The sequence below is a fragment of the Coffea eugenioides genome, chromosome 5 (genome assembly GCF_003713205.1).
Source record: "Coffea eugenioides isolate CCC68of chromosome 5, Ceug_1.0, whole genome shotgun sequence".
Taxonomy (NCBI): domain Eukaryota; kingdom Viridiplantae; phylum Streptophyta; class Magnoliopsida; order Gentianales; family Rubiaceae; genus Coffea; species Coffea eugenioides.
This window is the reverse complement of record NC_040039.1, coordinates 17,731,644-17,803,732: the sequence shown is the minus strand read 5'-3', so window position 1 is coordinate 17,803,732 and position 72,089 is coordinate 17,731,644. Positions and strand designations below refer to the sequence as shown.

At 37.6% G+C, this 72,089-nt stretch overlaps 1 protein-coding gene, 1 long non-coding RNA gene and 1 pseudogene across 3 annotated transcripts in view; 1 reads left to right on the top strand and 2 right to left on the bottom strand.

Annotated features, from left to right (window-relative positions):
- Positions 1-1,126, top strand: part of LOC113770874 (acetylserotonin O-methyltransferase-like) — a 2,491-nt gene extending 1,365 nt beyond the window's left edge. Inside the window, exon 2 of one of the 2 annotated variants that reach the window (XM_027315488.1) lies at positions 778-1,126. In XM_027315488.1, coding sequence (XP_027171289.1) covers positions 778-1,077 — 300 coding nt within the window. In that variant the 3' untranslated portion in view covers positions 1,078-1,126. The remainder of the gene's footprint in view (positions 1-777) is intronic. The other variant, XM_027315489.1, reaches the window with a different exon arrangement.
- Positions 1,127-25,984: 24,858 nt separating this feature from the next.
- Positions 25,985-56,233, bottom strand: LOC113769989. Its single transcript, XR_003468371.1, has 2 exons — positions 56,153-56,233; positions 25,985-26,212 (listed from the first exon to the last, which is right to left on the bottom strand). It is a non-coding gene; the product is annotated as an uncharacterized LOC113769989 (long non-coding RNA).
- Positions 56,234-57,574: 1,341 nt separating this feature from the next.
- On the bottom strand, positions 57,575-58,120 carry LOC113769917 (annotated as a pseudogene).
- Between the last annotated feature and the right edge of the window lie 13,969 nt (positions 58,121-72,089).

Here is a 72,089-nt window from a genome sequence, read left to right as displayed (position 1 = left end):
TAAATTTTTGTTACACTATTTTTCAATTCTATTATACTCAAGGGTAAACTTATCAGAAATGAAACTTATATGGCCCTGTCCGCGAACTGCAAAGACTATCATAGCGTCAGAGGATCATGGTTTTGAAAAAGAAAGTGACATTCACATAGACTGGTCCCTCATACACTTTGGTAGCATTTTTATTGAGTGAGTAGGCTGGAGTATGAGAGGCAGATGTAGGAGTACAAATATAACTAACCTTTTGAAAATCACATATCCTTGATATAAAAAGACTATGTGAATGTCAATATATAGGGGTGAAAATTTAAGGACAATTGCTATTTTCCTGCCTATAGGTATGTCATAGAAATATGACGCAATGTCCAAGTGCCAGGCTAATTTGCAAATATTGATCTTATAAATTTAGTTAAATACTGAGCGACTTGAGACTTGAGAGTGCATGCATCAAGTTAACAATCTGGCAATTTGGAAAATATATTGACTTTATTGTGTCTAATTAAGCTATCTAGATAATTGGCTACCGAGCTTACCATAATTATACTAACTCCTTAATTTATGCCTAAAAATTGTAGTACTGTACAGCTACCTGCGTGTGTATTGTTCAGCAAGAATCAAGTTAAAAAATTCATGCTCAATTGCAATTCTTCTCTTTCTTCTTCCTCTTTCTATTTTTTTTTAATCCAATTAATTGATTTGCAAGTATATGCATGCTTTGTTCATTATAGCTTATTTTTGGGTATGCACCACCTTTGACTTTATTGTTTTGGATATATATAGTGGGTGTTGCATGACTGGGGAGATGACGAGTGTATCAGCATATTGATGAACTGCAAAGAAGCTATTCCTCAAGACACGGGGAAAGTGATCATCGTAGAGGCTGTGATAGATCATGAAGGAGGAGACGACAAGCTTAAAGATGTGGGTTTGATGTTAGATATGGTGATGATGGCTCATACAACCACAGGAAAAGAAAGAACGTCAGAGGAATGGGCATATATTCTGAACAAGGCTGGATTCAGCAGACACACTATGACACACATCCAAGCGGTTCAATCTGTAATTGAGGCCTATCCTTAACTTTGGATAGACTTGGATTTGATTGCATATTCTATGCCCTACTTTGATTTCTTTGTTGTCCTCATGCTTGCTACTTGCTTGTGTGTGACATAATAAGGGACATTTGGCCACCGTACTAGGAGTTTGTGTTTTAATGAGATAGTGAATCATTTGGACCTTCTCGTTCACAACATATAAATGACGGGCAAATTAGACTAATCTTACTCACAACGGATCCTTTGTCCCATTCACTATACTATTCTTTGTCCTACTTTTTATTATATTGCTATTTTTCTTCGCAAATATTATATTTTAGTTCATTTTTGTTTCTTTGAAATTCAATAACTATTAACAGAGTAATACACAAAATATAAGAAGCTCAAAAATCAAAATGAGTAAAAAATGAGATTTTCATGAATTTTTAGTTGTATTATTTAACATTCTATTATATATTGCTTTTTTGAAACTGTTGTATTTATTTTTTATTCAGTTAATAGTTATCGGATCATAAGAAAATAAAAAAAAACTAAAATATGATGTTGATAAATAGGAAATAGTAATATAATAAAAAGTGATACAGAGAGTGGTATAGGAAGTGGGACAGAAGATCCGGTGCAAATCTCACCTTTTATTTGTTATTACCAAAACAAAGTAGATAATGAGCATCCTCCAGCCAACACATGTTAGGTTCAATTTGTAAAGATGGACCATTTTCAATTCATATGAAAAGTTCCTGTGTTCAAATCCTATTGTCAATCTAAGTAGTTTGTTGATGAGTAATATGTAAATATCCCTATAAATAAGCCATGGTCCCAGGAGCCACCCACGGTACTAGACTTATTGAAACTTTTTAGAAGTTATACGAGATTGAGGATCATTATTTTGCCATAAATAGCATACTCTAATTAGGACTCCCTTACTCATATTACATGTTTTGCCTAGTCCAACATTTTTTTTGAGAAAGTTATTTCTTGTTGCTTTTAATTTCTCCATATTCCTAACTTTTAGTTTCAAAACTTTTTTTTCCAAAGTTAGTTCTTTATCATTTAGAAAGCGGCCCTTGTGAAGGATAAGGACCTTTTTACTTAAATTACATGCTTTGTTCTCAAACAGTATCTTTTGGAAAGTTGTCTCTTTTTTCTTCCCTTTAATTTTTCTTTGTACAAGTTTCATATACCGAATATGTTTTTAGTTTCAACACATTTTTTTCCAAGTTATTTCTTGTTACCTTTAATTTCTTTCTATACAAGTCTTTTACACAATTAAACCAATTTTTGAATTTCCTTGTAAACGTTAAATATAATAACTTAAAAGAATTTTTCTAACTGGTGTCTAATGATAATTCGTTAACACATTTGGCTTACATTTATTTATTATATGAATACATACATTTTTTGAAGTTAATTAAACTTTTTTAAAAAGAACTAATACCTGAAACCTCTTTTATTGGCCATCAACCAAACCAAACATAAAATAGAATAAGTAGACACAAGGAAATAGAAGGAAATTTAACCACTATAATAGTTTTACAAATTGAAACAGTGTTAGTTACAAAACCCAAACAAAGCAATAATTTTTTATGTGTTTTCTAGCATCAATTTTTTTCCTAAGTCCATTGTTGTGTTTTCAAGTATTTGAAGTTTTCCATCAATTGCAATTTTTTTATTCCTGCATAAAATTTTTTTGTTTTATCATTAAAAATAGAGGATTGATGGTGAATTTTTCTAGCTGGTGTCTAATGATCATTCGTTAACCCATTTAGCTTACATTTATTTATTATATGAATACATACATTTTTCAAAGTTAATTAAACTTTTTAAAAAGAACTAATACCTGAAACCTCTTTTAATGGCCATCAACCAAACCAAACATAAAAAAGAATAAGCAGACACAAGGAAATAAAAGGAAATTTAACCACTATTATAGTTTTACAAATTGAAACAGTGTTAGTTACAAAACCCAAACAAAGCAATAATTTTTTATGTGTTTTCTAGCATCAATCTTTTTCCTAAGTCCATTGTTGTGTTTTCAAGTATTTGAAGTTTTCCATACTTCAATTGCAATTTTTTATTCCTGCTTAAATTTTTTTGTTTTATCATTAAAAATAGAGGGTTGATGGTTTATAGTCTTCTTAATTTTTAGGTTTTATTTCATCATGCATCATTGGCTACTGTGATACCCACCATCATATGTTAGATCTTTGTCCCCATGAATAAAAATTCTGATTCCATCACTACCAAGAGCATATCCTGTATTGGTGATGGTGATCGAAGTTAAGACCATCCAAAATTTAATCTTTGATAGTGCTACATATAATACTCAATCTAAAACTAACTTCAAATTTGAAAATTTACACACTTTACAAGATGAATGCAACTACAAAGTATGACAACATAATACATAAGGAAAATTACTGGAAAGTCCTAATATTGTATAGATATTTAGGAGTGGGCAAAAAAACCCGTCAGTGATGAGGAAGGAGGAGGAGGGAAAGAGAGAGTGGTGATAGTAGTGGTGGGATTAGTTGGGAACAGCAATAGCAAGAATGGAAATGGTTAAGAATGGCGGTGGTAGAAAAAAAGAAAAAAGGAAACGAGCGTATTTTAGGATGTATATATTTTTATAAAACTTAGACTTCGTATGAATTGGGTACTTTTGGGAGTGTTTTTTTTTAAAGAAACTTTACTATAGTGATATATTATAAAAACCGCCTAATATATATCTATTATAACAACATGAACATCTTATGATATTATCATTAGTAGCGGATAATGTTGAATGAAGATAAATATCAACATAAGGATGGTTTGGCAATTCAATGGAATATTTCAAAATTTTGCTGTTTCAAATGGGCCTACAATGTCTCTCTCTTCTTCTTACTGCTTTGAATTTTGAATTTTGAACACTAAAAATCCGCCGCCCATGGCGGCTCTTTAGTCACCTGGAGATCAGTCGCTGACTGAACAACCACCTGCACCAGAAAAACGATCTTTTGCTCCTATGCTTTTAGTTATTTCTTCATCATCTGATGATGCTGGTGTCGAGTGCATTGCAATGTACAGAGGTGAACCATCTTTACGACTTTCTCGTTAGGACGTGCTTGCAATTTCACAGCCTTTCAAACTCTTTAGTGGGAAGATTTGCGGCTAGAAGGCCATCGATGGTGATAATCCAAAACTTCATTACCTCATTAGGCCTTAAGGGTGATTGCCCTATAGACTTGTTAGATCAAAAACATATTCTTCTTCAACCATTCTTGGCTAAAGATTTTACTAGACTGTGGTGCCTCGATCTTGGTGCATCGACAATATGCCCATGGTTTTATCAAAATGGACAGTTGATTTCCGTCTAGATCAAGACTCTTTGCTAGTGCTAGTATGGATTAATTTGCCAGGTTTGCTTTTGCCTTTCTTTTCTCCTAAATACTTACACAAATTGGGGAGTCTCTTTGGTAGGCTGTTCAAAATTGACGATGTAACTTTGTCCCTCAAATGCCCATCTGTTACTCGCATTCTAGTGGAAATTGATATTAAGATGGAGCAAAAGACACAGAATTTGGATTGGTGATGATAATTGGGGCTCGTGGCAACTGGTTGAATTTGAAAATATGCCAGTTTATTGTCATTTTTGTTGTCGTATTGGCCATAATGAGCCTTCTTGTCATAAAAACTTTCCACAGATGAGGGTTCCAAAGCCTCAGAAAAAGGTTTCTGAATGGCGACATGGAATCCAGAAAATTTATATTCCAAAGGTTGATCAGGCGAAGGATGCCAAATTAGATCAACAAGGTGATGTCCCTTTGTTAAACCCCAGTGGCTGCTTGGAGACGGATGAGTTTTTGATGTTAAAGGGAAAATCTCCTATTGTAAATTGGGGCTCTCGCTCGGATCCTTTGTTATTGGAGGATGTTATGCCTAAACAAGTTTCTATGTATGACAAGAATGTTGGTTTAGATTTGGTGGAACAATTTAAAATGGTTGACCGTGAAGACATCCATGTGTCCCCATCTCATCATTAACACAGTCTCTGTCTTTGGAGCATATTCCATCCCACAATAATTGGTCTTATCGAGTAAATGATGATCATTGCATTGACAGTTGGTCCAAGCCTTCTATGAATTTTGCAGGAGATTTGTTTTCAAATTCAGATGAGACGCCAAATCAAGCTTCAGTTTCACCCTCCTTGCTAGAGGTTTTTCTAGAATTTCAACAGAAGTTGGGGTTTGAATTTGGTTTGTTTAATATATCAAATAAAATTTGGACCTTTTGGAAGTTGGGTTTCCATGCTTCCTCAATCAATAATAATGAGCAGTTCATACACCTTGCAATATCCCATTATTCTTGGAGTGAAGCTACATTTGCTGCCTTTGTTCATGCGAAGTGTACGCCGGCATTGCTTATGTTTGTCTCATATTGCCTCATCGATTGGTGATCGCCCAAGGGTAGTTGGAGGGGACTTTAAACATTATATCCTCTTTGGAGGTATACTCTGGCCGTGCACCTCAGGATTTGCAAGCAATAACGAATTTTAACAATTTTATCCTGACTGCTTCATTGATACAAATTTCGGCTGTGGGTGGTAAGCATACATGGACTCGTTTGGATAGAGTGCTATGTAATAGTAGCTGGAAGCATTGGTTTTCTCAATCATCAATTCATCATTTGAACAGATGTTTTTCAGATCACTCGTCGTTGCTCTTTAAATTAAGTGTGATGTCAGTGGGTGGCCCTAAATCTTTTAGATTCCAACAAATGTGGATTCATCACTCTTCTTTCTTGTCTACAGTTAAAAACAATTGGGAAATTTCAATGGAGTATATAAGGATGTTTCGCTTTTGTCAGAAGCTTCGCAGGCTTAAGTTGTCTTTGAAATTGGAATAAAAATGTCTTTTGGTAAAGTTTTTAATAAAGTTACTGCGGCAGAGGAGAATCTTAGGAGTAAAGTGGAGATGTATGAGCAGTGTTCCACTAATTCTAATCGAGTCGAATGGAGTAAGGCTCAAGCTGAACTTTCATAGTGTTTAGCATATGACAAAACTTTTTGACAACAGAAAGCCCCCATCAAATTGCTCAAAGAGGGTGATTCTAATTCTAAAATTTTTCATGCCTTTTTGCTTCAAAAACGAGCTCCTCTTTTTGTTCATAAAATTAAGGACAGTGATGGTGATTGGATAGATGAAGAAGGACAAATTATTCGAGTCGGAATTTCTTTCATTCAAGATTTGTTTAATCAAAATGTTCAAAATCATGATATGGTGGCTCAAGAAAGACTTCTTAATTATATTCCTTGGGTTATTTCTTAGACCAGAATAGCAAGCTCTTAGAGCAAATTTCTGTGCAAGAAATAAAAGAATTTGTTTTCCAATTGGATGGTCAAAGTGCTGCAGGGCCAGATGGTTTCACTGGTTTATTCGTCATGCATTGCTTGGACATCATTTCTTTCGACTTAGTTGATGCTGTTAATGATTTTTGTGCTGGTGTTCCTATTCCAAGAGTGATTGCTAGTACTCTTATTGTTTTAATTCCCAAGAAGGATACATTCGTCTCATTTGCTGATATTTGGCCTATCGATCTTTGTACATTTCTAAATAAGATTTTTACTAAAGTTTTGTACAATAGATTTAAACTATTGCCACCTTTCTTGATTTCTGATGAATAGTCGGCTTTTTCTTGATGGAAGGGATATTGCCGACAATATCTTATTGGCTCAAGAGCTGGTGCATTCCACTGATAAGAAAATCAGAGGCCATACTATGATTCTTAAGCTGGACATGATGAAAGCTTTTGATTGAGATAGTTGGCCTTTCTTGTTTTCTTTGCTTGCTAAGTTTGGTTTTAGTCACAGGTTCAAAATCATTTAGCCGCTAGTTGGTTCTCCATTTTGCTTAATGGTAAGCCTCATGGGTTTTTTACAATGTTTTCAGAACCGGACCGGACCGGCCGGTTCGACCGGTTGGACCGCGAACCGGCCATGTCACCGGTCCGGTCTAATGCTAAAGCCGGAAGTTCATGGAGAACCGTTGAAACCCGGACGAACCGTGTAAACCGTTTAGAACCGTGAACCGGCGGTTTTTTAAATTCTTCAACAAAATATCAAGAATGGTATAGCTATGGTTCGAACCTGGGTCTCCAAGTTTGCATATGACAATCTTACCGCTAGACTGTAGTTAAGTTTGTTGAGAATTCTACTTGACTAAAAAATATATTAAAACATCAAGTTCTTCTCTTATTTTTTTTTTCAATTTTTTCTTCTTAACCATTTTTAACCCAAATATCCACAACAAGATTTTCTCAAGTCTTCACCATTATTATCAGGTTATTATCTTTAGCAGATTGTAAACAAGTTGAAAATTTCAACTTTTGTTGTTTTCCAACATCTTGGTAAGTTTAATTTTTTTCTTTTCAAGGTTTTTTCTTCTATATTATTATCTTTAGTTAATTTTTTTGCATTTTCTTCTTTTTCCCCTCAATTTTCATATGTTTCCCTCAATTTTGTTTTATTTTTATTTGATTAATTAAGGATGAAATTTTTGCAAAAGTAGTGCACATCCGTGTAGGAATTGGGTAGGAATTACAAATGATAACATTGGGCTGGTCAAAAATATGGTAGTTGGCACATAATCGAAGCTATTGATAATTGAATTTAAAATAATTAATGGTATAGGATCATTGAATTTAATATAACATGTTAATTAGTAATGTTTAGTAGCAATTAATTTTTTATGTGTTTAACTGTATATTTGTTTTTCAAAAATTTTTAGTTTTTTTGAGTTTGAGCAATTAGATTTATATTTTTATAATAAAATTTTAACTTTTTCAGCTTAAGTTGATGAAATTGTGAAGGTGGTGTGGTTGCTTATTATGCCACTGATAAAAGTTTTCTATTCAAATGGTTTGTCTTAACTTGAACTCTTTCATGGATTTTTTTAAGGGTTGTAAAAGAATTTCAATATTTAATTTATTTATTTTTTGTGTTTTTATTTGTGATAATTGGTGAACATTTGGATTGTATCTATTTATGTTTATAATGAATTTATGAAAACTTGTGGTGAATTATGATATTTTAATTATATTTATCATTCCATGTTTTTATGTATAACTTTTAGAAAATTTATTATTATCATAACTTAAATTAAGTTATGTTGGTAAAGTTCAAGTGTAGAATGAAACCTGCTTAGTACTTAACACTAAAAAAAAAAAAAAAAAAAAACAGAGAACAGTTGAACCGGCCGGTCCGACCGATCGGACCGTGAACCGGCCACCTCTCCGGTTCACTGGCCGGTCCGAGTTTAAAAACATTGGTTTTTTAAGCTAGCTGAAGGCTTAAACAAGGAGATCCTCTGTCCCGTTTCCTCTTTATTTTGGTTTCAGAGGCTTTGAGTAGAGGGATTAAGTTCATGGCATCGAAGGGCCGATTATCTCCATTCTACGTTGTTAGGACTGGTCCAAGAATAAACAAACTAAAGTTAGAACAAAATAGGCGGTATAACCGATCATATAATGCTTAGGCGATAGACACCAGCCATATAATACTTAAGCAGTAAGACCGATCATATAAAAGGGTTGTAGCAACTCAATAAAGATAAATAATAAAGCAAAATAAAAAACACAGAAATTTACGTGGTTCGGTCAAATTGACATATGTCTACGGGCAGAGGAGAAGCAAATCTTTCACTATGAAGAAAATATACAAAAGCCGTAGGAAAGTGGTTCCTAGGCCAAAATGGTACTTACAAAAGGGTTTAGGAAATATTTCTAAACTCAAAACAAGATAGCCTAAAATATTTGGCTACAAATGGGTTAGATGACGCAAGAAACTAATAACCCATATAATACTCTCTTGAGTGGTGCACTAAATTGAGAAGTGAAAGTGTCTATTTATAACTAATAAACACCACCCTTCAAAACTAACCAACCGATGTGGGATTAGAAAGTTAGGCTAAAAGTCAACAAATCTCCACCTTGGCATAATTTCTAGTTCCACCATCGACAATAGCAAAACTGCTCCACCTTCTCCACATATGCCCCAATGGGCCTAAATCACCATCAACGAATACCAACCAAATCCAAGCATTGCTTGAACTTATAAAGTGGAAGATGTTTGTAAACATATCGGCTGGATTGTCCTTGGTATTGATTTTCTGAATAAGAACTTTTTCTTCAGCAATGATATCCCGAATGAAGTGATACTTCACATCGATGTGCTTCGTCCTCTTATGATACATCTGATCTTTAGTCAAGTGTACGGCACTTTGACTATCATAGTGAATAGCAGTAATACCTTGATGTAGACTAAACTCACTAAACAAACTCTTCAACCACAAGGCTTCTTTGATTGCCTCGGTCACAGCCATATATTCCGCTTCTGTAGTAGACAAAGCTATGACAGGTTGTAGAGTAGCTTTCCAACTGACAGCACAACCGCCAATACAAAATACATAGCTTGAAAGTGATCTTCTCCTGTCAAGATCCCCAGCTTAGTCTGAGTCTACAAAACCAACCAAAGTGTTATTATTTCTTCCAAACTCCAACCATGCACTTGAAATACCTTGCAAGTATCTGAGAATCCACTTCACACCCTACCAATGTGCTTTACCAGGGCAAGACATATATCTGCTAACAACACTGACTGCATGTGAGATATCTAGACGAGTATAAACCATCGCATACATAACATTGCTGACTGCACTGGAATAAGGAACCCGTGCCATATAATCTTTCTCTTCATCTGATTGTGGTGATTGAGCAGTAGATAGCCGAAAATGGCTAGCAAGAAGAGTAGATGGTTTAGCATCTTTCATGCCAAAACGCTCCAAGATTTTCTCAAGGTAATTTTTTTGAGTCAAGAACAACTTCCCTACTCCTCGATCTCGCTTGATATCAATGCCAAGAATTTTCTTAGCTGCTCCCAAATCTTTCATTTCAAATTTACTACTTAACTGCTGTTTCAAAGTGTGAATTTTTCACAAATTCTTGGCAGCAATGAGCATGTCATCAACATATAAAAATAAGTAAATGAAAGAACCATCATTTAACTTCTGGAAGTAAATGCAACTATCATACATGCTCCTTAAATAACCATGACCAAACATAAAGGAATCAAACCTTTTATACCATTATCTTGGAGACTGCTTCAATCCATATAAGAATTTCTTCAACAAGCAAACATGGTCTTCCTTACCTTCAATCTCAAAACCCTGGGGTTATTTCATATAAATTTGTTCTTCAAGTTCACCATGTAAGAAACTTATTTTAACGTCGAGCTGTTCTAACTTCAAATCATATATAGCAACTAAAGCAAGCAAAACTAGAATAGAGCTATGTTTAACAACAGGGGAAAACACATGTCGCACCCCATTTTTGAAAGAAAAATAACTTGTTTATAAAAATGAATTCTTTGGGATTTATTTTGAATGAAAATTGGTTTCTGATTTTTAGGAAATAAATAAAGAAAATGCAGGCCTATATGGGACTTAAAAGTGCGACGATTTTGATCAAAAAATAATAGTTTAAAAAGGATTTTTAATAATAATAAAAAAATAGGAGTCGCCACTTGGTATTGAGTTAAGGTGTATCAAGTCACCTAAAATGAATTTTTTAAAGAAAAAAGTAAAAAAAAAAACCTTTTTAAACGACTCCAAATCTTCGAAAATCAGAGAAAAAGATTCGGGGAGTCACATTTGAAGAAAGGGAAGGCAAGGATAAAATCCAAGGCACCCTTTTAACCTAACCCCAGCTAGCTGCGTGATTTGGTAAAAACTTTTCTTATTTTAACCTAAAAATTTATCACATTTGGATGCAAAACCTAAACCTAGGAGGATATCGGAGGGTCAATATGTCTTTTCGAATTTTAATTGATGCCAATCGCATTAATTACGATGCCCAAAAGTAATTATTTGAAGAAGTCACGAACGGGCCAAATATGAGACTCAAAGAAAAAGAAAAGAAAATAATAATTAAAAATATACATAACCTAAAGGAATGCATCATAACGGGTGTGGGGAACTATGATTCGTGACTCAATTTTCCCGTTTTATAGAGGGAATACGAGCGTGCTAAGGTTAGAAAAGTCATACTCGTCCATATCCCATATTTAAGGGGTTTTTCCTATCTAAACAAGCAAATGATCTACCCTAGTTCTAATTCTTAAATGAAATGCAAGTCTAATGTCATGTATCGCATATAGGGTTATACAAGGGGAGAATATGGGGTAAGAGATATACATATAAGGGAATATCATGCAAAAATGATAAAAAGACCCTAAAAAGTAGAAAATATGCATGAAAATGTAGTGTAGTCACACAACATGATCTAACGCGTGGATGGTTCCTAAGGGTCTAGTGTTAGACTAGCCCATGTCTCTAATTTCTCACTAGCATTGGACTAATGAGAAATCGGAAAAAGAGGCCACAACTAGCGTTGGACTAGTGTGGTAACGTCAGGCATTTATTATAATCAAATAAATCATATAAAACATAATAAAAGCAAATAAACACATAAATCACATATAGTACATAGCACATAAACATGATATTTAGATACAAGACCCTAAAAAAGCGAGTAACACGTAACACATAAGCATGCAAAATCACACAAGGCAAATAAAACCCTAACTATTACACTTGGGGCCATAACTTCAATCTAAAGGGGGAAGGAATAGATAAAATGCATACCTTACTATTACATTTTGACATTTAAATGCCCCTTACATTATCAAAATTGAACAAATTAAAACAAATAAAGCGAATAAATAAATAAATGAAATGAAAACATTCAAAAGGCATACAATTAAGCACATAAAGTCACATAGGGGCACATAGAGTCAAGTAAAATCAAAATAAGGGGTAGAGTGTACCTCTCTTGAATTGGTGCCCTAATGAAATGAAATTATTTATTTACCCTCTAAAACAAATAAAAAGGGTCAAGGCATCACTTTAATTAACAAATAATCACATGAAATGGAAATGAACACGAAATTGAATCAAACAAATCATTCAAATGAAAGTAAACAACCCCTATTCATCAAATTGAAACAAACAAAGACCCATTGGAAAGAATTGAAAAAGTTCGAGGGATCAATTTATTATTATTACAAATTAGGGGTTTAAAAAAAATTAAGATTAATGACCTAAGATGAAACCTACCAAAGCCAAATGCTAAAATTCATGAAAAACGAATAAAAGTCTATTTTCTATAATTAAACGACAAAATTTCCCAAAATTTCACTAAAAAATCAAATCAAGACTATAAATCTATCAAAAATCACTAAACCTTCAAATATCATCCTAAACTTTACAAATAATGTACTCGAAGATCATATTAAAACATGCCAAAAGCAATTAAGATTTTGAAATGACAAAATTGATCATGTTTTCCAAATTTAGGGCCAGAGTAGCATTAGACAAAAAAAATGGGGCCAAAATGCAATTTTTGGAAATCTTGCATGCAAAGCTACGAAAGAGCTTTCTTCCTTGCTGCAACTTCGCAACTTTCTTGCTGCAGTTTCATGGATTTACAGCACCAGTTCTTTGTTAAACACAACTAGGGTCTCAACCGCACATCAAGCTTCAATTCGGAGCATCAAAATCACAAAACTCAACATCCAAACAAGCCAAAAAACTTAGAATGAGAACATGCAATTCTGGAAAACTTTCTGCTATTGCTGCCACGAACAACAAAACATCATTTTTTCCGACCAACCCAACATCAAACTATCATCTAATCTTCTTTCAAGCACAAGATAAAATGACCCATCAGGCGATGAAACCCACTTGGTGGGCTGTTGCGAGAAGGAAAACAACAAAACATAAGAACGCATGAAACTTTCTTCCAATTCCTGAGTTTTCAGTGCAAGTGTGCAAGTCCCACTTCACTAAACATAACTAAAATCTGAACCAGACATCAAACTTTGATCTTAAACAACGAAATCACATAAATTCAACCATCCAAGCATGCAAACTTTCGGCAAGAACTTTCTGCAATTTTTCTGGGTTTTTTAACAAACTTGTAGAATGCAAATCAATCTCCAAGCTAGCAAAAACTTGCAACTTACACCTTTTAATACTAAAACCCAACATCAACATTGCACAAACACAAACAAAATAGAAACCAGGGAAACATCAGGAAACCAAACATGATAAGGATCATGAAGCCGAACCAGAGGCTAAAATATCCCAAGATTCATGTCCCACAGAATTGTATTCTTATGAAAAAGCCTTGCCAAAGCAACAAGGGAGGAAACTATGGTTACCTGAGAGGAGTAAAGCCGCTACATGAATCGTGAAATCCCCCAAGAAACGAGCGGTTCTGGAAAATGCAACCCACAACTTCTTTGCCGAAAACTTTTAGCGCTGGTGAAGGCGCTACTTTGGGTCGAGAATTGACGAGCTTCCCGTGGTTTTTCCTTCAAGATATCTGAACAAAAATCACTCCCCTCACGTTGTAGACATCTTAGATTGCTTGAAAGTCTCGGAAGGAGCCAATTTCCATAGAGAAAACTGCCTCTAAATCTGACAGAAAATCAGTCTGGACAACAGAATTTTTTCTGAAAATTTTCTCTTCGAATCCGAAGCTCCTTCTTCCTTTTGTTCCATTCTGTTGTTTCCTTTCTGATATCCCCCAAGTTCTCCCTTAATCTTGCTCTCACCAGAATCTCTTCCCCCTCTCCCTTTCTTTCTTTCTCTCGGTCCTCTTCTCTCCTCCCTCGCGTGTCTATTTTCCTTAGTCCGGTAGCTTTTCTTTTCCTCCCTCAGCCCCAGGCTCTCTCTTGCTCTTCCTCGCCTTTTCCCAGTGCCTCCCGTAGCTCTTCTTCCCTCAAAAACCCTTTCTTTACCTTTCTTGCTATTTCCTCTATTTTCCTACCCTTTCTCTCTTCCTCTCTTTCCTTTTAGATGCCCCTCCTCTCTCTCAGCTCTCGTTTAACTCCCCGAAGCTCTCTTACCATTTTCCCGAAAGCCTCCCTCTTTTTCTGGTTTCTCTCTCAGTTTTCTTCCCTCCAGCCACTACTCCTCTACTCTCTCGCTTTCTATTCAGCCCGTAGCCTTCCTTTTTTGGTCTCTCTTTATCTCTATCTCTCACTGTAATGAAGTCAACAGCTCAGTAGTGGAAGGCGTGAAAGAAAGACAAGGGAAGGCGTGGCAATGGGAGGAAAATGTCAAGAGAAGTGATCTGATTAGAGCCAACAGTTAGCAGTATAAGGCAGAAGAAGGCGTGAAGTCAGGAAAAGAGAAGTCACAGAAGAGTAAGTGAAGGCGCGTCCCATCGATCACGTCTTTACTGGAGTTCATGTTGTTCTTGCTGAAACTGGAATCCATCGAGCTTGAAGATTCTACTTACACGTGTCAATCCCTCATTAGTTAGTTTAAGGAGTTAGTTAGAATAGCTTCTATAAAAGATACGATTATGTAATTGGTTAGCTATCAATTGGTTAAGATTTGTTATTGCATCCAGAGAGGCAATAACCCCTCTGTTATCTTTCTTTCAATTTCCTGCATTCTTTTTCCCCTTCTTCCTCTTCCTGCCAATTCTTATTCTGTATTGAGTTTAAAGTTCATCAATAAAAAGAGAGGTGTTATTTCTTGAAATCCAATCAAATCTGAGTGTTCATAATTTGTTCTGTTCATTCAACTTCCATTCCTGCAACAATTTCTGGTTCTGTACCACAACAGTGGTATCAGAGCTAGTTTTACGAGCCATAGGGATGCCAAAAAATTAGGACGAAGCTTTGAGAAGAGAGGTAGTGGAACCTGGTAGTGTGGTCAAAACCTTCACCAACAAAAATGAAGGAATGGAGCAGACAATCAGATCAATGGAATTCAGGTAGGATGCTACTGAGAAATTACTGAAAGGGTTGGATCAGAAGTATGAAGGTATGATGAATATGATGGCTCAACTAATGACTAAAACGAACGACAGAGGGAAGGAATTAGAAAGAAGCAGCAGTTCTAAGGGGGTGGCCCAACCTGAGGGATCTAAGTTGGAGACACCAAAGGAAGTAGCTGGAAGGAGAGAGTTCAAGACCATCAACAAACTGCCTAAGATGGATCTACCCATCTTCGATGGGGACAATCTGAGGGAATGGATCAGAAAGGCTAACAAGTATTTCAAAATACATGGAATAGAAGATGAAATGAAGGCTGAGGTAGCAGAGCTTTACTTCAAGGATAGAGCAGACATCTGGTTCCATGGAGTCTTTCATGGAAAGGAAGCTATACCTTGGGAAGAGCTAACCACTGCTCTATGCATCAGATTTGGGGAAGGAAAACCTGAGGAAGCAATTAAGGAGTTCAACAAGCTGGTACAAACTGGATCAGTAGCTGACTACCTGGAAAAATTTGAAATGCTCAAAGCGCTAGTAAGGCCAACCTTACCACATTTATCTGATTACTATTATAAAGCATGCTTCATGAGTGGATTGAAAGAGGAAATTGTCAATATGGTAAAAATGTCAAAACCAGAAACCTTAGCTGATGCCATTGAAGTGGCAAAGTTACAAGAAAATGACTTAAAAGCTATACAAAAGTTACACAAAGTTGTTCCTGCTAGTTTTAGCAGTCAGAAAAACCATATTAAAATGCCCTCTCATACCAGATGGAACCAAGACAATGTCAAACACACCCCTAGACCCCCCAATCAAAACGCAACAAACCAAAATCAATTCAAGAAGATATCCCCTGCAGAATTTAACCTGAGAAGAGAGAAAGAATTGTGCTATAAATGTGTTGAGCCATATACTTTAGGACATGTATGCAAACAAGCCCATATTCATTACTTGTTGGCCGAAGGAGCTGAGACTACAGAACGGAGCAAGGAGCAGGAAGATGAGGTCTATTGTGACTGTATTAATGGAGAGGTGGTAGATGAGCATATTGAGGTGTCTGTACATGCCTTGGCTGGAGAAGCAAGGCACAAGACCATTAAGCTGAAGGGCCTGGTTAATGGGAGACAGGTTACTGCATTAATAGATAGTGGCAGTATACACTGTTTCCTGGATGAACAACTGGCAAAGGAGTTGAAGCTGAGCACACAGGGACCTAGCCTGATGGTCAATGTTGCTAATGGTGAAAAGGTGGAATCCAAAGGACTAGTTAAACCTCTGCAGTGGGAAATGCAAGGTCATCAGTTCCATCATGCCTTTAACACCTTGAGATTGGGAGACTGTGACATAATCCTTGGAGTGGATTGGTTGGACAAGCACTGCCCCATAGAATTCAATTTCAAGGATCTCACCATGATAATCCATAAGGGGGAGCAGGAGGTAGTACTGAAGGGAGAGGATACCAGCACCAGATTAAAGATGATCAAAGGAGGTAAGCTGGATAGGTGGTTGAGGAAACAGGCATATGGGGTGGTAGCACAATTGGTAGCAATAAAAGAGGAAGATGGTACAGAACAGATACCTGCTGAAGTCAGTCAGGTGCTAGATCAATACAAGGATGTATTTGAAGAACCCAAAGGAATGCCTCCAACCAGGAGCCATGACCACCAGATTGTTCTAAAAGAAGGAGCCAAGCCTTTCTAGATGAGGCCATACAGGTGCCCCTATGTACAGAAGGCAGAGATTGAGAAATTGGTAAAGGAAATGCTGGAAATAGGCATCATACAACCTAGCAGTAGTCCTTTTGCCTCCCCAGTGTTGCTAGTTAAGAAGAAGGATGGAACATGGAGGTTCTGTGTGGATTACAGACAGCTGAATGAATTAACAGTAAAGAACAAATTCTCCATGCCTCTGATTGAGGAGTTGATAGATGAGCTGCATGGAGCCAGGTACTACACAAAAATTGACCTGAGGGCAGGATACTTTCAGATCAGAGTCAAGGAGGAGGATATTCCAAAATCAGCTTTCAAAACTCACCAGGGACTCCATGAATTCAAAGTCATGCCATTTGGCTTGACCAATGCACCAGCAACCTTCCAGAGCCTGGTGAACCAAGTTTTTCAAGATCATATAAGGAAACATGTGCTAGTATTTTTTGATGATATTCTAGTATACAGTCCAACACTAGAATTGCATGTGGAGCATGTGACTGAGGTAATGAACTTACTGAGACAGCACCAGTTGTATGCCAAGATAAGCAAGTGCTCTTTTGCTTAGTTACAGGTGGAGTACTTGGGACACATAATATTAGCGGATGGAGTCCAAACTGATCCTAAGAAGATAGAATGCATGGAGAACTGGCCCAAACCAACTAATATCAAGCAGCTAAGAGGATTTTTGGGACTGACAGGCTACTATAGAAGATTTGTCAAGGGATATGGAGCCATAGCAAGGCCTTTGACAGATCTGCTGAAGAAGGACAATTTCCGTTGGAATGATGACTCAAAAAGGGCTTTTCAGGAGCTAAAAAGTGCCATATGCCATACCCCTGTGCTAGCAGTGCCTGATTTCACACAACCATTCATCATTGAGACTGATGCATGTTATACTGGCATAGGTGCTATCCTGATGCAGAACAAGAGGCCCATTTCCTACCTTAGTCAAGCCTTGGGACAGAAGAACATAGGGTTGTCAATCTATGAGAAAGAACTGCTAGCACTGGTGACTACTATAACCAAATGGAGACACTACTTGGAAGGGCATCACTTCATCATACACACTGATCATCAGAGCTTAAAGTACTTGTTGAAACAAAGGATCACTACTCCTCTCCAACAAAAGTGGCTCACTAAATTGCCAGGATTGAGCTATGAAATTCACTACAAGAAGGGAAAAAACAATGTGACTGTAGATGCACTTTCTAGACAAGGCAGAGAAGGGACAGGGGAGTGCACCACTATATCCTGTGCAGTACCTGCTTGGATTAAGGAAGTAATAGAGAGTTATGAGGGGGATGAGTGGACTCAGAAGACCATATCACTGGTACTACTATCTCCTACACAGGCCCCAGACTATACTCACCAGGATGGTATTCTCAGGTACAAAAAAAGATTGGTAGTAGGAGGACAAGGGAACACCAGGAAGAAGCTTATCACCGCACTACATGACTCTCAATTAGGAGGACACTCACGTATTCAAGCCAGCTACATGAGAGCCAAACAGCTGTTCTACTGGCCAGGATTGTACAAAGAAATCAAGAAGGTGGTCCTAGAATGTGACACCTGTAGGAAATGTAAAGATGAACATGTGGCTTATCCAGGACCGCTACAACCATTACCTATCCCTCAACACTCATGGAGCCACGTTACCATGGATTTCATTGAAGGACTGCCTCAATCAGAAGGGAAGAATACCATAATGGTGATTGTGGATAGATTCACCAAATATGCCTACTTCATTAGTCTAACACATCATTTTGATACACCAAAGGTAGCCAGACTTTTCATTGATAATGTCAGTAAATTACATGGGATTCCTCAGAGCATGCTATCTGATAGGGATAGGATATTTGTCAGTCAATTCTGGGGTGAATTGTTCAGTATGTTGGGAGCTAAGCTGAACTACAGTACAACTTATCATCCTCAGAGGGATGGTCAGACTGAGAGGGTCAATCAAGTGCTAGAGATGTATCTTTGGTGTCTGACTCATATAGAACCTAAGGGATGGAACCAGTGGTTGTCCTTGGCAAAGTGGTGGTATAACACCTCACACCACACAGCCATTCAAATGACTCCATTTAAGGCATTATATGGCCTTCCCCCTCCTCAACTGGCTTTAGGACCATACCTCCAGACTAGAGTGGCTACAGTAGGAGATTACATCAAGGAAAAGCAGCAGATGGATAACATGTTGAAACAGAACTTGAAACAGGCACAGGAAAGGATGAAGAAATATGCTGATGAGAAGAGGAGTGAGCAGGGGATTCAGTGAAAGAGATTGGGTGTACCTAAGGCTACAACCATATGGACAGAGTTCAATAGCCTTGCGGGGAAACACCAAACTCTCAGCAAAGTAATTTGGCCCATACCAGATAGCAGAAAGGATAGGAGAGGTAGCATACAGACTAAATCTACCCACTTCTTCTAAGGTCCACCCTGTCTTCCATGTGTCATTGCTCAAGAAAAAGGTTGGCGACAAGGCCACATCTAGACTCCAACTACCAGAAACAATTGAGAAGGGGCATTGGAGGATAGAACCAACAGCAGTGATTGGTAGGAGGAAGGTAAAGAAAAGGAATGCTGCTATAACTCAGTGGTTAATCCACTGGTGGGGCACAGATCCTACAGAAGCTACATGGGAGGATGCAAAGGAGATTAGAAAAAAGTTCCCCACCTTCCAATCTTGAGGACAAGATTTACTGATTAAGGGGGGGATATTGTAATGAAGTCAACAGCTCAGTAGTGGAAGGGGTGAAGGAAAGACAAGGGAAGGCATGGCAATGGGAGGAAAATGTCAAGAGAAGTTGTGATATGATTAGAGCCAACAGTTAGCAGTATAAGGCAGAAGAAGGCGTGAAGTCAGGAAAAGAGAAGTCACAGAAGAGTAAGTGAAGGCGCGTCCCATCGATCACGTCTTTACTGGAGTTCATGCTGTTCTTACTGAAACTGGAATCCATCGAGCTTGAAGATTCTACTTACACGTGTCAATCCCTCATTAGTTAGTTTAAGGAGTTAGTTAGAATAGCTTCTATAAAAGATACGATCATGTAATTGGTTAGCTATCAATTGGTTAAGATTTGTTATTGCATCTAGAGAGGGAATAACCCCTCTGTTATCTTTCTCTCAATTTCCTGCATTCTTTTTCCCCTTCTTCCTCTTCCCGCCAATTCTTATTCTGTATTGAGTTTAAGTTCATCAATAAAAGGAGAGGTGTTATTTCTTGAAATCCAATCAAATCTGAGTGTTCATAATTTGTTCCGTTCATTCAACTTCCATTCCTGCAACAATTTCTAGTTCTGTACCACAACACTCACTCTACCTCTCCAACCCTAGCCGCCAGCCCTCAATCTCTCTCCCTCCTCCATTGTGCCTTTTTTTTCCTTTTATAGGAAACCCAGGTCCCTATACCCTTACCGCAAGGGTGTAGATGAAAGGTGGGTTTCTTTTGTATTTTTAGAGCCCTTGATTCCTTGTTTTTCTGGAATCTTCATGATAATTCTTGGATGGTGAGGTGGCCTGTGTTTGGGGAAAAAGAAATCAACAAAAAGAGGTGAAATGGATTTACCTGGCCAGCTCCAAAAATCTGGTTTGTGGCCTCGTACGAAGGAGATGAGGAATAGTGCCTGTATTTGCACACGCGTGAGGATCTGTTCATTTCCTTCTTCTTTTTTTCAAAATTAATTAACAATGATAAAATGATTTTCTTAACAAAAATGGAAATAAAATAAGATTAACAAAATCAACTAAAATGAAATAAAAAACCACAATTTTGGTGTTTGATTGATGATTTTTCTTTTTTCTTTCCAATGAATTAATTAATATAATAATAATGATTTTCTTAACAAAAATGAAAATAAGATAAAGATAAACAAAAATAAAAACAAAATCAACTAAATGAAATAATAAAAATAAAAAACTAAAATTTTGGTATCTACAGCTTGCCCCTCTTTGTCTGAGTTTCGAAGAAACTCAAAACAAAGATGTAGACACCAAATTACTTATCTGTAGTTATTTTGCCTTGAATTAAAACATGAAAAGGTCAGCGGAATAGAACACGAGCCTGTCATAACATAGGTCAGTGGGATACAATCCAAGCCTGCCAAGATTGGTGGGATAAAACTCAAATCCAAAATGATAAAAAGGTCAGTAGGATACAACCCAAACTTGCTGAATTTCCAAACCCAACATGATAAAACGGTCAGTGGGACACACCCAAGCTTGTCGAATTTTCAAATCTAATACGATAAAACGGTCAGTGGAACACACCTAAGCCTGCCGAAATCACGATAAAACGGTCAGTGGGATACACCCAAGCTTGCCGAATTTTCAAATCTAACACGATAAAACGGTCAATGGGACACACCCAAACCTGCTGAAATCACGATAAAACGGTCAGTAGGATACATCCAAGCCTGTCGAATTTTCAAATCTAACACAATAAAACAGTCAGTGGGACATACCCAAGCCTGCCGAAATTTCTAAATTCAACACGATAACATGGTTAGTGGGACACACCCAAGCCTGCCGAATTTTCAAATCCAACACGATAACACGGTCAGTGGGACACACCCAAACCTGCCGAAATTCCAAATCTAACACGATAAAACGGTCAGTGGGACACACCCAAGCCTGCCGAAATTTCCACAAAATTTGTCCCAGTTTCAATCAATTATTGTGCAATTGATCATTTGTTTTGCGTTATGACATTGTTGTTCCTCCTTAAGACTTTGATTCACACATCGTCCTCGGTCTGAACCATGAATATTCAATTCTTTGGCGACATTCTGCAATTATAAAAAAATTTGCTCCAATTTTGTTATTTAAAACACGTATGAACCTGCAAGAGAAAGAACAAATAACGCCATTGCCATTCGACCCGTCTAACTTTCAAAAAACGTGTAAACATGAGTATTTGAGCGTTCTTCTCCGATACAGTGAAAACTCAACTTTACTCTGCAAACTGTATCCAGTTTCCTCAACTTCCAACGCTAACAAGACTCTTGGTATCTAGGCAATTTGAATAAATCATAGGGCTTGCCATTTAATAACTCCCCAATGTAGCCAAACTCAACTTTGCTCTGTAAACTACATCAAATCTTCTTAACTTCCAATGTTTATCAAATATGATATTTGGTATCCAGGGACTTTCAATAAATCAGAGGGATTGCTATTTGATAAATCTGAAGAGATAAATGAGACCATGAAACACAAGAAAAATATTTTATTTGCACAAAAATGATGAAAATCCAAGTAACCTGAAAACAACGATTTACCTTTATTGATAAAAAATTGATTTTAGAGAAATGAACATGTACACTTAAAAGTTTATGTTTGATGAATCAAAATACTTTGATTCTCGAACAAAATGCCATGTTTGACCCTTTGGATATCATTCCTCCGACGTTCAATGCTTGCAGAAAAATCACAATGTCAGGAGGGATCCCAAACGAACTGAATCACCAGTCTTTCAAATCCAAACTCACTTTTCCTCATGAAACCCTACCTTAGTGCCCTTTCGGGTTTTCACTAAGTCTACCCTCACCTTTTATTTTTCTCTTATTTTCATTTTTCATCTTTCTTTTCCTTTTTCTTTTTTCTTTTCTTTCCTCTCTTTTCAAAGGTGCCGTTTCGGGTTTCCACATTGATAAACAAATCTTGCCTATAGCTTTTATCAATTCAAAAATATGTTTTAAGAAATGATGGCCTCAGTACGACAAATCTTCCCTTGCAAAATGGATGAAGATGTATTGACATCATTTGCCATGTGATTTAGAAAATTTCCCGAAAGAGGTGATGCAAAGAACGGAAGTCAGGGCTTGCGGTTTTTTGTAATGTGGTCAGGTAAGGGGCTAAGAAAAAAGTTAAAACTTGAAGGCGGATTTCGAAAATGGTTTAATTGATCTGAGATCGCATGGTTGCGCCAATTCTATTTTAAGGTTAAATCAAAACTTGCCCCAGTTTATTCTCAACTAAAGTTCTCTTTCTTTTTTCTCTTTTCTCTTTTTTCCCTCTTATGAAAATTTTTCAAAATTTGCCCCCAGTCTATTTTTTAACTGAGGTTTTCTTTTGTTTATTTTCTTTCGTTCTTCTATCATTTTTCATCTCTTGAAACTTTTCTTTTCAACTCAAACTTGCTCCAGCGTGGGGTTTGCAATCCCCAGGGGTTGCCAAACGAAATAATTTATTCTGAAGGCTCAAAAAAGAATAACTAGTAATAAAATGTTTAATTGGAAAGGAAGCAGGCCTGACTTTTATTTCATTCCTCGCATTAACCCTGAAAGAAAGCTTTCATTTATCATATGAAGAATTTCTTGCATATATCCGAATTGACTGGCTAAAGGAAAAATTGTCCATCCATTACTGCTAAAACAAGTGCTCCACCGGGCAAACCTTCTGGACAATAAAAGGGCCTGGCCAATTTGGTGCAAACTTCTCCTTAGCCTCCTCTTGTACTGGCAAAATTCATTTCAACACTTTATCTCCTTCTACGAATAGTCGTGGCTTGCCCTTCTTATTGTAACACCTTTTCTGCTTCTCACTCAAATGAATGCTAATCTTATTTCCTTGACATTGACCCCAGTGCCAATATAACCGATTTCTGCTTCTTCTAAGTTCGGTTTTCTTCATACTATTCAAGACTCTTTAGCAAAAATTCAGATTCTTCCTCGTTATCACTCTCATCCCTATTGAGACACATATGATATGAACAACCCAAATCTAAAATTCATTCTTTAGCTTTGGTGGTGTCATACATCATCCTCAGCCATGGGGGAGATAATGCAAATGATTCCATTCTTTATTTGCTGGGGGTTGTGGAAAGCGGGGAATAAAAGGATCTTTGAAGGAGTCCTGGTGTCAGTAAGCCAAGTAGTCTTTTTCATTTAGGCTTTGATTTTGTCTAAAGCAGCAGTTCATCCTTTTATTGTTATGACAGAGGAGGACAATCTACTTGTTGCTTGCGGGATTATATCTTCTATTCAGTACCCAAAAAGATTGCAAGGATTGGCAATTTGTTAGGAGCTTTCGCCGCCAGTGTTTGTTAAGCTTAACGTAGATAGACCTTTACTGGGCAATCCTGGGCCTTCGGGTGGTGGTGGTATAATTTGCATCCATTTTGGTGAGGCTTTACATGCATTTTCTTCCTTGTATGATCACTGCACAAATATGGAAGCAAAAGCTAAGGCCCTATTGGATGGAATTAAGCTTTGTGTGTCCTTGAGCTTGTGTCGGGTTCTTGTAGAGCTGGATTCACAAAGCTCTGCTTTAAGGACTTTCTCATGCAATACCTCTGTGGAAAATTGATTGACAAATTGCAGAGATTAAATCCATTACACAAGCTGGTGAGTTCCAATTTTTGCACATCTTTCGCCAAGCAAACTTAGTTGCAGATGCTCTTTCTAGATTGGCTGGTTCAACCCAAACCTCTTGCATTTTTCAGGGATCAAGGCTTCCAGCACAAATCATTGGCTTAGTCTCTTTAGAAAAACAATGAGTGCCATATGTTAGACTAGTTAAACAATAGCATTTTTATTCTGTTCCATCAATGTAAAGGAGTTGTACTCCTTATTTGCTGCTTTAACTTGTTGTAATGGAGGTTAGGTTTGTGTCCCCCTTAAATCTTGTTTTTGGATAAAATAGTGACAGACATCCTTTCCCCATGTACGGGATTTGCATTGAAAAAAAAAACTTCGGAATATAGATCATTTGTTTAGGTGTTTTTGAGAATGCATTTTTGGATATTTTTAAAATTTAAAATTTTAGTGGGAGTGTGGATGAAAGAAGAGAGAGGTGGTAGTTTTTTTTAAGGCATATTTGAAATTGCACATATTTAGAGTATTTTTAGGGTGTTTTTAGAGTGTGCTACTGTACACTCTAAAAACAAAAATAAATTTGCTCAAAACTTCACAATTGAAGCAGAGTCTAAGGTGTTTTAACAAGTTCCCATTGTTAAAGTTAAAATTAGAGAAGACTTTTGTCTAAAAAACCCAGGGGTGCCAAACGAATCCCATATAATGCCAAAGCAATTTTTCTGCTATTCACAAAATTACCCTCAAAATATCAGCACAATTAAATTTGCTTGTTTCCTTTCTCTCACCTCTTTGCACCATAGTCTCCCATTGTCTTTTCCTCAGCTTCTTATCTAAAATCATAAACCAAAATTTTCACCAAAATCCTCACTTTACTTACTCAAAGTATTCACCAAATATGGGGGAACCCAATAGGCAACATGGAGGGATACAAGATTTATTTAGGCCCAGACGGATGGCCTTTTTCATCAAAACTAGTGAAGTTTAACACGGGAATATAATGAATTTACGCCCCAAAGTGGATGATTTGTATGTGGTGACTGGTACATGATATCATGGACTTTTGGTGTTTGCTTATTATTATTATTTTTTTTTTGGGTTTACTATCCGATCTTCCTATGGAATGTGTGGTGATGTTTTTCCTTTTTCCTCAGTTTAAGAATTTGGCTGTCCAAACTTTACACTTGTGAATGAAGGATGGATTTGTAAAGGTAAACCCATGCAACAAAATTTTTTGCACTCCAGTCTTTGCCATTGCCATGCAAGCTTGGTACAATGTGGTGATTCCTCCTTCATCTTATCTTAAGTTTTAAGAATTAGAAAGGAAAAAAAAAATTAATACTATTAAGAGGAAGTGAAGGAGGTTGCAATGCATGTGGTGAAGGAGAGTGATCTACGAGTAGAGCAGATTGGGGAATTAAATCTGTGGTGTAATCCGTGTTATCACTACAAGAAATTTGGCCTTTTGTGACGACAAAAAGTCATCACTAAAAATCAAAAAGTCGTCATTATATGAGTATAGTGATGACTTTTTCCATTGTCACGTCGTTGTCACTAATTCTATGTCACAAATGGGCATGTGTGACAACCCTTTGAAAGTCATCACTAAATCTTGTTATTTAATAGCGAGGACAAAGTCATCACTAATGGTTATCATTCTGTGACAAATTTTCTTGTCACTATTTCACATATTTTTTGTCATAAATGGAGCAAAAGTCGTCACAAATTTGAAGTTTACAGTGACGACTTGAACTTGTCACTATCAGTCCTAGTATTCAGTGACAGGAATAATCGTCACTTAGTGAACTTGCATGAAGTTTGTCACTGAACTTTATCTAAACAAGCTGCAATTGTTCATCATTGTCACGACATTTCGGACAATTATAGCAAAACTCAATTTGACAAAAGGCTTGGTGAACTTGCATGCTAGTGACAACCTTCCTTTGAAAGTTGTCACTAAGTTTTGTCTTCAAAAGTTGACATTGACCATTGCAAATATAGTATTACCATGACATTTTCAACAATATAATAAAACATTCAATTTGACAAAAGGCAAAATCAACATAAAAAATATGCCACAAATTCATATATATGGTCATAACACATCTTTAAATTAATCAAAATAAAAGTGAATCACAAATGTTGGGTCCCAAATCCCACATAATCAGTTCAAGTAATAATGACCAATACATATACTTCCCAAGAGATAGAGTACTAGATTTCTAAACTAAAGCATAGATTACAGCACCAATGTCAGATTTCAATCATCTCTATCAGCATATCCAATAGTCTTCTCATGATCAATATGAAGCTGGACTGCATTGAAAATAAACTATTAAATGCATTAGAGTATACTTTAATCAGAAAATATGCTACTACAACCTTACATTACTGAATTAGAATGAATAATCAACATATGCTGCAAACAGGTCAGCACTTTTAACAGCATAATCAACATATTCGAGTTTTTTCTGAGAACAGGTTCGAAAAGCACAACTTTTGCCATTCCTCTTTTGCATATTGGCCAGAAAAAAATCACTAATACTATACTCTTCAAATTCAAATCCAACATGACAATTACATGGAAACTCAAATTGGGACTTTGTGCCAGGCGATTTCATTTGTTGAAATAGATAAAAGTGGGATGATTGAGATAATTTAAGACAGTAGCAATGTAAAAGACAATTACATGATCACTTTGAACAATTCAAATAAAGCCACACCAATAATTTATTTTTCACAGTTATTGTAAGGCCCAAAGATAACCTAAGAGGGGGGTGAATTAGGTTGATTAAAAATACTTTATTGAGTTTACGCACTTTTTCTTTAATAAAAATTTACCTTCTTTTCTAGTAGTGATCAGCCAAGTAAATTTAAAGAAGAGAGCAATGTTGATCAGAAATAAGAGTATATATATAAGCAATGAGAATTTTATTAAACAAAAGGAATAAGATAGAGTATCAAACCGATTGTCTACCAAGCTTTCCTCAAACTTGAAGACTAATCACAAAGATGAGCACCTTCTCTTTGATGAAAAATAATCAACTCAATGTACAATGGAGGGATCACTTCCTCCTTGCCCCAAGCCTCACTTAGTCAAGTTAGGAAGTTTTACTATCACTCAGATAACCCTCAAGAAAGCTACACTATTAAAAATTTCAAACACAAGAGAAGAGCATACACGAACTTCACACTACTTGGAGAACAAATCTTGCTTAAGAGACTATTTTCTTGCTAAAATATCTCTTGAGATCTTGTAAACAAAGTGTGCAAAAGTCTCTTTCTCGTTCAGAATCGTTTGTATTTGAAGGGGACCAAAAATGGGCTTCATTAATGCTTCCAACGGATAGAAGGCAGATGAAGAGTCAGCTAGCCGTTGGGGCTGTCGGACGTCCGACAGCTTAATCATCGTTCGATTCCATCGTCCGAAAATCACCAAGTTGTCGTTCGGACGTCCGATGGGATTTTATCGTCCGAAAGCATCTGCGTCAGAACGTCGTCCAGAGAGTCATCAAAACTTTGCGAAATTTTTCGGACGTCCAACGCGATCGATATGCGTCCGAAGAATGCGTCCGATCCTCCCGGACGTCCGATGCTTCCTCACGAGCGTCCGAAGGAGTTTCCTTCTTGATGTTCTTCATCCTTTTGGACGTCCGACAGTTTCCTTTCGGACGTCCGACATGAGTGCCCTGTTTTTGCTTCTTCTTTTGATTGATTTTCTTTCCTTGACACCTTTGTACCTGATTCTCTAAAAAGCAAAACACTTATATTTGAAGAGAATTAGATAAACATTTCAAAGTGCTTTGTGATCATCAAAATCAAGAATAACATTCTCCCCCTTTTTGATGATGACAAAACAATGGTTTGAAATGAAATTTGATGATTACAAATAGGCTCCCCCTTTCTCATTTGACAAAAGCTCCCCCTTACTTAGTCAATCGTAGAACATGATTACAAATAGGCTCCCCCTTACTTAGTCAATCGTAGAACAAAAATTGAAAAACTCCCCCTCACTTGGCTACTACACAAATTTATTCAATCATCCAGCAACCAACATTTTACCAACTGTCCAGCCAATTTTACCAACATATCTCTCCATATCTCTCCCCCTTTTTGTCATCACAAAAGTCAAAGGGTATGAAAAAGAACTAAACATTCTTAACAAAATATCACAACCATTACATCCACATATCCAGTTTTGAACATTACAAGCACCAGAATCAAAGAAACAAAACAAAAACAAAAAAAAAATCCGATGCAACCATCTAACATCCAGCAAATAGAAATCAGGCAAACAGAATGCAAATGATCCTAATATGGCTAGTGATCCTAAATGGTAAACTAAGTGGATCCAGGCGTCCTTCGAGTAAGCAGATACTGAGAGAGATCCTCCTCCTCAGTGTCTTCATCATCTTCAGCATCTTTACTAACTGGTTTCTTGCCTTTGTCAGATGTGGAAGGATCATGAGGTGCCACGGGAGTAGAGGTGAGGTCGATGGGAGTAGGACTCATAGAGCGAGTAGGAGCTGATGAACTTGGATCATTAGAGCGTGGCTCTTTTGCCATGAGGAACTTCCTCAACCACAGGTGGGGGAAAGAGAAGATTCTTTTTATCCAGGAAGTCTGCTTGTTGCTCAGATGACATGGTGAGCATGAGACCATGTTCAAGAAGTAGAACATGTTGTTTAAGATCTCGAAGGAGCTCAACCACTTCAGAATTTGAAGAAGAAGATGCCTTAGTGGCAGTCTTCCTAGGATGAATAGAAGTCAGTGCAACAGAGGATGAAGTGTGAAGGGGATCATGTGCAGCCTTAGATCTAGGTTCATTAGACGTGGCCCCCTTATAAGCCCACATATTATCCCTAAAGACAAGATTCTTGCGCTCAAAATAAGCCTTAGTAAAGGCAGAAGAAAACATTTCTTTGGGACAAACACCAAGGATGGGTACTTTGTAAAACTCAAAAATTTTCTGAAGAAATTTTTCATAAGACAGTTTTCTACGAGAATCAGTGGTAAAGCGAAGTAAAAACTTGCACATGACAAAGCCAAAGTCAATGCGAATTTTTTCTCGAAAATAATAAAACAGATACAGCTCCATTTTATTGGCATCTGTCCTATGACCATCGGTAGGCACAAGCAAATTTGAAATGATTGAGAAAGTAATGAGATTCACAGGAGCAAGGTCATTTAGTTTTGCATCAGCAGGGACAAAAAACTTCTTTTGAAAATAAGACAATATCTTAGCACTATCAAATTGATTATCAGCAGTGGGATGCTCTTCATAAGAAAAGAAATTGGCAATTTTACTTTTGCATCCTGGTTCTATAACAATATTTAAAACAACATTCACAATCTCAGGATCAAACACTAAATCTACCCCATTTATCCTGGACATAATTTCAGTGTGATCAGTGCCTTTCGTAAGATTGGCTAAGAATTGATATAGCATTTTAGGGTAATAAACGTTAGGCATGGAAATGATATGTGACCATTTCTGAAATTCGAAGAGACGCAGAATGGACTCTAAACCTATTTTGCGAAACTCAGAGGGATTTATGGTACGTTGAGGAATGAAACCTTTTTGGGATATCCAGGAGTATTTTTCTTTGGCAGCATCATCAAAGAATGGGGAGACAGTGGTTGATTTGGAGGGCGGTTGAGAAGAAGTTCCTTGTCCGGATTCTGGCTGAGCGGAAGGCTGTGAAATTTGAGTCTTTACTGCCCCCTTTTTGACACGTTTGGATGATCTTTTGGCCCTAGGAGAATCAGCATCTTCATCCCTGAGTGTGTGTTTGCGTCTGGCAGTCACCTTTCCTCCTCTTAGTTTCACCATTGTGTGAAATGCGTGAGATGTATGATGCTAATGATGCACACAGTAGTATGGGAGTGAATCACAAAAGAATTTTGGGATAAACGAGCCTTGAAGATGATTGAACAGAATGGCTAGGAGAAAATAGGGTTTTGAGGGAAATTTGGGAACTATCGAAATGTGATGAGATTTGGTGAAAGAATCAGGAAAATGAACTCGCAATGATCCGGAAAGGTTTTTGGTTGAATCAATTTTGGAATAAGTGCTTCAGAATAGCAGGAATTGAGAGTGAAAGGGAAGACAGTTTTCGTCCGAGTGAGAAGAGAAGAAGAAGAGTCTGAAGCAAATGAGGAGGGAAGTTACTTTAAAAAGTGTACCGTTGCACTGTCGGACGGCCGAACGAAGTCTTGCGTCCGACAGTTCCGTCCGAACAGGTGCTTTCTGCGAAAACAGCTGAAGAACATTATCGGACGTCCGTTCATCTTCTATCGGACGTCCGAAAGCTTTGAAAGAAAAATTTAAGATGATTTTTTGATAATCCTTAATTTTGATCTTAGATGAATGAATTGATCCAATGGCAAACCTTTTGTAAAAATATCCGCAATTTGATCTTTGGAACAAATATAATTCACACAAACTTCACCTTTTTGAACAAGATCGCGAATAAAGTGGTGCTTTATATCTATATGTTTTGTCCTAGAATGCTGAATTGGATTTTTGGTCAAATTGATTGCACTAGTATTATCACAGAATATAGGCATGCAATCATATAACAATCCAAAATCATTCAAGGTATGCTCCATCCATAAAAGTTGAGCACAACATGCACTAGCGGCAATATATTCCGCTTCGGTTGTAGACAAAGAGATTGCATTTTATTTTTTGCTAAACCAAGAAACTAAGCAATTACCAAGAAAATGACAAGTTCCACTAGTACTTTTTCTGTCCACACGACAACCACCAAAATCCGCATCCGAATATCCATATAGAGCAAATTCACAAGATCTAGCATACCAAAGACCATAATCTAATGTACCTTTCAAATACCTAAAAATCCTTTTAACAGCGTTCAAATGTGATTCTTTTGGACAAGATTGAAATCTAGCACACAAGCAAACAGCAAACATAATATCGGGTCTACTTGCGGTTAAATAGAGTAGGCTTCCAATCATACCTCTATAGTGCTTTTCATCCACATGTTTACCTTCTTCATCTTTGTCAAGTTTTGTAGAAGTGCACATTGGAGTTCCAACTTGCTTTGAGTCCTCCATGCCAAATCTTTTCAGCAATTTCTTGGTGTATTTTGCTTGATTTATAAAAATTCCCTCTAGGGCTTGATGTATTTGAAGTCCAAGGAAGAAATTTAATTCTCCCATCATACTCATTTCAAATTCACTTTGCATAATGGTGAAAAAATCCTTGCATAGATACTCATTAGTAGCACCAAAAATAATATCATCTACATATATTTGCACAATAAGAAGATCATTTAACACTTGCTTAGTAAAAAGTGTGGTGTCCACAATACCTCTTTTGAAACCATTTTCAATCAAGAAACCACTCAATCTTTCATACCAAGCTCTTAGAGCTTGTTTTAGTCCATATAATGCTTTTGAGAGTTTAAACACATGACTTGGAAATTTTGTATTTTCAAAATGGGGGGGTTGATCCACATATACTTCTTGATCAATAAAACCATTTTAGAAGGCACTTTTAACATCCATTTGAAACAATTTGAAACCTTTGAAGCAAGCAAAAGCAAGAAGCATTCTAATTGATTCTAATCTAGCTACGGGAGCAAATGTTTCATCAAAATCAATTCCCTCTTCTTGTGCATATCCTTTAGCAACAAATCTAGCTTTATTTCTTACAACTACACCTTTATCATCCAACTTATTTCTAAATATCCACTTCGTGCCAATGATAGGTTGATTTTGAGGTCTATCAACAAGTGTCAAAACCTTATTTCTCTCAAATTGATTAAGTTCCTCTTGCATTGCCAAAATCCAGTTTTCATCTTTTAAGGCATCATTGATATTTTTAGGTTCAAAAAGAGAGACTAAAGCAAAATTGTCTATCAATTTCTTAGATGAGGAACGAGTTTTTACCTTCTCGGATGGATCACCAATTATAAGCTCTCTTGGATGATTTTGGCTAAATTTCCAAGCTTTGGGAAGGTCATTGAATGAATCATTATTCTTGTCTTCATCTTCCTTTTCTTGATCTTCATGAGCTTCATCCTCCATTTCCTTTGCTTCCGGTTTAGAGGTTCCTTCATCTCCAATTGTTAGTTTTTTCATTCCTTCACGAACACCTACATCATCATCCTCACTCGAACTTTTGGAATTATCATCATTAGTTTCATCAAATGTTATGTGTATAGCTTCTTCTATCACAAGAGTTCTTCTATTAAAGATTCTATATCCTCTTTTGTTCTCACAATACCCCAAAAATATTCCTTCATCAGATTTTTTGTCAAACTTACCAAGATGTTCCTTTAAATTCAAAATAAAACATTTACAACCAAAAACTTTGAAGTATCCAACCGCAGGTTTCTTATCAAAAATCAGTTCATAAGATGTTTTATTCAAAATAGGTCTCAATAGGATTCTATTCATCACATAACATGCGGTGTTTACCGTTTCAGCCCAAAGATATTTTGGCAAATTACATTCACTCAACATAGTTCTAGCAGCCTCTTGGAGTGTCCTATTTTTCCTTTCTACAACACCATTTTGCTGTGGAGTCCTTGCAATAGAAAACTCATGTGTTATGCCATTATGATCACAAAATTCTGGAAAACCACAAAACTTGAATTCCGTCCCATTATCACTTCTAATCCTAACAATTTTTAAACCAAGCAGATTTTGCACTTTAGCAAATAATGAAGTGAAATTCTTGAAAGCATCATCTTTATGAGCAAGGAATATCACCCAAGTATATCTAGAATAATCATTAACAATCACAAAACAATATCTCTTACCTCCCAAGCTAGTAATTTGAGTAGGACCAAATAAATCAAGATGCAAGAGTTCCAAAGATTTAGAAGTAGATACACACCTCTTTGGTTTAAAGGAAATCTTTGTTTGCTTCCCAAATTGACATGCATCACAAATTTTGTCCTTTTTAAAACTGATTTTTGGCAAGCCCCTAACCAGCTCCTTTTTTTAGATTTCCTTTAGTAATTTCATGTTAAAATGACAAAGTCTCCTATGCCACAACCAAGGATCTTCATTTGAGGCTTTAAGACATTGGAAGCTAGATGAATCAAGTTTATCAAGAACAACAATATAAATATCGTTAAACCTCTTACCTTTGAACACAATATTATATTTAGAGTCAAGAACAATGCATTCATGCTTTTTGAACAACACATTCAAGTCTTTATCACATAATTGACTAACACTAAGCAAGTTATAACCTAAGTTATCAACTAAGAGCACATTATGAACAAAAGTTTCACCATCCTTACCAACATCACCTATTCCAATTGTCTTAGCTTTCACGTCATCACCAAATGTCACCTTTCCACTTGATTTTGATTTTAGCTTTATGAACAAAGAAGGGTCACCGGTCATATGCCTTGAACAGCCACTGTCAATGAACCATTTGGACTTGTTTGAGCCTTTTCCCTGAAAAGAGAGAGTGTTTGGTACCCTTTAACTTTTGGGTCCACAATAGTTAGAATTGTGTCTAACTAACTGTCGCGCCCCATTTTTTGAAATGTGTGAATGTGTTGTGTGTGGTGTGTGGTGTGCAATGTGTGAACGTGTGCAAAATGAAAAGCAAAAGGCCATAGGACTTAGAATGCGACGATTTGGCCAAGTGAAGTTCAAAAGGGTTTTTTGTATAAAAAATGGAGTCGCCACTTGGTATAGAGTTAGGGTGTACCAAGTCACCCAAAAATGATTTTTGTTTTTTTTGAATAAAAAAGTAAATAAACCCTTTTTGAGAACTTTCGGGTCTACGTAACCAGAAGAGGGATCGGGGGTCACATTTGACGAAGGGGAAGGCAAGGATAAAAATCCAAGGCACCCCTTCGACCTAGCCAAGGCTAGTTGCGTGACTTGAACCAATTTTTCCTAATTTTTCTACCCAAGGTATGTATCGCGTATTGGATATGTCTATATGAATGCAAAAACCTAGACCTAGGGGGATTGGGGGAAATTTCTCTTCAAAGGTTGAGTGGTGCCAATCACATTAATTGTGAAGCCCAATAATGATCCTTTTGGAGAGGTCACACCTAAACCTAAATGACGTGAAAGATGAGTGGAATGCATGCCATGTGAAAGTGTGAGTTTGTGTGAAGTGAGAAAAATGATAAAAGTAGTAAGATAAGAGTGAAGGTGTGCAAATGTAGATGAAAGTACTCGTGTGCGAGTGAAGATAAACATGTTCGTGTGCAAATGAAGATAAAAGGGTTCGTGTGCAAGTGAAAGTGATAAAAAGGTGCATGTGTGCAAATGAGACAAAAGTGAAAGTGTAATGATAGAGTGGATTGAGAGTGCATGAGCCTAGGGAATTCATGCATATTGGGTACGGGGAGACCTAAATCGTGACTTGATTTTTCCTTTGATTAGAAGGCGAAACTAGCGTGCTAAGGCTATCAAGTAGCCACACTCGCTCGTTTCCCTTATCGGAAGGGGACTCTTCAGGCAAATGTACCCTAACTAGCATGAGATGCAAAGAATCCTAAAATGAGGGAAAAGGGGCTCGAGGAGCATGCCAAATGATAAAACTAAGAAAAATGCATGACATGTAGTGAACATGCAAATATGCACTAACAAAAAGGGATGGCCTAATAAGCCACAACTAGCATTGGACTAGTGTGGTGACGTACATTCATCCATTCCATTCATTCATGGTTATGAAAGCAAGTAGACATGCCAAAACGCTCGTAAACACGTAGCACGTAGCACTTAGCATGCTCGACTAGATGCAAGAGCCTACTAAAGCAATTAAACATGTAGCAACAAAAACAAGCAACCAAGGGGAAGGGGAAATGGACCAGATGCTCTACGAGCCCTAGCTATTACAAGCCAAGAGGTGTACACATACCCCATGAAAACATAAAGGGAAAGGGTGAATGGACCAGATGCTCTCCGAGCCCTATCTATTACAAGCCAAGAGGTGTACACATACCCCATGAAAGCATAAAGGGGAAGGGGAAATGGACCAGATGCTCTCCGAGCCCTATCTATTACAAGCCAAGAGGTGTACACATACCCCATAAAACTTAAATAAAAGTAAAAACAAGCAAATGCAGGCAAGGAGGTAAGGAAAGCGGAGTAGGCATGCATATTCACATAACACGTAGGAGCACGTAAGGCTAAATGTAGTGCAAATGAGGGATAGAGTGTACCTCCCTTGAATTGACGCCCTAATGAGGTGAAGTTACTAATTTACCCTCCAAAATAATAAAAAGGTCAAGGTACCACTTAAATTATCAAATAAATCAAAGAAAATGGAAACCAACGTCAAATTGAATTACTCGAAGCATTCCAAGGAAAGTAAACTACTCGTACTTAACCAATTAAGACAAACAAAGACCCCATTGAAAGAATTAAAAAGGTCTAAAGGGCCAATTTATTATTATTATAAACACTAAGGGACTAAAAACATAAAATAAAATTAAGAATCTAAGGTGAAACTTATCAAATCAAACTAGAAAATTCACAAAAGGTAAACGAGGAACAGTTTGCTAGTATCGAGGCAACAAAATGTCAAAGAAGCCAAGCAAAATCAAATTGACTACAAATCTAATGGCATATTAGGAGGACAAAACTAATTAAGTTTCCAATTAATTGGGCCATGGAAGCATTAGATAAAAGCTAAGGGGTTGGAGTGCAATTTTTGGAAACATTTTTCATGCAGATTCATGCAACAACACGCAGAAGACTTCTTTTCTCATTGCTAGTTTCTGCAAAATTCAGCCACAACCTTTCATCCATTTCAACATGCAGACTAATTCACCAAATCAAGATTTTAACTATCAATTGTCAAACTGAATCAAACACAAAATTTAAATGTGCAAACAAGGTGATGAAACCTACTTATAAGCTCTTGCCGAATAAAACATGACACTAATGCAGCAAAATAACGTGAGAAAAACTTCTGCAATTTTCTTATTCAGTCATCAGCAATTAAACAGAACCCAAACACACAACTTGTTTTTTAAGATTTCAAACCTAAACACAAGGCTTTCAACTAGGCAGCAAATCATCATCCAAACAAGCAAAACAAAAAAGAAACTTAGCAAGATTCCAGTGCAAAAAATGAAGTACATTCGGCAAGTTGGAAGATCTGGAAAACATATGAAACTGGTTCAACAAGTCTTGGTTTGTTCGGCTTTGATGAACTCCTCAGATAGACCTCAAAACAGGTAAACAAAGATAAAACAAAACAAAATGCAGCAAAGGAAAAGTAAAACCTGCGCAAGCTGCTGCAACATGACCAAGAGCTTTGAGCTCGTTGCAGCAGACTTTGTGCGCAGGTTTCTGCAACTATCTAAGAAAGAAACCAGCTGCATTTCATTTCCAAACTCAGATTAAGGAACTAACCATGTAACCAACCCAGACCAAACAAACAAAACTCAGCAAAACATCATGCAGAAATTCTGGAAAACATACGCGCAAAACTGGTTTGACAACCTGAATCATTTATTTTCCAGCAAGCATTAGATCCTAAATCAGGAACTCTAGCCCCCAAACATGCGAACCCAGCATCAAACTTCAATCTAAACCAGAGCCTGCACTTCTCACTTTGCATCATAAAAAATTCTGGATTTCAAACACAAAAATTAGAGAAAAAGGAATGCAAACATCGGAATAACATTCTGAAAAATTTTCCAGCCAACGGCCTTTCTTTCCTTTTCATGGTGCAGACCAGATTTTGGTTCAAATACAAAGCTTTGATTAGATATCTCTCAAACCAACATCATAACTCCAACTAATCAACAAACAACTTAACTTTAAACTCCCAACAAGCTAGAACAATAAAGGAGCTAATGCATCACAGAAAATCTGGACAAGGCATTCATGCAGAATGGTTTGGCAATCTGAAATCTCTTTTCCAACTCAAGTATGTTTAAACACAAACACCCAAAACCAATCTAAGTGTCATAACATCCATTTCAACATCCGAACCAACTAAAACATAGAAGAAAAGCTATGCAAAAACTGGAAAATTCTGAGCAGAAGGTTCGGCAATCCTGACTGGTTTATTTTCAGCAAACATTTAAACATGATTCATGCGTTTCTTATTCCTCACATGGACAGAAGTAATACTCAAACAAGAATTTATGACACTAGCTTGCAAGAAAAATCCAGACTTGCATCCCAAAACTCAACCTCAACCAAAGTTGGAAACTTTATGCAATTTCCTCTCGGCCAAAAACACCAATATGCAAGCTGTCAACTCTTTACCCACTCCAGATTTTAACCAACCCAAAACAAGAAACCTTAATCATATTGAAGACAGACCAGAGTCAACAAGGACACAGAGATGCAAACAAATAACTAAAGAAAAGAGCTTTGACCTTTAAAAGAAGAAATCGATACCTGAAATGGAGAAAGAGCTTGAACGATTCGGCAAACACTCCACGGAAAAGCGATGATGATGCGGTTGTCTTCTTCCAATCCCAAATCCCTTTTTGTTCTTACGGTTGAAAACCCTTCTTGTTTTGCTTTCTTCAGCAATCTGCAGCCTTTCCCAGCAATCTTCCTTTCGTTTTTTTTCTATCAAGCTTACAGCTTTTCCTAGCCTTTTCTCTTCTTGCGCGCAGGTTTCTTTTCCTCTTGGTCGGCAGCTCCACCCTTTCTACGCTACTCTCTCTTCCCTCAATCTTTCTCAGTTTTTCTTTTAGCCTGTCGATGCTCTCCCAAAACCTCCTATTTTTCTTCTTTTCCAGATTTCCCCGCGTCACCCTTAGCTCTCCTTGCGGCTACTGTTTTATCGTCCCCCTCTCCTTTCTCTTTTGCCGTTCACTCTTTCTCCCCCCAAAACCTCTGTTGCGGCTCTCCCTTTTTTTTTCTATTTATATCCCAGTTCAACCCTAAAACACTCAGCAATCTCTTCAAATATTGCAGCCCAAGGGGCTCACCGAGGCCCTCTCTTGCAAGCTGCAAAAACGCAGCTTGCAAGTCGCGTTTCTCTCTTTTTTTCTTTTTTTTTTTTTTTTTTTTTAAAACTGAACTTAATAATTTAATAAATACAGAAATGATAAAATATAAATAATAATAATAATAATAAATTGCCAAAAACCAGATAATAATAACAATAATAATAACGAAAATAATTTAAAAACTAAACAACTAAAAACAACAAAAATGACCATTTTTCCATCTCTTTTTGTTTCATTTTTCATTTTTCCCAAAATAACTTAATAAAAATAACTAAAGTGCCCAAAGATTGAATTTAAAGAAATAAACATATTTTTTGTGAACAAATTTTCCTTTTTTTCTTCTTCTTTTTTTTTCAAAGCATTATTTGAAACAAAATAATAACAAAAACATTAAACTTGAATTTAAAAAAAATATTTTTTGTGAGTGGTTTTTCCTTTTCCTCTTTCTCTTTTTTTTCATTTTTCCAATCCAACTAAAGCCTATTTTTTGAATTTTTCTTTTCAAGAAAGCATTGAATAAAAACAACATATTTTTGATTTTTTCCTTTTCTTTTCTCTAAAAACTCTACGCTAATTCTAAACTTAAAAGCTAAAACTAAAAATTAAAACTAAAAGTAAACAACGAATGCAAACGATCATGAAATAGATGCCACATAAAATTATTCAAAATTTGGTGTCTACAGTTTGCCCCTCTTTGTCTGAGTTTTGAAAAAACTTGAGGCAAAGAAGTAGACACCAAATACTTACCTGTGTTGTTGGGCTGCAAAAGACGCTTCTGAAATGAGGACTGACCTCTTTAACAATTTTTTGAGAAATGGTATTGACCCAAACAGGAATTTAAATGGGACTGACCCGAACAGAAATTTAAACGGGACTGACCCGAACTGAAATTTTGAAATTGGGATAGACCCGGACAGAAATGTAAAATTGGGATAGACCCTCGGGATAGACCCGGACAGAAATATAAAATTGGAATTGACTAGAGATAGGAAATTCAAATCATGGGACTGGCCCGAGCAAAACTTTGAATTGTGGGACTGACCCGCATAAGCTTTGAATCGTGGGACTGACCCGAAAATGCTTTTTGATCGTGGGACTGACCCGAATGAGCTTTTTGATCGTGGGACTGACCCGAAAATGCTTTGACCGTGGGACTGACCCGAATAAGATTTTAATCGCGGGACTGACCCGAACAGGCTTTGAATCGCGGGACTGACCCGAAAATGCTCTTGATCGTGGGACTGACCCGGAAATGCTGATCGTGGGACTGACCCGAAATGCTTTTGATCGTGGGACTGACTGACCCGAATAAGCTTTTTGATCATGGGACTGACCCGAAAATGCTTTTGATCGTGGGACTGACCCGGAAATGCTTTTGATCTTGGGACTGACCCGAAAATGCTTTTGATCTTGGGACTGACCCGAAAATGCTTTTGATCGTGGGACTGACCCGAAAATGCTTTTGATAAAACTTGTGTTGATTTCTGATTGATGATTTTTCTTTTTGCTTTTCTTTTGACTTTTGAAAATCTTTCCAAGAAATTAATTTGCCCCAGTATGATGAATTTTTGCAATGTGAGTCCAGAGTTGATTCCATATCGCCATGCTATTGCATTTTTGATGAAATTTGCTTGCGACATTTTCAATCTGCCTTTGTTCACCGGAGGACTCTTTCCGACACCGATTCCAGTGCGAGGTGTGATTACTTTCATCTGTGCATGCAGTTTTTCTGCAAAAAGAAAGGAAAACAAAGAAATTGCCACCATCATTTGATCCGTTTTCCTTTGAGAATCGTGTAAACATGAGTCTTTCGATGCCTTTATCAACTTTTGTTGCGGCAGCCGACTGAGTTGGATTTTTCAAAGCTTTTCCGATTTACAAACTGATCCGGTATGTGCTTTCCCATATTTGTGAAGTCTGCGTAACTGACTGTGTTGAACCTTAACCCTTTTTCAGGAGATGACTGAACCCAAGTATGCTTCGAATAAACCACGGGGGTTGTTATTCACCAAAATTCAAAGATAAAGAAAGAAGTATGCAAGAAAATTCACATGTCATACAAGAATGCACACATAACCATTTGTGCTTAAGTTCTACAAAATGCCATGAATGCAAGTAATTTGGAAAAATGAGCTTTGCAAAAGAATGTTTTACAAAATGACCCAGTTTTGGCCAACAAATGTCATATTCAATTCTCTGGACATCTTTGTTCTGGAATTCAAGTTTGACAGAAGTATGACAAAATGAGGAGAAATCCAAATGAACCAAATCACCAGCTGTTCTTCCTCGTGCTCGCTTGCTGCAAAATCCTACCTTGGTGCCCTTTCGGGTTTTCACCAAGGTTGCCCCCACCCTTTTGTTTTGTTTTTGTTTTTGTTTTTTCTCTTTTCCTTTTCTTTTCCTCCTTTTCTTTTGAGGTGCCCTTTCGGGTTTTCACCTAAGGAACAATGGAAAAATTCAACCATAATCGACTCAGGAGTATGAACTGAAGATTGCTGACATCAGTGAAATGCGCTTCCCTTGTAAGATTAGGCGAAGACATTATGGACATCACTTGTCAGTTGATTAGCAAATTTTCCAATAGAAAATACGGCAAATGACGAAAGCCAGGACTTTGGGCTTTTGAAATGAAGTCAGGTGAGGTGTTTTTCAAGAAAAGTTGAGGCTTGAAAGCAAATTTTGATGAGAGGGGTGTGAAATAGCCCGAGATTGCATCATTTTGAAATTATTTCCAATTTTGAACGAAACTGAGGAAAATTTGCCCCAGTTTGATTGAACTCTTCTCTTTGTGCTTTTCATTGCATTCTTCTTACTTTTTGCATTTTTTCTTCAAAACTAAATTTGCCCCAGTGTGGGGTTCTTTCTTTCCTTTCTGATCATTTTCAAAATGAATTTGCCCCAGTGTGGGGTTTGCAATTCTCAGGGGTTGCCAAACGAAAATTATTGTTCTGATAGCTCAAAGGGGATGACTAGGGATAAATGTTTTGATTGGAAAGGAAGATGGCCTGACTTTTGCCTCGTCCCTTGCGCAATTTCCAAAAAGAAATTTGCATAATCAAAATAAAGAACTTCTTACACATGTCCGAGTTGATAGGTTGAGGGAATGTCTGTCCTTCCATCTCTTCTAAAATGAATGCCCCGCCGGGTAACACTTTTGAACAACGAATGGCCCTGGCCAACTTGGAGTGAATTCGCCTTTGGCTTAATTTTGCATTAGCAAAACTCGCTTTAACTCTTTGCCCTCCTTTTCTAAAGGACCGGTGGCGGACATAAGTCAAGCTTTATGACATTCAGCTGTTTTTTATCAATTAGAATCAAGCATTGGTAACCCTACTCTAACCAATCAGCTTCGAGCTTGGCAGGGGAGGAATTTCTATCAATGAAGGGATTTTTAAATGAAGGAATTTTGGCCTTTTCCGTGAAGGTTTTTCCCAGGAATGGATTTTCAATGGAGGGATTTCAATGAAGCGAGTTTTGTACGAAGAGATTTCTGGATGAAGGAATTTTTCAATGAAGGCTTTTTCAAGGAAGGGAGTTTTAATGCAGGGATTTTTCAATGAAGGGATTTTCAATGTGCGGCTTCGTCGAATTCCAGAACAGTGATATTCAGAGGGTCAAATAATTTCACCTTTGGCCATCTTAAAAGAATTTAAAAGAATCAAGACAATAATCAAATCAAGCAAATTATGCACTTCATGCAACTCCAAATCAAAGTGGAAACAAGATAAACTCAATTGCAAAAGATGCTTTCATTAAACTATTCACATATGCAAGAAACAGTTTTTGTGAAATTTAGTAAATAACAACCCCTAGATTTACCAAAATTCCCTTCGAGAGGGAAAATACTCGGCCATCCAAATTGTGCAACGTGCCTTCAAGATTCTCAGATTTCGTCACTGGAGGTGGATGCCTCTAAAGTGTCCTCATGTTTGGGAAAGGGGTTTGTGCTTACACTTGGTCCTTGTCCACCCTTTCCTCTTAGCACTATTTCCCCAGCCTCGATCATGTCTTGGACTTTGTGCTTAAGTGCCCTGCAATCGACGGTTGAGTGGCCGGGTACCCCCGAATGATAGGCACAAATAGCATGTGGATTGTACCCAGCAGGCATGCCATGAAGGTAAGTTGGAGGGGGAATCACGCCTATTTTGTTGGCAACCTTCAATTGCTCATACATTTGGTCCAAAGGCCTGCCTAAGTTGGTGAAGGTTCGGGTACGGCTTTGATTGTAGGTTTCAATGGGTCGGGGATAGTTGTAGGTGGGTCTATTTGGTGGGGGAAATCTTTGGTGGTAAGGAGGCCGAGGACGAGCTTGTTGAAAGCTTGGTTGAGATATTTGGAAAGGGGTTGTAGGCGGGTTGGCATAATTTGAGCGAGGTCGAGGATGAGTGATATTGGTGTGGTAAACAGGATGAGGATTTGAGTAGTAGGGGTAAGGGTTTGAGTTGGTAGGGTATTGTCGAGGTTTGGGTCTTGGGATAGGGTTTTGATTCCAGGTGAAGGCAGTTTCCCCCTCTTTCTTTTTAAATTGCGGGTTCTTCTCACTAGTCCCCTGTCCTTGCAAAGCATCCAACTGAGTTTTCAGGGCAGACACATTGACGATCTTCCCAGCTTTCACGAAGTCATCGTACTCCTCAAGTTTATTGACAATGGCGGCAAACGAGTATCCAGTCATGCGGAAAATTTCTTCAAAGTACGGGGGATCGTGTGCCTTAATGAAAGTCCGTATGATTTCGTCCTCAGTCATCGGTGGCTCGGCTTTGGCAGCTATTGTCCTCCACCTCTTGGCATAGGTCTTGTGATCCTCGGATGGTTTTCTTTTTGTTCCTTCCAACGTGGTTCGTGTCGGAGCCAGCTCGCAGTTATACTCATATTGCCTTACAAAAGCATTGGACAAGTCCAGCCAGGTCTTTGCTTCTTCGGGTTTCAGCTTGGAATACCAGTCGAGTGCATCCCCCTCCAGACTTTCTGGGAATAGCCTCAAAGGCAGATTTTCATCATCTGTTGGCCTACCCAACTTGTTGGCGAACAATCGGAGGTGTGTCTTGGGATTGCCCGTTCCATCATATTTGCTGAATTTCGGGGTTTTGAATCCCTCAGGCAATTGAACATTTGGAAAGAGACACAGCTCGTCGTAGTCCAGCACTCCTTGTTTGCTCAAACCCTGACTCTTTCTCATGAATTCATCAAAACGGTCAAGGCGTTTGAGCAGCTTTGTATCAACGGGAGCGGAAGGTCCCCCCATTTCTGGCTTGGCTTGAACAGTAGAGTCTGGTAGGAATGGCTCAGCAGCCGGGTGATAAAAGGTATGTGGCTCAGGTGGTATATTTGAAGTGATTTGGGGTGGTGGACCTCGCGTGTGAGTAAGAAAAAATGAAGGATGAGGAGGGTAAGTGTATGGCAAATGTATGGTGGGATAGGTGAAAGTTTCTCCGGGTGCAAGAGGAAATGATGGAGGAACAGTGGCATGGGCCGAAGGTAGGACAAATGGCCCTTGCTCAGGCTGTCGGGCGGGTACAGGTTCGGGTTGAACTCCGCTGCTAATTAGCTCATTATTCAACTTCCTTTGGGCGGCCATCTCATACGCCATCTCTCCAAACTTGGTAAGCATCTCAGTCAACTGAATCCCCGAACTTGCAGTCTCGGGTTGAGCGGTAGTAGCAGACCTATCTAACTGTTCCGGTTGTGAACTCATGTTTACACGACTCCTCTGGGCTTGACTACGGGATCGCGTTATGATGGGGCTTCGACGAGAAGCTATATTTAAATTTACCTGAGAATTTTGAAAGGAATGCCTTTAGATTTAACCCTTGCTTAGTTATTCCAAAGAAAATAAAGAAAAGGAAAAGAAAAAGGCAAGAGTTAGTAAAATATCCAAAAAATTCGGATGCATGTCCTATTGGGGAGCCCTTTTTATGCCAAGGGTAGGCCTAGCATGAAAATGCAATCCTCTAGGGTAAGCACTATACCATACCTGATGGATCCAATCAGCTTATGGAGTGAAAAATAATTTGAAAAAAATTTGGCCCATTGGAATGAGAAGAGACGTTTGTCAAAATGAGGATCTCGTCCGAAGGGATTGATCACTTTTGATCGGTACAAGATTTTGCAAAAACGCACGGGTTTGACCTTGACGAACTTCCTATCAAAGAGATTGGAATTCGTTGATAAAATTTCTCAGTGAATTACGGGTCAAAACCCTAATTGATCAAGTGATTGGATGCAATGGACGGTTTTCTTCAAAATTGACTAGATTTCCCAATTTGGAATTTTGACAATGAAAACCTAATAGGGCAAATGGGTTGAATGAAATTGACAATTTATTTAAAATCGACCGAATTACCCTAAAAAGGGAAACAAGTCAAATGAATTGAATGAAATTTATCCAAAATTAATCAGATCACCCTAAGAAGGGTAAATTGATCAAACAGATTGAACGAAACTTGATTTATTCAAAATCGGCTCGGTTGCCCTAAAAATGGGTAAATTGGTCAAATGAATGAAATTGAATTAGGGATTTATTCAAAGATCGGCCGAATGACCCTAAAAAGGGTAAATTGGTCAAAAGACCCTAAAAAGGGTAATTTGGTCAATTGAATTGATAATTTATTCAAAAGCGACCGAATGACCCTAAAAAGGGTAAATTGGTCAAAAGACCCTAAAAAGGGTAATTTGGTCAAATGAATTGACGATTTATTCAAAATCGACCGAATGACCCTACAAAGGGTAAATTGTTCAAATGATTTGATGATTTATTGAAGAATTGACCGGATGACCCTAAAAAGGGTAAATTGGTCAAATGAATTGGATGAAATGAATTTATTCAAAAATGATTAGATTGAACTAAAATTGAATGAATTGGAAAAAATGGATTGGATAAGATGGATGATTTGTTCAAAAATCGATTGAATTATTCGCCCACTGGGTGGTTTCAAGAAATCATTACAATGCCTTGGTCTATGAGCCTCTAAAATCAAAATTTGGCCTCTATATTTATCGTCTCAACAATGAGGAATCATTTGTGAATTTTCTTCGAATTAATGTCCTTTTACGCAAGGGAATTTTACCAATTTTGAGAAAATGGCCAAAAAGTGATTATTAGATGCTCATATTCCAAAAATTGCTTCATGAGAATGATCGGATCTTTACCTTACCTTGTGCACTACCCCTTCGGATGGTACGAGAAAGGTAAACGTGCAAGTCTCATTTGGATTATATATCCGAGACATGGGGTGGTTTATTCCTAACACGGGATCCCCTAAATGGCATTCCCTTTCTAGGGTGGATGCATGATGCCAGTTATTAAAGCGATGTAAATATGTGACAAATATGGCCTAAAGGATATAAATAATGCAACGGGGGGAAAAAGGTCTAAAATGAAGTGTATTTATTGAAAATCAAGTGCAATAACTGAAATTTAAACATGTGAGCTATCTAGTGGGTGAGTCACTAAAAGAGTGCCCAAAAAGGCCTCTTATTGCTAAGGCACATGAATGCAATCCAAGAAAACAAAAGAATGGTTAGTGCAATTAATAGTACACATAACACATTGAGAGTAATTAAGAAAAGAAATACAATAAAGCAGGTCAAAAGGGTGGAACCCCTTCCCTCGTGCTTAATGTGCTTAAAATAGGGTGAGGCTGACTCTAACCTAAGAAAATGCTAACATGGATGCATGAGGCTGGGGTTCACTAATGCCTAGACTCGATAAAGCTTCGGCTCCCAAGCCTTCAGACCTAAAGGCGAAGGGTCACCACTCCCAGGGCCTTCGGTCGGTGGCTCGAGTGATCCCTTAGATAGCGCTATGGGCGCAGAGCACACCATCCGCCTACCCAAGGCAATCGGTCCTAATCCTACAAGGCGGTGTGGGATGGCGCCCACGAAAAATAAAATAAAATGGGATAAAGCAAGTAAACGTGCACGTATGAAGTGTTCCCCTATTTTGAGGGAAGGGGTTGAGAACCACGCGAGGCTCTAGAGGTGACACACCCCTCCCAAATGCAATGCAAGCGCGAGATAATCAAGTAAACAACATCCAATCAACCAATCACACATACGTGAGTGAGGGAATAGTTAGATTTGCGCGCGAGGCAAAAGGTCCTAAAATAGAAAATGCAACCCTAATATCCAAATGCAATGCATAAAAAGGGTAGAAAAAGGAAACGAATGGCTAAGTCAAATGCTTGGACCCACTTAGGAAGTCCCCAGTGGAGTCGCCAACTGTCGTGTTAGTTTTATTCGATTTTTAGTTTTTAGTTTATAGTTTTATTTTTATTTGTAAGTTTTTAGCATAGAATTTCTTGAAAAAAAAAAAGAAGAAAAAGGAAAAATCATAAAAAAGGAAAAAAGGGAAAAAGAAAAGAAAAATAGCAATTTTGTTTTATTTAGCTTTATTTTAGCCATTTCTACTTAATTTATCTTTTATTGTTGTTTGATTCATTTAGAAAAAAGAGAAAAGGTGAAAAATGAAACAAAACTATGAAAAAGAAAAATGAAACAAAAAAAGATGGAAAAATGGCTATTTTTGTTGTTTTTAGTTGTTTAGTTTTTTAAATTATTTTCATTATTGTTATTATTATTATTACTCGGTTTTTGTCAATTTGTTATTATAATTATTTTTTATATTTTATCATTTCTGTATTTGTTAAGTTAAAAAAAAAAAAAAAAAAAAAAAAAAAAGGGATCGCGGTTTGCAAGCTGCATTTTTGGCAGCTTGCAAAGGGCACTTTCATGCGTGCCATGAAGGGGCAGGATGAAGGCAGAGGCTAGCCTTCATCCTCGCCATTCAAGGAAGGGTTTTAGGGGATTGGGAGATGATATAAAAGGACAAAGGAAGGCAGGCGCAAAAGGGAGGAGTGAAGGGCGATAGAACAAAAACAGCAAGAGAAAGGTGGCGGCTGGGGAGTTTTCGGTGAGCAAGGGGGAGGTTTTTTCGGAGAAGAGAGCTAACGGAAAAGCAAAAAACTGAGAGCTGAGAGATTGAGAGTGGGGACAGCGAGAGAAAAACTGAAAGCAAGAGGGGAGAGTCGAGGGGGATAGAGAGGTTTCGGAAAACCTGAAGAGAGAAATCGACGGGCAAGGAGGTGAAGAGCAGCAAAAAAATTCGACCTTCCAGCCTGCATTTTTCCAGCGAACGACAGAAGACTCTGAGCTCCCAAAATTTGGATTCCTACATCTCAACTTCATAGGCTACAAAGGTAATCCTTTTCTGGCTTCATATCTCCCAACAAGCTCAGTAGTTTGTATGTTTTTCCTTTTCCATTAGACTTCATAAATTTTCATTTTTGGTCCGCTAGTTTCACGGTAGAGAGTTGCAGGTTTGGACATTGTTTTGATATGATGAGTTTATATTGATATTCTAGGTTTGTTTTGGGGTTTGTTTTCGTAAGAATCAGTTTTGTTTGGGTAGTTATCGATCATGCTTGTTTTGTCTTGGGCTAGTTCTTCATTTTGTTCTAACGGTAAAGGGACCGAAGAGTGGGAATTTCTGGAATAGAGTTTACATGTGGAAGTGTTGCATATTTGTTTTTTTGTTTAGAAGCCTAAAACTCATGATGTTGATTGTTGAGAGGTGGTTCAATAATGATAAAGATTGGTGATTTGGGTTTGAAGATTACATGAAAAATGATGAAGAATCGTGCGGCAATCTATGGAAACTTCTTGGCAAAACAGGAACGTTTTTTTAAAAAAACTAATTTCATATGAAGGTTGGCCGGAACCTACCTCATTTAAAACCCTGGCTCATTGACTTTGTCTTTCTGGTTTGTTTGAGTCAAATTTTGGCATGAACATGAATTATTTCTGAAGTACTTTGAATCTGAAATTTGTCTCACGGATTGAACGGCAAACAGATTTTCATCTTTGATTGATAATTTCTGGGTAGCTAAGCCTTCTGAAATGATTTGATTTTCCTCTTTGGTTTAATGTATGTGAGTTATATGTTTGGTTGGAGTTGAAGATGCAATATACGTGCGTGCTTGGGGGGAGTTTTGAAAGTTTTAAATTAGGACCAAGTGTTTGCTGAAATTAACCATTGAACCAGTCTTGCGCACATATGTCCTAGATTTTTTTTGGGCGTGGTTTTCCATCTAATTTTTGTTGATCTTGATTGGCTTGGTTGGTTAATTAATTGCTTAGTGTAAAGATGGGAGCCTGGAGTTGGGAGTATTCAATCAAAATCGTGTGTCAAAAACTGGAAAAATTGAGTTAGGAAACTAAAAAGCAGCATGCCTTATGTTCGGCACACTTGAGACCTTTTGAGTGTTTGAATTGCTTAATGTATTTGAGAAATGTTTTTTTTTACTTGGGAGATTTGGTTAGAGATGATGTGCTCAAGTCCATTGGTGTTTAAAATTCTGTTTTGGTTTTTGCGTTTGTTTTTGAAAGCAAGTCATGGACAAAGTTTCTGTTTGGCCGATGCAAGATTCAATGAACAAAAGCTGCACGCATGTTGTTTTTTTTTGTTCTCTTAGATTTGCTTATGATATTGCTTTAAATTTCTTGTTTGTTTGGATCATGTTGGTGGTATAGTTGGTAGCTTGGTCAAAAGTTGTGTTGTGGGATCAAAGATACTTAGTCTAAGCCACACTTTTGAATAAAAAATCTGGTGTTTGTATAGTGAAGAAACTTGCGGCCTTCTTTCTTTCTTTTTGTTGCTGTTCTGCCGTTTAATTCTGCTCTTGTTGGTCAAACTTCAATTCTGGTTTCTATCTTGCAATAAAGTCGTATGTCTAGTCAAGGAGTGATAGTTCAAATCCTGGCATTTGGGGGATAATGTTTGCATAATAAATTCAAAGAAAGGCTCGGCTAGAATGGTATAGAAAATCTAAAGAATTGCTGAATCTTTTGCAGAAAATTCACTTGTATGTTTTCCCATTTCATTTGTATGAAGTGTGCATGAAAATTTTCTTCATTTATGGCTCTTGCATACATGATAAGCTTGGTAGAAGTTGGAGTTTGAGTTCTAGTGAGATGTTTGTGTGAATTTGTTGGGTAAAGTTTGCTGAAATTTAAGAGCATGAGCAACGTTGTAGAAAGCTTCAATAGAAATTCGTATTGCAGAGATTTGTCTCGTATGCATGCATGAAGTAAATTCTAAAAATTGCACTTTGATCCCCAAGTCTCCCCCTGTTCCACTATGACCCGACAAATAGAATAATTTCTTCAATTGGATCCCTGTGATTTTGCAGTAATGCTACAAAGGCCCACCAATACTCTAAATTCTGGCAATTGGATCATGAAATAGCTGAATTTTAACTTTTGCTTGACTTTCCTTGGCTCTTGGACTTTCAAAATTCCTAAAATGTCTCAATTGACTTTGTTTGATTAGATTAGTGGTTGCATTTGGGTCCTTGGTTCGCGATTGAGTCCTAAGTTTATTACAATTTGAACAGTTGTTTGGCATTCTATCGTTTGGAAATCTTTGAGACTCTTGAGCGTTTCATTTGGACTTGAATGACTTCATGTGCTTGCAATTAGGTCCTAAAACAACGGCAACGTAACTTCCATGACTACCTTAGTTCTACCATGGCTCAATTACTTGAATTATTTGATTAACCTTGCCGTTCTAGAATCTTAATTGCTTTTGTTTGCTTTGACATGATTTTGGGTAAGACGTTTAGCGAGTTTTAGGATACATTTTGAGATTCAATAAGTTTTAATAGATTTTTTTTTAGCTTGGATTTGTGTTCTAATCACATTTTTTGCATTTGATTTTTATGGGTCTCATCTTAAGTCATCAATTTTGGTACTTTATTTTACTCTCTTTCAGAAATTTTCAGTCCCTCTAATTAAGTCCCTCTTGCATTAATTGCTTTGTACATGGTTGGTTTGTCTATGTAAATACTTTAATTGACTCATTTTAGTGTTTAACTTTCATTTTTCATATTTAATTTTTTGTTTCATGTGATTATTTGATAATTTAAGTGGTACCTTGACCTTTTTATTATTTTGGAGGGTAAGTTAGTAATTTCACTACGTTAGGGCGTCACTTCAAGGGAGGTACACTCTATCCTTCATTTGCATTTCATTTGACCCTACGTGCTCCTACGTGTTATGTGAATATGCATGCCTACTCCGCTTTCCTTACCTCCTTGCGTGCATTTACTTGCTTTTACTTTTATTTAAGTTTTATGGGGTATGCGTACACCTCTTGGCTTGTAATAGATAGGGCTCGAAGAGCATTTGGTCCATTTTCCCTTCCCCTTTATGCTTTTATGGGGTATGTGTACACCTCTTGGCTTGTAATAGATAGGGCTCGAAGAGCATTTGGTCCATTTTCCCTTCCCCTTTATGCTTTTATGGGGTATGTGTACACCTCTTGGCTTGTAATAGATAGGGCTCGGAGAGCATCTGGTCCACTTCCCCTTCCCCTTGCTTGTTTTTGTTGCTACATGTTTAATTGCTTTATTAGGCTCTTGCATCTAGTCGAGCATGCTAAATGCTATGTGCTATGTGTTTACGAGTATTTTGGCATGTCTACTTGCTTTCATAGCCATGAATGAATGGAATGGATGAATGTACGTTTCCGCTAGTCCAACGCTAGTCGGAATTCATAGAATGGGCTAGTCCAACGCTAGACCCTTAGGGATTTCCCCTCGTTAGCACATCATTTGCTTGTTCACCACATATCATGCATTTTTCTTAGTTTTATCACTTGGCATGCTCCTCGAACCCCCTTTCCCTTCATTTTAGGATTTTTGCATGTCATGATAGTTATAGGGTTCATTTTGCTTGAGTGTCCCCTTCTGATAAGGGAAACGAGCGAGTGTGGCTACTCGATAGCCTTAGCACGCTAGTTTTACCTTCTAATCAAAGGGAAAATCGAAGTCGACAAGTTAGGAGTCATTCCCATACCCGACCTGATGCATTCCCTTAGGTTCATTCATTCTCATTTATCACTCACTCATTCTTTTCAATTCACATTTTCCTTTCCTTATTGTTCATTTTGATTTCTACTTCACAAAATTGCATTTAATTACACCTATATGCACTTATCACTATATTTCATACACTTACACACAAACACTTGGAATTTTCATACAATTGCACACGTGCACCTTTTCATACACTTGCACACAAACACTTGGATTTTTAATTTCTTTCATACACTTTCACACTTGCACACTTGGGTCTCATTTGCATTAATCGACCTCTATGGGGTTTTCCTTTGTTGGCCGCCACAATTCATGTGGTTTGGGACCAAAAGCCTCACGAGAGACATCGTAGAATTTAGGATTGCATTTTTCTTTCCGTTTTGCATTCATATAGTCATATCCAACGTGCGAACATATATTGGGTAGAAAATTAGGAAAGGTAAGGTTAAGTCGCGCAACTAGCCTTGGCTAGGTCAAAGGGGTGCCTTGGATTCTATCCTTGCCTTCCCCTTTGTCAAACGTGACCCCCGAACCTTTTTCTTTGGCTTACGTGGACTAGGAGTCGTTTTAAAAAGGGTTTTACTACTTTGTCTTTAAAAAACACTTTTTGGGTGACTTGGTACACCCCAAATCTATACCAAGTGGCGACTCCGTTTTCATATTTAAAAAACCCTTTTTAAATTTCATTTGGCCAAATCGTCGCTTTCCAAAGTCCCATGGCCTTTTACTTTTCATTTTGCACACGTTCACACCACACTTCACACACCACACAATTCAATACGAATCAAAAAGTGGGGCGCTAACCACATGCATCTCATTCCTCTGTTCAGATTTCTTTTCACATAACAATCTCCTTTCAAATGCCCTCTTTGACAACAAAAACTACACATAATGGAAGAGTCTTTAACATGTAATGATTTGATAAATCTCAATCCACTCCTTCTATATATTGTAAAACCATGTGCATTTCTGTTGTGTGCTAATGTTCTTTCATGAGCAGTAAGAAAGGTGGTTGACATGTTCTTTTTGAGATAATCTTATTTTCTAGCTTTTAAAGTCTCATCCAAAATGTCCATCCTTTTATTCAAATCATAATGTCTTTTCTTCAGCATTTCACAAACACTTGTCTTTCTATCAAGTTCATTTTGAACATCAAATCCGGCTCTTACAAGGCACTCATTGTCAGCCTTTAGTTGTTTATTTTGTTGAAAAAGACTTGCATTATTTTGAATGAGAAAGATAATTTTCTGTTTTAGCTACTTGTTTTTATCATAAGATTCCTTCAAGGCATTATGCAATTTTTCAACAAAGGATTCAAGATCATCATCATCTTCATCATCACTTTCAGATTGAGAGTGTATGAAAGTTACCTCATTATCTCCAATAGCCATGAAGGCCATTTGAGCTGATTCTTCTTCTTCTTCAACTTCGCCTTCGGAGTTACATCCATTCCATGTAATCTGGAAGTTGTTGAACCTTGGCTTTCGATCAGCTTTTCCATCTTTCTTTTTCTTCAGGGAGCATTCGTTTGCGTAGTGTCCAGGCTGTCCACATTTGTAGCATTTGTCCAATTATTTCTTGTTGAATTCTTGTTTTCCTTTGTTCCTTGCGATTGGAGACTGATTCTGGAATTGATTGCTAGGTCCTCCCCTTCTAAACTTCCTTTTATTCAAGATTCTCTTGAAACTTTTTGTGATGAGAGCAAGATCGTTGTCATCACCATCCGAGTTTTCATTATCCAACAGAGCTGGATCATCTTCACCTTGAGCTGCCTTTAGAGCTATGTTTCTCTTTGCTCTCGCGTCCTCTTCCTCCTGCACTTTAGTTTTCAACTTCAACTCATAGGAGGTTAGTGAGTTAATGAGAGATTCAATAGGCATAGAATTCAAATCCTTAGCCTCATTTATTGCAGTCACTTTACTTTCCCTTTCTTTACCCAACACATTGAGAATTTTCCTGTTTTTCTCTCCCAAGGTGTACTCTTTGCCCAACACCTCGAGATCTTTGATCAAGTCATTGAACCTGCAATACATTTTGTCAATATCCTCAAGAGGTTCTATTTTAAATGATTCATACTTTGTGACCAAGATAGACTTTTTCTGTTCTCTCATGTTGTCACTACCCTCATGAATTTCTCTTAGCTTATCCCACATTTCTTTGACAGATTTACATCCTTTTACTCTAATTGATTCATTTGAGTCTAAGACACTATAAAGAACATTCATGGCTTTGGCATTCAATGTGAGATTGGTTCTATCTTGAGCATTCAACTCAGCTCTTGTTTTTGACCGAAACAAACCTGTATCTGCATCAAGAACGTTAGTATCATACGGTCCTTCATTCACAATAAACCATAGCTCAATATCAATGGATTGTAAAAAGATAATTATTCTTTCTTTCCAACTAACATAATTGGAACCAGTAAACATGGGAGGTCTAGTGACAGATTGCCCCTCAACAAACATGGCATGATTGGTTGTCATCTTTACTCCAAGCCGTTTGAGCTTAATCTCTAGGAGACCAAGCTCTAATACCAATTGTAAGGCCCAAAGACAACCTAAGAGGGGGGTGAATTAGGTTGATTAAAAATACTTTATTGAGTTTATGCATTTTTTCTTTAATAAAAATTTACCTTCTTTTCTAGTAGTCATCAATCAAGTAAATTTAAAGAAGAGAGCAATGTTGATCAGAAATAAGAGTATATATAAGCAATGAGAATTTTATTAAACAAAAGGAATAAGATAGAGTATCAAACCGATTGTCTACCAAACTTTCCTCAAACTTGAAGACCAATCACAAAGATGAGCACCTTCTCTTTGATGAAAAATAATCAACTCAATGTACAATGGAGGGATCACTTCCTCCTTGCCCCAAGCCTCACTTAGTCAAGTTAGGAAGTTTTACTATCACTCAGATAACCCTCAAGAAAGCTACACTATTGAAAATTTCAAACACAAGAGAAGAGCATACACGAACTTCACACTACTTGGAGAACAAATCTTGCTTAGGAGACTATTTTCTTGCTAAAATATCTCTTGAGATCTTGTAAACAAAGTGTGCAAAAGTCTCTTTCTCATTCAGAATCGTTTGTATTTGAAGGGGATCAAAAATGGGCTTCATTAATGCTTCCAACGGATAGAAGGCAGATGAAAAGTCAGCTAGCTGTTGGGGCTGTCGGACGTCCGACAGCTTAATCATCGTCCGATCCCATCGTCCGAAAATCACCAAGTTATCGTTCGAACGTCCGATGGGATTTTATCGTCCGAAAGCATCTGCGTCCGAACGTCGTCCAGAGAGTCATCAAAACTTTACGAAATTTTTCGGACATCCAACGCTATCGATATGCGTCCGAAGAGTGCGTCCGATCCTCCCGGACGTCCGATACTTCCTCACGAGCATCCGAAGGAGTTTCCTTCTTGATGTTCTTCATCCTTTCGGACGTCCGACATGAGTGCCCTATTTTTGCTTCTTCTTTTGATTGATTTTCTTTCCTTGACACCTTTGTACCTGATTCTCTAAAAAGCAAAACACTTATATTTGAAGAGAATTAGATAAACATTTCAAAGTGTTTTGTGATCATCAAAATCAAGAATAACAGTTATGAACACAACTACATACAACAAATTCCTTCTAAAAAGTTTTGCAGGAATGTTATAAATTTTGTTCCATCTCAAAATGTAGTTGAAAAGGATGCAGCATCTCATCAAGAATTTAACTAGCCAATGCTGCCATGTTCAAAACCCAAAGGTGCAAAGTTTAGTAACATTTAACATTTAGGGAAAATTGTAATTTTGGTCCCCAATCTATAGTGTATGCGCGGAATTATCCCCAATCTATTTCGAAAATCAATTTTGGTCCCCAATCTATTCAATTTTGCACTAAAGTGGACAATTGATGGAATCTTTTCAATTTCAATCGGAACTAAGTCACGTGAGATCACGTGCCGGCACCTAAAACCCCTTTTTCAATTTTTTAATTTCTAAAACACGTTTTTTCTAGTGGCTTGGCTTTTGGCATGGACACTCTTGTCCCTTCAGCCAGATCAATCTCATCCTCACCAATTCTTTTCCAATCAAAACTCTGAATTAGAGATCCCAAGGCCAAACTCACCACCCGCTGTGCTGGGCCAGAACCAAGGCAAGATCTCCTTCCTATCCCAAATGAAATCAGCTTTGATGGCTGAACCTGCAAGCCTTCGAATCTCTCTGGCTTGAAGCTCGTTGGATCATCCCGAACGTTTGGGTCCCTGTGAACTGCCCATGCATTAACTAGCAAAATTGTGCCTCGCGGAATATTGTATCCCCCAATTTTACAGTCATCGAACGACTCATGTGGCACTAGCATTGGTGCTGCTGGGTACAACCGAAGTGTTTCTGAAATAATGTTATGAAGATAAGGAAGATTGGATAGATCATGTTTGTCGACCAATCGATCAGTCCCTACTTGAGCATTCAATTCAGCTCGAGCTTTCTCTAGCACCTCGGGATGGTTGAGCAAAAGAGACAAGGCCCATTCTATAGTCATCGATGAAGTGTCTGTTCCAACCGTAAGCATGACCTACCAATAATATACTAGTGGTTCAATTGAATGCTCATTCCAGTTCAACGGCTAATAGGGAAAGAATATACTTACTAGTATAATCCCTTTGATGATTTGGTTCGTATAATCCCTTTGATTTCCAATTATTATCATCTGCTCTTCTCTCTCGGCTGCTTGCTTGCTTGCTTATGAACTAGTACTGCTGCTGCTCCTGTTGTTTGTGCAGGAGAGTTGAACTGGATCCGTCTCTGGCGTTGATTGCAGATTATCTCCATTACTAATGGAGGCAAGAACGAGACTTGGACTTGGAGGCCAAGCTGAGCTTCTTACTCGTGCTGTGGGTTTTGGGGATTTGAAATCGGCGGCCAACAAGAGGAGTAATTTGGATTGTGAGATTACCTCTTTCATGTCTTTGTTTAATAAGACAAAAGGCAAGAAAAAGCTGTAAATATTTAAAAAAACATGTTTTAGAAATTAAAAAATTGAAAAAAGGGTTTTAGGTGCCGGCACGTGATCTCATGTGATTTAGTTCCAATTGAAATTGAAGAGATTCCGTCAATTGTCCACTTTAGCGCAAAATTGAATAGATTGGGGACCAAGATTGATTTTCGAAATAGATTGGGGATAATTCCGCGCATACACTATAGATTGGGGACCAAAATTACAATTCTCCCAAAAAACCTCCAAATTGCATAGCCCACGACCCTTTGAAGTCCCAGGTGATATATCATGTGAAAAACAGATATATCTTATGTAGTTTTGAAAATGCTTTCAATCAAAAAATCCCTTCTAGTTTAATAGTTGCACAAGAGAACAACTAAACTAACATTTTTCTAGCTTCAGTTCTAAACCAACTATTTACCAAATTTAAATGATTTACAAAACAAATAGCAAAAGATAGGGAATCAACTCACAGTGTTCTCTTGAAGTTTCAAGAATCTACGCAATCTTTAGAGGAAAAGACAATCTTCTTGCTAAGAGAAGGGCAACCGAAAAGGGCTAGCTTTTTCAAGTCGTTGTGTGACATCCATCTGAAAATCCAATTCACAAGATTGAGATGGAGAAGATACATTGCTTCATGTCAAGGTACCAAAAAATTTTTCCCCCTCAGTTACCACGTCACTTGATGATTTTATTGTGTTTTTGAATGCAATGACTTGCTAAAATGAAAATAGTCAAGCATAACTACAACTTGAGCACAAATGGCCATTAAATTATGTGATCTTCACATGTAGCACATAATTGAATTTGCAACGAATTGCAATGTGCCCTCAATGTTCTTGCAACAATGTCCTTAACCACTCTACTTGATTTGAAAATAAAAGCATGATGTCCATCCTCTTGTTTGCTTGCTAACTCACTTCCATTTACAGTTTTTCTCTTCTTGCTTTCTCAAAGATTAGTTACAAACAGGACAAAAAGGATTAATAGCAGGGCAGTAGTAGGCAAAAGCCAAAAAAATGAACGGAGACAAGCTGGCAACCTAGCAATAAAATTTCATCAAAACACTTGTTGTTCACAACAAACAAGAAAAAAAAAAAGGAACAAGGCAGTATTTCCATGCCCTCGTTATAGTTCATGCATAAAAAAATTGGAGCACTACAAAGGGAAGAGGAAGATGTCAGGAAATGAAATAGGCAACCTTCATATCCACAAGTTTGAAGAAAGCAAGATTCCATCGGATATCCATTCTTAAGCATTGTATAACTAATCCTAAGTTTGAGATAAAAAGTTAGAATCTTCTTTCTGTTCCCCTCTTAATTATTAATACATTCAAGTAAGTAACCCAAAGAAAGCAGAACATTCATTAGTCCATGCCAAAAATACCATTCCTACAATTGCATTAACATGACTACAAGCAACTCACTAGGGCAAATTATAATCTAAGTACACAAGAGAAAGCATATTACTAGAAAGCTTATCCGATTATTCTCATAATCAGATTGAAGAATTCAAAAAATCACATCTGATATCTAGAAATCAACCACTCAATATTTATATATACAAATGCAAGGAATTCATAGAGAATCTAGGATGCCAAGACCAAGCAAATTATATCTCTGCCTTATGACAAGAATAAAAATCCTTACTTTGCAATCTCTTGATTATTCTTTTTTTTTTGTCAGTAACAAGAAGCACCAGCGTATAATCCATTAAACCCAGAAAAAAGGTGCCACCAAATATTTTTAAGAAATTCCTTAGATTGATTTGAAGAACTAGAGCAACCAAAACTGTAGATAGAGTCTCAATCAACTACGTATCTCAACATGCATAACTTTCAACTGCAACATCTGAGAGCCTAAATTGCAAATAACATAATTTAACAAAATATGAATCTAAGAGAAGCATGAACTTGGTGGTGCTGAACTATAACCTCCAGATCCACGGCCAAAGCCAGGCCTTCCACCAGAACCCTTGAAAGTAGGCTGGTAATTCGCAGAAGCTCCACCTTTCTCACCACCAAACTCACCAGGAGGTCCACGGGGACCAACACGATACCCCTCCTTGTCACCAAATCTGGGCCTATCCCCATCAAACCTTGGTGATCCATGAGGGTGGTCACCAGGAGGTCCACCCATAGGATGACTGAGGGGCTTGGCGGACTTCTTAAGAGTAGCAGGAACAATTTCAGAGGGAAGATTGAGGTAAGTCCTCAGGAACTTGATGCTGTCATGCGTAAGATACTAGTAGTAATGCATCCAAGCGAAGGTTTCCCGGATGTACTCGTTGGACTTGATGCTCTGCATCAGCCTAATCACCTGCAAGTTTGGGACATCGATCTCGGGATGCTTCGCCAAATTAAAATCTTTCTTCGCATAGAAAACTCCCTCTTGGAACAGGTACTTGGAGATCTCTCTCATGTACTTCTCTGGAATTATCATGGCTGCTGTTGAGAATTGGGAAGATAGAGGAGAAGGAGCATGACGATGATGGAGAGAGAGGCAGAGAGATAACAAATTGAACACTAGGCAGCCTCCGGTGACCCGATTGTGCAGCAACTCCTCCTCCTGATTATCCTTGCCAAACTGCTTAGCTGCAAACTTGATAAAATCTCTAGCATAACTATTCTCAAAACAAGTAATATCAAGCCTATTCCTGGGCAAGAATTAGGAATCCTTAAAGTATTCCTTATTGAATACGAATCCTCAAGATTTACTCTCAATCAACCTACATTTGATAGAAAATATCGAAATTAGATACCTCAAATTATGCGGTGACAACCTTAGCTCTTGTTTTTCTCAAGATTCAGTCTTCTAACTCTGGCTTTCCCCCAAAATTCATGGTCATTTTTCTATGTTCTTGCCAGCGAGCAAGTGTTGCACTGATCTAGGGATTTTTACTATCTGCAACTCTACAAAATTTGCACAAATCTTTTGGGTAGCTCAAATTAGGGATGAAAATGGCGGCTCAAAGTGATTTTTTGGATAATTTTAGCAAGATGGTAGTGGAGAGAAGAAGAAGATGATAGTGTCCAAAACTGGCAAGAAGAGGGAAATAAAGTTTTGTCCGAAATTTTTGCAAGTGTTGTGAGTGTTTTTATCAAACAACAAAGCCAAAACGATGTCGTTTCTGCTCTTTTGTTCACCCGCCTATACTTCTTCAATTTTCAGCTTCCCGCTTCCATTTTAGCTAAGACCAAAAAATAACACTTTCATCCTCTTTTGTACGGCTAATTGATCAAATTATTGTTCGAAAAAAAAATTGCAACAATAAGGTTATTATTTTGAGCTTTTTTACTTCACAAGTTGTATCTGGAACTTTATTTGTTACATTAAAACTTTGAAAATTTAGTATTTTTGGATAATTTTTGGAAAATTTAGTGTTTTTGGGATTAATTTAGTGTTTTTGAAAATTAGTGTTTTTGGAATATTTAGTGTCTTATTAATAATAAGTTTATGATTCAAAAAAATCTTTTAAAGCAAATATTTTTGGTATTAATTTAATAATTTTATTAATTATGTACGAAATTTGTGGTCTGACAAGACCTAACAAGCTGTTTAGTTGATCAATTAACCAAAATAGTTTGCTAATACATGAAACACTAAATGTATTTGGTACAAATACCGATTTATAAACCATAAATAATGTGACCATTGTAATTAATAATAAACTCAAGCCATGTGATTGTCAAGATTTTACTTAATTTCATGTTCAATTTTATTGTTCTTTGCCATTATTTTCACACTATGCTAGTCAATAATTTTCCATGTGTTGTCAAGACAATTAGATAGGGAATCCATGATATTTTTTAACCTTAGCTAAGTTCGGTACAAGTTATTAGCTAAGTTTGGAACAATTATAAAAATATGTATATAAATTTTATTAAAATATCTTTCTCATTTTGCTAATGAAAAACATCAACTAAAGTGTAAAGGATAGGGTGCCATAATAGAATTAATAAAATCGATTTATCACATATGAGGCTAAATTGTAAAAGATAAGGTGTCATGATTGAGTTAATGGAATCAGTTTATTACATATGGGGCTAAAATGTAAAATTTCGGGTGTCATAATAAGATTAATAAAATTTATTTATTACATATAAGCCACATTGAAAAAATTAGGGTGGCATAATAGAAATAATGAAAGTGAGTTAGGAACAAGCACTTTAAAAATATGTTTATGATTCAAAACAAGATATTTTAATGCAAATATTTTTGGTATCAATTTAATAATTTTATCAATTATGCACGAATTGTGGTCTGACAAGGCCAAACAATTTGTTTAGTTGATCAAATAACCAAAATAGTTTACTAATACATGTATGAAACACAAAATCTATTTGATAAATGTACTGATTCATAAACCATAAACAATTTGATTATTGTAAATTGTAATACATAACAAACTCCAGTCATGGAATTGTCAAGATTTTTATTTAATTTCATATTAAATTTTATTATTCTCTTCCATTATTTTCACACTATGTTAATTAGTAATTTTCCATATGTTGTAAAAAGAACTAAATAAAGAATTCATGATATTTTTTAACTTTATAACAAGGTATTAGCTATGTTTGGAATAATTAAAAAATAGGTAAACATTGTTTTTTACAATACATTCCTCATTTTGCTAATGATAAACACAACCTAAAGTGTAAAAGCATAGGGTGCCATAATAAAATTAATAAAACTTTTCTTTATCACATACGACGCTAAATTGCAAAAAATAAGGTGTCATGGTAGAGTTGATGAGATTAGTTTACCAAATACGGGGCTAAAATGTAAAAGTTCGGGTGTCATAACATAATTAATTAAATTTACTTGCAGCATATGGGCCATATAGAAAAAATTAGGATGGTATATAGGGTTAAAATTTAAAAGTTAGGGTGTCATAATAGAATTAATAAAATTTATTTACAACATGTAGACACCAAATTTTTGATTTTTTTAACTTTTTAACTTTATTGGTTTAATTCATTTAATTTTTGCTTTATTGGTTTCAATTCTAGAGTTGTTATTTTATTTTTGTTCTAGTTCATTTTTATTTTATTATTATTTTGTCTTCATACTAAATTTCAAAAAAAAGGGGGGGGGGGAAATGAAAAATACAAAATACAAAATAATGTGTGAAATTAGTGGAAGTTGGCATGCTAGACAAATGGAGGACATGCACTAGGACAAGTGTCCTTTTTATATTTGGACAACACATCACTTAGGAGGGAGGAGTGACGGCTGAGGGTTGAGAGAATAGAACAGAGGTCGGCTGTGAGAAAATGTGAGGGTTTTGAGAGGGACGGCTGGTTTAAGTAAAAAAAGAGAGCCGAGAGACAGTGGCAGTGGAGGAGAAAAAGGAAAATGAACAACGCTGCCAAAAAAAGAAGGGAGGAAAAACAGGAGGGCCGAGAGAGGAAGGGAAATAGTGGGAAGCGATGATGGCTAGGGAAAGCAAGGAGCGGCGGCTAGGTCTAGTGTAACGACCCCATTTTCCCCAAAGGCGAACCAGAGGGGTCAACGGGCCGTCTGCCCAGCTCTCGCCGGGACTCAGTCGATCACTACAGTCCTCAAACAAATACAGGATAAAATCTCAAATATATATCAAATATTCTAATATTTACATATCAAAAGCGAAGCGTCCACGCTTCCACTGCGCCACTCTGATCCTTGATCACAATTATAATACAGGAGGAAATCCAAATCTTTACCATTACACATCCAATCAATTCTAAACGTTCGATACAAACCCAATAGGAATGATTACACAAAAGGAAATACAAATTCAATCCATCAATTGAGATAATCCATGAATAAACACTACAAGCCCTTTCTTCGCCTTGAGCCCTGTGGAGGGGAATAAAACATTTTGGGGTGAGCTAGAAACTCAGCGAGTAACCAATAAAATCAGTTATCAAATCAGGTTCACAATCATTCATTTCAATAATGCCATGCTTCAATAATCAATGCACTTTCATTTCTCTCGTGAGCCAGTGAAATCATGGTACTTAGACGGCCAACGCTCCACACAATCATTTATCATTGAACATTTAACATTAAACAGTGAGAATGAGCCCATTGGTGCTCTACAGGAACATTAAACGGTGGAGGAGACGTCGGGGTCCAGCACACGAATTCCAAGTACTCATTTGAGCCAAAACATGTCAAGAACTTATATGCCGGCACACAGGATATGCAATCAAAGAAACGATGCAAGAAACATTTTAAAGTACCGTTGGAAAGAGTTTAAGGTCACTCACCTCCACGGCTCACAATCCTTGTCCAATATAAACAATTTCATCATTCAAGTCCAAGCCTTTTAACTTAAACTCAAAGTCACCAACGCTATTCAAAATCGGACAGCATTTCCCCTTAATTCCTTTATTTTTCCAACCTACAAACAAACCCAATCACATGCAATTAACCACATTTGCTCATACAATTCGAAAACGATAAAACATAACCAATTAGGGCCTCAATTCCCCTCAATTGAGCCAATTAGAAGCTCATAAACCAACCTTGGAAAAATTCCCCAATTGAAACCCTAAAACCAGAAATTTATACCATAAGCGTAAATTTCCCACAACCAATCACAATTAACGCACAATCACTTCATTTAACACCATTTCAAGCCATCATTTCAAGCCAACTAAGCATAGTCATATTAAATCAGAAAAATACCCAATAAATCAGAAATTCATCAATATTTCCTTAAACCCATAAAATACTCCACAATATAACACACATGGCCACCACAAACCATTAATTCACCAATACTAGAACAAAAGGAACTTGTATATCCAACTTACCTCAAATTCAAGAGAGTAATCAAACCAAAGCTTCCCCTTCAAAACCAATCCATCAAAAGCTTTAATCCACCATAGCAAACCCTTGTGTGAAATATTGTCCAAAACCATTGGTTAAAACTCAAGATTGAGTAAGAAATCAAAGCTAGAAAATTGAAGAGTTTTTCTTTCTCTCAAGGCCTCGGTTGAGCAGGAACAAAAAATGGAAGAAAAGACAACAAAAACCAGATATTTATGAAGGAAACAGCCGGTCAAACCTTCTGACCGGCTGTGACACGTCACAATCCGGCCGGAATCTGGCCGGATTTCCGGCCGGATTCTTGGCCGGATTCAAGGCCGAGGCTGTTCAAAATTTTTTCAAAACTGCAAGGCAATCCGGCCAGCTATCCGGCCAGAAACTGGCCGGATTCTCGGCCGGATTTGACCCCTGCATTTTTCCGAAAATTTTCTTTTTCCTTTCCGAGTTGAAAACCTTTGCTACTCCGCTCGAACAACAACGCTATGTATCAAATAAAAACCCTCCGTCATACGGGGCGTCACAATCTCCCCTCCTTAAACGAATGTCGTCCTCGACATTCCACTTGCACTAATCAAGTCAAGAGAAGTCACTCAAGCACCCAAACAAGCACTAAGATTCAAACAACACGTACTCGTCTAAGTTTCAATCCTACAAGCAATCACTTATGTGTCCAACCATACCCACAGTCCGGCATCCTAAACTTTAAGCCTAGGATACACTACAGAGATCTGAAGCCTAAGCTCTGATACCAACTGTAACGACCCCATTTTCCCCAAAGGCGAACCAGAGGGGTCAACGGGCCGTCTGCCCAGCTCTCGCCGGGACTCAGTCGATCACTACAGTCCTCAAACAAATACAGGATAAAATCTCAAATATATATCAAATATTCTAATATTTACATATCAAAAGCGAAGCGTCCACGCTTCCACTGCGCCACTCTGATCCTTGATCACAATTATAATACAGGAGGAAATCCAAATCTTTACCATTACACATCCAATCAATTCTAAACGTTCGATACAAACCCAATAGGAATGATTACACAAAAGGAAATACAAATTCAATCCATCAATTGAGATAATCCATGAATAAACACTACAAGCCCTTCCTTCGCCTTGAGCCCTGTGGAGGGGAATAAAACATTTTGGGGTGAGCTAGAAGCTCAGCGAGTAACCAATAAAATCAGTTATCAAATCAGGTTCACAATCATTCATTTCAATAATGCCATGCTTCAATAATCAATGCACTTTCATTTCTCTCGTGAGCCAGTGAAATCATGGTACTTAGACGGCCAACGCTCCACACAATCATTGATCATTGAACATTTAACATTAAACAGTGAGAATGAGCCCATTGGTGCTCTACAGGAACATTAAACGGTGGAGGAGACGTCGGGGTCCAGCACACGAATTCCAAGTACTCATTTGAGCCAAAACATGTCAAGAACTTATATGCCGGCACACAGGATATGCAATCAAAGAAACGATGCAAGAAACATTTTAAAGTACCGTTGGAAAGAGTTTAAGGTCACTCACCTCCACGGCTCACAATCCTTGTCCAATATAAACAATTTCATCATTCAAGTCCAAGCCTTTTAACTTAAACTCAAAGTCACCAACGCTATTCAAAATCGGACAGCATTTCCCCTTAATTCCTTTATTTTTCCAACCTACAAACAAACCCAATCACATGCAATTAACCACATTTGCTCATACAATTCGAAAACGATAAAACATAACCAATTAGGGCCTCAATTCCCCTCAATTGAGCCAATTAGAAGCTCATAAACCAACCTTGGAAAAATTCCCCAATTGAAACCCTAAAACCAGAAATTTATACCATAAGCGTAAATTTCCCACAACCAATCACAATTAACGCACAATCACTTCATTTAACACCATTTCAAGCCATCATTTCAAGCCAACTAAGCATAGTCATATTAAATCAGAAAAATACCCAATAAATCAGAAATTCATCAATATTTCCTTAAACCCATAAAATACTCCACAATATAACACACATGGCCACCACAAACCATTAATTCACCAATACTAGAACAAAAGGAACTTGTATATCCAACTTACCTCAAATTCAAGAGAGTAATCAAACCAAAGCTTCCCCTTCAAAACCAATCCATCAAAAGCTTTAATCCACCATAGCAAACCCTTGTGTGAAATATTGTCCAAAACCATTGGTTAAAACTCAAGATTGAGTAAGAAATCAAAGCTAGAAAATTGAAGAGTTTTTCTTTCTCTCAAGGCCTCGGTTGAGCAGGAACAAAAAATGGAAGAAAAGACAACAAAAACCAGATATTTATGAAGGAAACAGCCGGTCAAACCTTCTGACCGGCTGTGACACGTCACAATCCGGCCGGAATCTGGCCGGATTTCCGGCCGGATTCTTGGCCGGATTCAAGGCCGAGGCTGATCAAAATTTTTTCAAAACTGCAAGGCAATCCGGCCAGCTATCCGGCCAGAAACTGGCCGGATTCTCGGCCGGATTTGACCCCTGCATTTTTCCGAAAATTTTCTTTTTCCTTTCCGAGTTGAAAACCTTTGCTACTCCGCTCGAACAACAACGCTATGTATCAAATAAAAACCCTCCGTCATACGGGGCGTCACATCTAGCGAGAGGGAATGTGTGTATGAGAGAAGAAAAGAAAAACCAGCAAAGGAGAACTGAGCGAGAGAGATACAGAACAAGGAAGCTGGGGAAGAAATGAGGGAACTTTGGGCCGAGGAAAAAGAAACGATCGAGGGAGAGTCCGAGAGTAGAACGACGGCTGAGTTTGGAAGGGGAAAAACCAGAACCAGAAATATTTTTCTGCAAAATTGCACCCGAACGGGCTGGTTTTCGGCACAGTTCGCGATTACTTTCACAAACAACGTGGGGAAGGCTCCCAAATTCAGCTCCAAAATCCACAGCTCGGTTTCACTGGTGCGGTTTCGAAACCGCAAAGGAACGACTGCAGCAGTTCGTTCACGGCGTTCTCCTGTCCGGATTTTGATCCAAAAAAAGCTTGGGCAGGTACTCTCCTAGATTGGTGTCTTAGTCCCTTTCCTTTTCGTTCTTTGTTGAATCGTCGTTTTGAATTTCTTGTTTGCTGTTGCTGTCTACGCTTTCTGTTTCCATTCATTTCTGGTTCCTCCATGCTAGCTTAATTTGCCGATCCTTTTGTTCGAAGCTTGGGGTTGCATGGTCTTGTCTTGATTAGGATCATTTGTAGATCTGGATTTAGGGTTATGTGCATGCTAGATCTGGTTCCTTCATGCTAGTTGTTTCCTGCTAGCCGTGCATTTCTTTTCATTCGCCTCCCCTGTCAGGAGTTTTTGCACAAGGAAAATTGCAGATGCTTATCATGACTTTTTCTCACATGTTTCTCTGCCATTTTCTTTTGTCCCGCAATAGCCCAAAGGCTGGGCTACCTCACCTTGTTTGCATGATCACCTTGGGCTCTGTTTATAATCTTGGCCATTTTTCTGGGTCTCTAACAAGCTGTGAATTTGCAGCAGAAATGATAAGAAGCTAAGTATTTTAGTTGGCCGAAAGTTTTAGTTTGCTTAAAGTGCTTGATTCAGTTTGCTACTTGACTGGGATGGCATGCCTACCTTTGCTGCAAGTCTTTGTCTTTTTTTGTGTTTGAATGAGTGGAGATGTGTTGAGTCATTTGCATGAATGTCATCTCGGTCGAGTGAGTAAAAATTGCAGCACCTCTTTCGGTTGCAAGAAGCTCATTCTTTGCATGAAACTGCTTGTGACAGTAGTATTGCCGAGTGCATTGCTTGATCATATGAAGCTCTGGTTTGTTTAATTTTCTGGTTTGTTTGGCTGTTTGAGTATAATCTGCTGTAAGGTGCAAGGTCACAGCAGGCTGGAATTTGCAAAATGCAGGAGCTCCTTTGTGTTTTATTTGCATGATTTCCTTCTATATTTTGTTTCTTTGAATGCCAAATTACTGTTTTGTGTTGTTAGTTTAAAGTTTGAAGGTTAGATCAAGAAAACTTCGATTAAAGTATGCGTTTGAGTCTGAATTCGGTGTTTGAAAGTAAAAAAAAATGCAGCAGTTTGGTTTGTTTTGTTGCAGAAGCCTTTCTCACATTATTTTGCATGAAGCTGCATTAGTTTCATGTTTTTATTCCCGCAACAGCTCACAAGTTGGTTTCATCACTTTGTTTGTACGTTTAAATCTTGTGTCAATGATGGTTGCTATTTCTCTGGTTTGCTCACAAGCTGTAAATTCGCAGCAGAAAATGGCAGAAGCAAGGAGAGCGTCAGTTTGCTTGAAGTTTTCATTTGCATGCATGGATAATTTCCGAAAAATTGTGCTTTGGCCACTAAGTCTCCCTTTGTTTCACTATGGCCCAAATAGATTAAAAATCAATCAAATTGCCCCCTTTGAACTTTCTTTTTCCTTTCAATTGGATCCTAATCTCGTGAATATGGGTTGTTTAGGCATTTGAATGCATTTAATGATTCAATTTCGTATTAACGTGATTATTTGAGATGCCTTGACCTTCTCTTTTATTTTGGAGGGTAAATAAGTAATTTTCATTCCACTAGAGCCCCGACTCAAAAGAGGTACACCTTACCCTTTATTTTTGACTTTATTTGGCCTATGTGCGTATATGTGCCTTATGTGTGCAATTGCATGATTTTAAGTGTTTATTTCATTTTCACTTTATTTATTCCTTTAGTTGCTTAGTTTTTGTTTTAATTTTAGTTCAATTTTATCATTTGGGAGGCACTTGAATGCCAAAGTTGTAATAGCTAGGTTATCATTTTTATTATTCCGTTTCCCCTTTTAGATTGTAGTAGGCCTTCCCCCCTAAGAATGTAATAGTTAGGGCCTTAATTGCCTTATGTGTTTTGCTTGCTTAGGTACTATGTGTTTAATCGCTTTCCCTAGGTTTTGGCATCTAGATAATCATGCTTATGTGCTATGTGTTATGTGAAAATACGTGCCTTGCATGTCTACTTGTTTTTATTTATATTTGCTTATATAGATGAATGTACGTCACCGTGGCTAGTCCAATGCTAGTCATGGTCTTCCCCCTTAAACTCTCGCAAGTCCAATGCTTGTGAAAAGCGTTAGTGAAGGGCTAGTCCAATGCTAGACCCATTAGGGTCGTCCCCGCGCTAGCACATACTTGCATGCCTTCATTACATCTTCATTCATTCTTTCCTTTTAGTTTTACATTTTTGCATGACCCTTCACTCCCTTTCCCCTACATATTTAGGATTACATTTTCATTTAGATTAGCTCATTTGCTTGATTAGATTAGGGAATAAACCCTTTTGGTAAGGGGGATGGACGAGTTTGGCTATACATAGCCTTAGAACGCTCATTCTTTTTCTAACCAAAAGGTAAATCAAAAGTCACGACTTAGGGTCTCCCCGTACCCATCTTGCTTGCATTCTTCTAGGGTTCATGCATTTCATTTACCCCCTATCATTTTACACAACTCTTATTTTGTACATTTTTTCACTCTATCACTCGCATTTTTATACTATCACGTGCACACACGCACTTCATACTATCACCTTACTCACCTTACTTTGCACATCCATTTGCACACTTCCACTTATACACTATTGTTTCTATTACTTATTCACTTCACGCAAATTCATATTTTCACATTGCATACATTCATTCCAATCATTTTTACGTCATTAGCATCATTCGTGACCTCTCCAAAGAATCCGCATTGGGCATCACAATTAATGTGATTGGTACCATTCAAGCTTTGAAGAGAAATTTGGCCCCCCGATACTCCCCCTAGGTCTAGGGTTTGCATTCATATAACACATCCAAATGTGATAAATGTGACGACCCCACTTCTCCCAAGGGCGAACCCAAGGGTATCGGTGGGCCGCCTGCCTAGCTCGCGCCAGGACTCAAAACTTAAAGCAATAAAACTAGATAAATCGAAAGAGTACTATATACAATATATACAATCCCAAAAGTTATATTTACATCTTCAAAAGTCTCGAGTCAAACCACTCTAAAACACTATAACCACAACCAGCAGAAAATAGACCCTAAGAAGGGTCCTTATACAAACCACCAAAACTAAAACAAACATCCTAACTGTTTAACTAATACAAGCCAATCTAACTATACTAGTGTACGAGCCAAAAGTCCCCGCGTCGGCCCCTGCTAAGGAAAACAAAAGGAAAGGGGTAAGCTATATGCTTAGTAAGTAAACAGGGGCGAAAGCATAAATTTCACGTAACAACAGTTACACAGTAAGAGTAAAGCAAAAGCAGAAAAGTAACATCACATAATAAGGATACAGGTGGCTCCAAAGCCAATTCATATGCCATGCGTGATCTCCTGCCGACACTCCGTCGACCACACTCAATGGTCCGTAGAACTTCACTTGTACACCCACCGACACCTTATCACCCTCACTGGCCAGTCACCTCACAAACTTGCCCGGGCGAACGAAATCACAAACTTGAGCTTGAGTCACAAGCTCGGGTCACAAACTTGGTCACCTTCTCGGTGAACCGGATTCACAAAATTGGTTCATAACATGAACCTACAAACTTGGTGACCTCAGACTAAGTTGGACTGACTTCGACCAAGCCCTAACCGGCTCGAATAGTCCATACAGGTCTTAGATCGGGCCCACGAACTCACAAACTTTGCAAACTTCACAAACTTTACTCGAAAGTCGCCCCGAGCCACAAGCTCAAGGGTTTTGGTTCCAAAAGGTTCATATACATATGCCAAGTACAATTATACAGTCAAATTAGGGTTTAGGTCGAGTGTGATAAAGTACACGCTCGCCTAAGTACCCTTTTCACATATCTCAAACACATAGCAAAGAAAACACACCAAACTGGCCTGAATACTTACTCAGAATCTGAAATAGTAAAAACACGAAGTCGGATCGAAATGAACAGCTAGTAGTGGGCCCCACCAGTTCCGCCCAGCTCACTACCGTCTGAAATAGAAGATTGTGTCACATAATATCGCAAACGGCTACTATCGTTCCTAAAACAAGCAAAACGGAAAAAATGACACGCGCGCACGTAAATATGACGGACGGAAACGGAAACGGCCGTTAGCGGAAACGGCAGATTTGACACTCGTTTCTAGTTTACTCATAAGTTGAGCTACGAATATCGGATTAAGGCATATGAGATGCCATATCGAAGCTTAAAGGATGAACAACAACTGTTATGAAGACATCCAGAACTGAAACTGGAGGCTTCAGTCCCAAATGAACCAAACACAATCACTTACGAAATCTGGCCAATGCACAAATGGTCAGTTTTGAGTGCAACCTGTTGTCCATGCTACACATGGTCAAAAGAGCTGAAAATTGGTAGTTAGATGGTTCATTCCAAATGGAACAACTTTCATGAAGGTTGGCAATCCAAATTCAGAACGGAAATTGGTCATCAGGACCAAAACAGATTTGACCAGAAAATGGTCATTTCCACGGGCAGGCCTTGTTTGCTCGGCTATATCTCAGGTTTTATAAATCCGATTCATGAAATTCCAAGGGCGTTAGAAAGCTCTGATATAGGGCTATAATTTTGGTGTTTTGGTCGCAAGCCCAAACAGCTTGTAACCCAGTCAAATGTGAAGCCAAAGTTCCAGTCGTAAACTGTCCGTATATAAGAACAGTCCTGACATGAATTCTTATTTCGATCATAACTAGAGCTACGGAACTCGGATTTTGACGCACTTTATAGCGTTTCAAAGCTGTGGCCAAGATCTATATTTCTTATGACATAGTCGACACCCAGATCGTACTCTATCAGAATCGAAAAGTCACGGTCAGAAACTTTCCAAAAACGTAACAGAATTTGACGGTCAAAACAGGTCTGAGTATTTCGTTTATAACTCAGGATATACTAATCCGTTTAACCTGAAATTTTACAGGAATATCCAGGACTTAAGGGGCTACAACAATGTAGAAGGACACTCAGTCCAAATCCTAGCACAACTAGGTCAAATATACAAAATACCAAACCAGAATTACCAAAACAGGTTTGCAAATCACATAATGCTGTAATGAGTCCAACTCAGTCTATACAAGTCCAAATGCATTGATTCAAAAGGCATATGGTAGCTAAAAAATTCCTCTATATTTCATCAGAAGACACCAACATCCAAATCCAAAGTAATTCCAGTCAAAATAGCCAAATACAAACGCAGTTCTGCCATCCTGATCAACCCAGAACAGCCACAGTAAAATCGACATATCTCACTCTACACTAATCCAAATGATCTGAAATTTTACAGGCACCTCAAACACATCCATACCTACAACTTTCATGTTTTAATCAAAATCCAATTCGGCCTCTAACCCTATGATCCAAAACCGGACAGAATAAGGGGTGATAAAACCCTAACTTTCCACAATTCAATCCAAACCCAAAATTGGTTGCAATTATCACTAATTCACACCTACTAGAGTCATTCCCCCTCATTATCAACCATCATAGATGACCACAACATCACATTCATATTAAACCAGAAAATTCCTCAAAAATATAAGAACTTAACCAAATCACTTCAAATCAAGAAATAAATCACAAATATCATCACTTTAGCCACTACTAAGCATAACTTAAGCATCATTAGGTGTAGGAGTATGTTCAATCATCACTTACCTAGTATACAAGAGAAAAGGAGTTGTAGACCACCTTAGCTCTTCCAAAAACTTCACCAAACTCACCACTAACACCAAATGGAAAGGTTGTATGGAGTAGAAACTAGTTTAGGCAATTGGTTTGGATGATTTGAGCTAGTTGAAAGCTTGAAGTTTGAAGAAGTTTTCTTCCTTCTTGGCAAGAGAGAGGGCCGGCTATGGAGGAGGTAAGAAATGGTAATTTTTGTGCAATTTTTAAGATATTTAACCATTTTGGTCAAAAGTCAAAAACATGAATAGTGTTCCATAAGTCAAATCCAATAAAAGGTTGACACTTGTCACTCCTTAAATGAAATCTTATCTTTTCTTTTCCTCTCACATCAATCACTTCACATCCTCTACTTATCTCTTAACACCCGATAAATTTTACACAGTATCCAGAATTTAACCTAATTGGCCGAATTTTTCCGAACTTTTCGCACTAGTGGGTCCCACATCCGATATACGTTCTTATTTTCTCAAAATCTAACCGATACTTGAAAAATCATCTAAAACCCATATTTACTCATAAAAATTATCTGGAGAAAGTTCTAGTAAAGAAAAATGTAGAAAAGGCGGGCGATAAAGAAAAGAAACAAAAACCCCACTTAAACTTTCTAATAAAATAAACTAGGGTTTTCAACCTTAACCGAGGTTAGGGTTTTACTCCTTAGCCTTAAAACCCGAATTCCATCCCACCGATTACCGAATAACCCTCATATCAGCTTACGAACGGACTGGGGCCTCACAATCTCCCCCACTTAGGACAATTTCGTCCTCGAAATTCAATCCGTGGTCAAAGCGTACCTTCGAAACCTGCCGTAAAGGATACACGAAAACACAAAACACAAAACAGATACACGAAAGGCACGCAAATGATAGGTACAAAAGATAATACTCGCATATATACATTTACTTACAAAGTCACACCAAAAGATATGCAA